Consider the following 72,089-nt stretch of genomic DNA (forward strand, 5'->3'; position numbering starts at 1 on the left):
AGTAACATTGAAAGAGTGGTAAGTAAAAGTTAAAAGTTAAGGGAGCAAACAAATTTGAAACATTACAGCATGCCGACACTAGGAAACCTGCACTTTCTTTGTTACTATATTCTGCACTGCTTCTATTTTCTTTTTGCACTACCTGTTGTACTCACGTATGGTTTGAATTTTAATAACATATGACATGATTTACCTTGATAACATGCACAATGAAGATATCTTGATACACATGACAATACCGATGCTAATTGTATTAGTTTCTTATTATTTTTGAAGCTCTGCTACATCTGAAGACCTTACTGGTCAGCTTGCCTGTATAATGTTAATTCCACAGTGTGCTTAATCTAACAGTGAATATGTTCCCCAGCATTTACTCTTTTTACAGCCGCCTGAGTTATTATCCTAACAGCAGCACTCCGTTATTGCGGATGTTCATTTACATATGATTAGCTGTTCAAATCAATCAGGAATGCTAAGGCACAAGGTAAGGTCATGGCCATTAGCACAGACACATTCCCAGAGATCCGAGACTCTGCATCCTATCTACAGCACTGATGAACAGTATATTTGTTTTCCAAAGCTGCAATCACAGAGATTGTAATATTTAGTTTAGTTTAATTTAGATATACAGCGTAGAAACAAGCGCTTAAGCCCACCAAGTCTGCACTGACCAATGATCACCCATACAATAGCTCTATCCTACACACCAAGGACAATTTTACTTCTGAGTCACGTGAGTGACTACGTGAAGAACCCCGCCAGGACGCATGCGTGTCATATCGCTACACGCATTGCAACGAGTCACAGCAGGGGGAACCACGTTCCCCTTAGCGGCAGAATTTGAAAGCTGGGAACAGCAGGTAAGGAGACTCTTTACTGGTGCAGAGGACAGGGATTCAAGTTTCTGGATCATTGGGACTTCTTTTGGGGAAGGTGGGACCTGTACAGAAAGGATGGGTTGCACTTGAACCCGAGGAGGACCAATATCCTGGCGGGGAAATTTGCAAAGGCCACTGGGGAGACTTTAAACTAGAATGGTTGGGGCGAGGGACTCAAATAGAGAAAGCTAGTAGACAGAATGGGAGGCAGGAAGCAGAAAAGGGAAGCACTCGTCTGGATAGACACCTGGAAATATGATGTTGTGACGATCAGTGAAACATGGTTGCAGGAGGGCTGTGATTGGAAACTAAATATTCCAGGATTTCGTTGCTTCAGGTGTGATAGAATTGGAGGGGCAAGAGGTGGAGGTGTTGCATTGCTAGTCAGGGAAGATATTACAGCAGTGCTTTGGCAGGATAGATTGGAGGGCTCATCTAGGGAGGCTATTTGGGTGGAACTGAGAAGTGGGAAAGGTGTAGCAACACTTATAGGGGTGTATTATAGACCGCCAAATGGGGAACGAGAATTGGAAGAGCAAATATGTAAGAAGATAGCAGATATTAGTAGTAAGCACAAGGTAGTGATTGTGGGAGATTTTCAACTTTCCACACATAGACTGGGAAACACATTCTGTAAATGGGCTGGATGGTTTGGAGTTTGTAAAATGTGTGCAGGATAGTTTTTTGCAGCAATACATAGAGGTACCTACTAGAGGAGGGGCAGTGCTGGACCTCCTGTTGGGAAATGAGACGGGACAGGTGGCGGAGGTATGCATTGGGGAGCACTTCGGGTCCAGTGATCACAATACCCAGTACTAGTTTCAATATAATTATGGAGAAGGTCAGAACTGCACCTAGGGTTGAGATTTTTGATTGGAGAAAGGCTAACTTTGATGAGATGCGAGATGATTTAAAAGGAGTGAACTGGGACATTTTGTTTTATGGGAAAGATGTAGAAGAGAAATGGAGGACATTTAAAGGGGAAATTTTAAGAGTACAGAATCTTTATGTTCCTGTTCGGTTGAAAGGAAACAGTAAAAATTGGAAAGAGCCCTGGTTTTCAAGGGAAATTGGACATCTTGTTCGGAAAAAGAGGGAGATCTACAATAATTATAGGCAGCATGAAGTAAATGAGGTGCTTGAGGAGTATAAGGAATCTAAAAAGAATTTTAAGAAATAAATTAGAAAAGCTAAAAGAAGATATGAGGTTGCTTTGGCAAGTAAGGTGAAAGTAAATCCAAAGGGTTTCTACAGCTATATTAATAGCAAAAGGATAACGAGGGATAAAATTGGTCCATTGGAGAGACAGAGTGGACAGTTATCTGCAGAGCCAAAAGAGATGGGGGAGATATTGAACAATTTCTTTTCTTCGGTATTCACCAAGGAGAAGGATATTGAATTATGTGAGGTAAGGGAAACTAGTAGAGTAGCTATGGATACTATGAGTTTCAAAGTAAAAGAAGTACTGACACTTTTGAAAAATATAAAAGTAGATAAGTCTCCAGGTCCTGACAGGATATTCCCTAGGACATTGAGGGAAGTTAGTGTAGAAATAGCCGGGGCTATGACAGAAATATTTCAAATGTCATTAGAAACGGGAATAGTCCCCGAGGATTGGTGTACTGCGCATGTTGTTCCATTGTTTAAAAAGGGTTCTAAGAGTAAACCTAACAATTATAGACCTGTTAGTTTGACTTCAGTGGTGGGCAAATTAATGGAAAAGATACTTAGAGATAATATATATAAGCATCTGGATAAACAGAGTCTGATTAGGAACAGTCAACATGGATTTGTGCCTGGAAGGTCATGTTTGACTAATCTTCTTGAATTTTTTGAAGAGGTTACTAGGGAAATTGACGAGGGTAAAGCAGTGGATGTTGTCTATATGGACTTTAGTAAGGCCTTTGACAAGGTTCCTCATGGAAGGTTGGTTAAGAAGGTTCAACTGTTGGGTATAAATGCAGGAATAGCAAGATGGATTCAACAGTGGCTGAATGGGAGAAGTCAGAGGGTAATGGTGGATGGCTGTTTGTCGGGTTGGAGGCAGGTGACTAGTGGGGTGCCTTAGGGATCTGTGTTGGGTCCTTTGTTGTTTGTCATGTACATCAATGATCTGGATGAAGGGGTGGTAAATTGGATTAGTAAGTATGCAGATGATACCAAGATAGGGGGTGTTGTGGATAATGAAGAGGATTTCCAAAGTCTACAGAGTGATTTAGGCCATTTGGAAAAATGGGCTGAAAGATGGCAGATGGAATTTAATGCTGATAAATGTGAAGTGCTACACCTTGGCAGGACAAATCAAAATAGGACGTACATGGTAAATGGTAGGGAATTGAAGAATACAGTTGAACAGAGGGATCTGGGAATAACTGTGCATAGTTCCTTGAAGGTGGAATCTCATATAGATAGGGTGGTAAAGAAAGCTTTTGGTATGCTAGCCTTTATAAATCAGAGCATTGACTATAGAAGCTGGGATGTAATGTTAAAATTGTACAAGGCATTGGTGAGACCAAATCTGGAGTATGGTGTACAATTTTGGTCGCCCAATTATAGGAAGGATGTCAACAAAATAGAGAGAGTACAGAGGAGATTTACTAGAATGTTTCCTGGGTTTCAACAACTAAGTTACAGAGATAGGTTGAATAAGTTAGGTCTTTATTCTCTGGAGCGCAGAAGGTTAAGGGGGGACTTGATAGAGGTATTTAAAATGATGAGAGGGATAGTCAGAGTTGATGTGGACAAGCTTTTCCCTTTGAGAATAGGGAGGATTCAAACAAGAGGACATGACTTCAGAATTAAGGGACAGAAGTTTAGGGGTAACATGAGGGGGAACTTCTTTACTCAGAGAGTGGTAGCGGTGTGGAATGAGCTTCCAGTGGAAGTGGTGGCGGCAGGTTCGTTGGTATCATTTAAAAATAAATTGGATAGGCATATGGATGAGAAGGGAATGGAGGGTTATGGTATGAGTGCAGGCAGGTGGGACTAAGGGAAAAAAGTTGTTCGGCACGGACTTGTAGGGCCGAGATGGCCTGTTTCCATGCTGTAATTGTTATATGGACTCTGCGTTCCTTCCACTTACTTTACAGGTAGAGACATGGACCAGATCCACGAAGGCTGCGAAAAAGCTGGCGGGGGAGAACCGCGGAGTTGCGGGCAGCCAGCAGCAGCAGCCAACGGCACGCCAATTTCCCGTAATGGGAACAGCTGTGCCCGACTTCGCTCCCGCACCGGCCACGGCCGGGCGGTAGAGCGAAGCAAAAATCTAACAGAGTCGTTGACTCCGATGAGTCCGACTCTGAATAGCCGCGAGCGGCCAGTGCCTGTGAGCATTGGGGCCGGTTGGAGCGGCTTCAGGAGCAGCCGCGAACGGCCAGTGCCCGAGAGTATTGGAGCCGGTTGGAGCGGCTTGAGGACAGGAGCAGCCGCGAGTGGTCAGTGCCCGAGAGCATTGGAGCCAGTTGGAGCGGCTGTTGGAGCAAATACTCCAAAGTGACAGGCTTCGGGAGATGGAGACTAGTCACAGTGGGCAGCTAGTAAGTCCTACAGCAGTACCTCTTGTAGGGCTGCACAGTGTTTCTCCCCCATCAGAGGGGAGTACAGGGGGTCAATTCTGGGCTGACCCTGAAGAGGGGTGTGCAGAACATACCCCTGGTGCGCATGGGGTGCAAGAAAACCTATTGGATATGGTGTCCCAGTTTATTCAACCCGACCAAACTGGCCAAAACCTGGAACCTGAAATAGCTGCAAGTATCGACTACTTGTCATTCAACCAGCTATAAGGACAGGCATTATTGGACACCACAGCAAGACACTTACAACCAGGGAACTGCAAATCACTGAATGTTCCCAGTGTCAACCAGTGTATTTGAAAACATGTCGGAGCCACAATCAGAGCCAGGGACTTGAAACTACAGAAAGTTCTGAAAGTCCTAACAGCGGGAATTACGGTTTTCACCCGCACAATAAACGAAAAAGACATGACACAAGATCACCAGGATGCACTGGCTTTATTTTGCAACTACCAATACGAGTAAACAGCATTGGTAAGAGTGCCATCCAACCGGCTTTAGACCCTAATTTGCAGACCTATGCAAACCTGGAACCTCCAAACCACCAATATTACTATTTGGAGGCAACTTATTAAAACAGGTAAAAGAACTTGACGAAGAGGGTAAAACCCTGGGGCTCATTAAAGCAACGTCTAAAAACTACTTCGGCCAGAAACAGCACCCCTACGCACCACCAGTCAGCCAAGACAAACTGGTGAAAGCTCAAAGGCCAGGAACACTCAACATCGGTCTTTTTTAGGCCATGGCCCAGACCGGCCTTCCTGGGGAATGCGCTAACCCTCAACACCAACCCAACTACAGATCCAGACACCGGCACCTCAATGTCCACGGAGGATGCCGAAAAAGTAACAAACCTACCAATAGTAACCATGGAGGTAGGTGGGTCTGGTTCCTTACGAGGTTGGTGGGAGATTACAATTCTATCTGGATGCATGGAATAAATTAACTACCGACACTTATATTTTCAGAAGTATAGGGTTATACCATAGAATTTATACAAAAACATAACCCTCCAGTTCAGCATGTGCCGAACCGAATGTTCGTGCTTACAGGCAAAGAAAAATCAAAAGCGCATGCTGAACTACAGTGGCCTTATAAAAAAAGGAGTAATGGAGGAAACCCAACACGAATCACAGGAATTCGTGTCCAAAATCTTTATCATAAACAAGATGGTGGTTGCCGCATCATCATAGATTTAACTCATTTGAATACTTTCGTACTATATATTCATTACTAGATGGAAACCTTTGTTACTGCTATGCAATTGATTTCCTAAAGTTACTACATGGCAAGCATCGATTTAAAAGATGCTTACTATACAGTACCCATTAGAGGTGACCACAGATGTTATTTAACACAATGGATCATCTGGGGTACACCCTTAACTCAGTTCACATGTCAGTGACTTTGCTGAAAGAAAGGTTACAGCCTTAATGGAGGCTTGCAGCAAAATCATTGACATCACAAAACCATCCATCAGACTGGTAGCAAGAATAATTGGCATAATAGTGGCTGCGTTTCCAGCCACACAAATCGGACCTTTACATTATCAAAAATGACAGAGGGCTAAAATACGAGCACTCAAAAATGATGGTGATCATTTTGACAGACCAATGAAGCTACCAACAGAGGCCATAATGGAACTAAAATGGTGGAAAGATAAAATTAGGCATTGTTCCAATCCAAACATTATCAGCAACCCGTCTATGGTACTACAAACTGATGCCAGTGCACTTGGTTGGGGTGCTACCAATTCCATCTCCAGCTGTGGGGGAGATGGAATGCACAGGAGGCATCATTATTACAAACACTGGGCATAAACTACCTGGGAATGTTAAGTGCATTCCATGGCCTTAAGTCATATTGTTCTGGGTTATATCACCAGCATGTTAGACTACAAATTGACAACACCACCGTGGTAGCATATATCAACCATATGGGTGGAAACAAATCGACATCATGTGACAATCTGGCCAACACAATTTGGCAATAGTGTATCTAGAGAGATGTTTGGATATCAGCTACCTACTTACCAGGTAAACTAAATTTAGTGGCAGACAACAGGTCACGCAAATTCAATGAACACACTGAATGGATGTTGGATAAAAATGTATTTGCTGAAATTACAGCACGGTATGGAACACCAGATATCGACCTATTCGCATCCAGGCTCACACCAGTTATCGAATTATGTTCATGGGAACCAGAACCTGGGGCAGCGGCAACAGATGCATTTTCGCTGCATTGGGGGATATTGTTTATTTATGCATTCCCTCCTTTCTGCCTCATCAGTCGGGTATTAAGGAAAATACAGCAAGACTCCGCGTCTGGTATTTTGATAGTACCCGATTGGCCTACTCAACCATGGGTCCCGGTGATACTCGACATGGTATTAGAACCATGCATCACCATCCATCATAGACTTAATTTACTGGTTCATCCCGCAACAAGGGGAAGTTACCCATGTCATAATTATATAAACCTATTAATTTGTAGAGTTTGAAAGCACCTCTACTACACCAGGGACTGACGGACCGAACAGTGGATATTATTTCAGCGGCCCACAGACAGTCCACCAAAAAACAGTACTTGGTGTCATCAAGAAATGGGAAAAGTACTGTCACAACAATAACATCACCCACAGATCTATGAACATCCCGTCTGTTCTGGAATTCCTGGCAAGCCTCCATTACGATGAGAGGCTCAGTCATAGTGCCATCAACTGTGCCAGAAGTGCTCTGTCAACATACCTGTGGCAAGGAACAGAGCAGCATTCTGTTGGGACACACCCTGGTAACCAAACTCATGAGGGGCATTTTTAATGTTAATCCCCCAAGAACCAGGTACTCCCAAATATGGGATGTGAGCATTGTACTGACCATGTTAAGAAACTGGTCTCCAGCTACAGCTCTGTCCCTACAGAAACTGACTATGAAAACAGTCATGCTGATGGCCTTGGTCACGGCACAAAGGGTCCAGTCGCTACAGAAACTAAGGCTGGACAACATGACTATTTCATCTGGAAATTTAACTTTTCACATCAATGAATTAGTCAAACAGAACAGACAGGGGTCAGCAGGCCTAAAAACAGAATTCAGGGCCTACCCGACAGATGATCGTCTCTGTATTGTAACACACTTACTATTATATATGGAGTATACTAAGATCATCAGAGGCAAAGAAATTTCACTTTTAATCAGCTACAAACAGCCACTCAAAAAAGTGACAGTCCAGACCATCTCTAGATGGCTAAAACAGGTCCTAATAAAGGCTGGAGTAGACACTAGCATTTTTAAATCTCACTCCACCAGGGCTGCAGCTACATCGGCAGCTATGAAGTTGGATGTTCCTATGGACCAAATCCTCAAGACAGCAGGATGGTCAACGGAGAAAACTTTCCAACGATTTTATAACAAACCAGTCATTGAACCTGGAACATTTGCAGAAACAATTTTAAGTTCTGTAATATAATTTTACCCCATAAATAGGGGCTATAATTTGGTGTTAATATATTTATCATTGGGTTTTCAATATCGTATTGATGTCTAATGATGTTAACACTATTCTCCCCATAATCAAGGCAGATGTGATGCATGGACTCGTTTCCACGGCATGAAATCACAGAGCTTTAAAATCTTTACGTAGTCACTCACGTGACTCCATAGTAAAATAGTAAGATTAAACGAGAACTTACCAGTTTGAAGTTTGATCGTTATTTTATGAGGAGTAACGTTGAGGGATTACGTGCCCTCCGCTCCCACCCTTGATCATATACTCACCTGGTATCTCTTCTCTAATCTTACTATGTTTAGTCATTACAGTTATCTGTGATTTCACACCGCTGCTTTGAAGAATGACACGCATGCGTCCTGGTGGGGTTCTTCACGTAATCCCTCAACATTACTCCTCATAAAATAACGATCAAACTTCAAACTGGTAAGTTCTCGTTTAATCTTACTATTTTTTTTTACAGAAGCCAATTAACCTACAAACCTGCACATGTTTGCAACGTGGGAAGAAACCAGAGCACCTGGAGAAAACACACAAACACACGGGGAGAACATACAAACTCTGTACAGACAGCACCCGTAGTCAGGATCGAAACCAAGTCTCTGGTGGTGTAATTTGCTGCTTACTGCTGCATCAGAGAGCTCTGTCAACACCATATATACCAAGTTTCTGGAAAGCCCATGACTTGTTCTACCTGAGAATGTAGCCAGGCTATTGGGAATTCATTGACATGATTTACTGCCCATAAATATATATGCCAATATGAATCATTGAAATCCCTTACGGGTACTGTATGTTACAGATTTGCCATGAGTTACAAAAGTAATGTGAGCATGGTATATGATAAAAGGTATTCCTTGTAAAACCATGTGGAGAAATGTTCCAAATATATCCATTTCCTCCCAGATGGAGCCTTGGGCATAGAAATTAATTTCTACAAACCACTCATTCGCCAATTGTCATTCCAGCTAGTTCCTGCTGTTTATGCTCCAAAACTCCACTTTGCTCCCAAAATAACTATTGCACATCTATTGCCGTCTATTTACCTACTCTGGGTATTTCTGCCAGACATTGATTATGCACGGGTTGAGGTCTTTCCCAAAGTAGCATCAAATACAATTTAAGATAGGCACAAAGTGTTGGAGTAACTCAGCGGGTCAGATGGCATCGCTGGAGAAAAGGGATGGGGGATGTTTCGGGTCGGAACCATTCCTCAGGCTCGAATATAACTTACTTGGTCAGATATATGGACATTCATAGGATATATCAACATCATATTTTCTTAATACTTTGTACTATCTTATGAAATTTGAGCTATAGAATTCAGCAAGCAATGTAAAGTTAATGTAGCAATGTTAAAGAAGGAACTGCAGATGCTGGAAAATCAAAGGTAGACAAAAATGCTGCAGAAACTCAGCGGGTGAGGCAGCATCTATGGAGTGAAGGGAATAGGTGACGTTTCGGGTCGAGACCCTTCTTCAGACTGATGTGAGGGTGGGGGGGGGGGGCGGGAAGAAGAAAGGAAGAGGCGGAGACAGTGGACTGTGGGCGAGCTGGGAAGGGGTGGGGTAAGAAGGAGAAAACAGGGACTACCTGAAATTGGAGAAGTCAATGTTCATACCACTGGGGTGTAAACTACCTAAACAAAATATGAGGTGCTGCTCCTCCAATTTATGGTGGGCCTCACTCTGGCCATGGAGGAGGCCCAGGACAGAAAGGTCGGATTTGGAATGGGAGGGCATTGAAGTGCTGAGCCACCAGGAGATCAGGTTGGTTATTGCGAACCGAGCGGAGGCGTTGGGCGAAGCGATCGCCAAGCCTACACTTGGTCTCACCGATGTAGAGCAGCTGACACCTAAAGTAGCGGATGCAATAGATGAGGTTGGAGGAGGTGCAGGTGTTAAAAAAGGTAGCAATGTTAAATGTCACTTTTGTCAGTGAGTTTTCCATTGCTAGTTACTGATTGAGTGTGATAATGGAAATCACTGCTGGCATTTCTTAATTACTTCACATCTAGAAATCATTTGTGTTTCTAAAATTCTAAATATATACCCGATTAGATTTATTCCTGTGTTTCAATTGCTTTGTTTTGATTTATCTATTCCCTTTCAAACTGTAGATACTGGCACATTTCAGTTTGATTCCTATTCTGGCTTGTGACACTTTTCATAGTTAAACGAAGTGCTAAGATCTTAAGATAACCTCCTTACTGCTATTGTTCATTTACTGGTAGCTCTTGAAGAGGAATGAGGAAGAATTAAATTGCATTTGCACAAAATCTTATTATGTCTTTAGTATATCTCAATATATTTGACAATGAAAGAATTACTTTCTGAGGTGGTGTCTGGAGATTTGTACAATGCATTTTGCATTTGTACAATACATATCCTGGCCATTTGCCATATTGCTGGACATTGATCTTTACATGAATGACCCAAATGTTCTCATTAGCGAAAGCAAAATAATTGTATGGGGTGGGCTTGTCTTATAATCCTTGGAAAGTGAAAACACACCATCATTCTTGCTGAGGGGTTTACCACATAATCCCTGTCCATTTATGAGACCTTTCACAACTACTTTCTTTAGTAACTCTCTGAGGATCTAAAATTGAAAATAACTTTTGCAATATTAAACTTGCTGAGATATTCATTCCTGTACAGCTCAATGACAGTTGGCAGTGAAATTAGGGTTTCATTGACAGTAATATCTGGTGTTACTTTTTCACCAATAACCTGCTTAACAATGCTATTTTGGTTTAGTCAGGGCCGCTCATCTCCTGACCTCATCACAATGTTGGCCCAAACGAGGAACAAAGTGCAAAAATCCAGACATGAGGCGTCAGTACTGTAGTTGACATAGAGTCAGTAATTGATTAGGACATCAAGGCACCCTGGTAAAATTGAAGTCAATGTGCATCAAAAGCGAGAACACTTCATGGTTGAAGTCATAGGTGGCAGAAAAAAAGGTGGTTCCTTTGAAGATCAAATTATCCCAGGCTCAAGACATAAGCAGAGGAGTTTTTCATGGCAGTGTCCCAGAACCAATGATTTTCAACAGATTCATCAATGACCTTTTCTGCCATAATAAGGTCAAAAGTGAGGATGTTTGCTGATAATTGGACAATGTTTATTTCCACTTACAACTTCCACCATCAAGAAAAAAACCAGGGTCAGTATGTGCATGGAATATCTCCGTTCCACATAATTCTGATTTGGAGGTATTCATCTAGTCTTTAATCACCATTGAATCTTATCCCCAGAAGTGTCTGCGCAATCGCATTGTGAGGTTTATTGGACTAATGCAGTGGTTCATAGTGTTGGCTCACCACCATCTCCAGAAGGGCAGTTACAGTAATGTTACAAAGGAGGTGACAATAGTTAGCTCAGGAAACCATTGCACACGTCTGTCTGCATTTAGCATGTACAATTACAGTTCTGACAGAGTCAGAGATGGAGTCAGAGGTAGCTACTATTTATGATCTTTGGAATTTGGACTTGGAAATATTTTACCAACAATGGGAGAACTATATAGAGACATGGGATCACAAGCTATTCAAGGCTTTCCATAAACACCAAAGCTTATGAGGATGCAGATTCACAACATGAAGACTGACTATTATCCAGGCAAATTCATACATGTGACCAACATGTATGACATGTGACCAACAATCTGAGAACACCACCAATCAAGGTGATGAATCCACTGCTTGATATGGACAAGATAGAAAGATGATATCTGAAGCTGAGCATAATATGGTTGAGCCTATTCTCAGACTGTACTTTCCTGTGAGAAAAGAGCAGCGGATTAACGGTGCCTAATCTACAGAGGTAAATGAATAATTACTCCCAAGCTATGTATTGACATGATCTGTCGTGCTCACTCTTCGTAGTTGAAACTCAATTATTACATCTGCAGACAGTCATCCAGACACAGATACAGACAAATTTATAAGATGGTGAGTGTATCTACTGACCATGGATGGATAAGAAGTTCAAGTAATGTGAGTTTGGCAGATCTTCAGAATGGAACCAACCAAAGGCACTGTTTCATTCTCATCAAATCCCTGACAGATCATCGGTTGGACGGGTCAGTCTTGTTTCATTTAGAAGGGAAAATATATCTGGTTTCAAATTTCTGTGAGACTGGGAGTTCTTAGAAAACACGCGTTTGCTGGAAATTGTTTGTGAGCTCAAGGCATCGTTTCCATATTTTGCATTCCTGCTTCAGGGTTATAGGTCACCGTTCACAGCAGACAAGCTTGTGAGGTTCACTCGTGACTGACACTTTCCACAGAGTGAGGAAAAGACAAAGAATGCTGTAACAATGGCCAAGGAACTGATGATAGGACAAAGCCAGAATCTTGTTCGAACATCCTACCCACTGCAATATTACAGCCCATAGGATAACATGCTGTCCAGTGGAGAAACATGTAAATAGACAGACTGGAATTCAGCTCCCATTATCATTGGGGATATGAGTGCTATAACACCATAGCAGTTAGTGTTTCGGTTAGTTAGTCCCAGATTTGGTCCTGACTTCAGTTGCTGTCTGTCTGCTGTTTGCAAGTTCTCCCTGTGACTGTGTTGGATTTTAATGGGTTCTCAGTTTTAAACCACATCACAAAATGTGCTGTTTGGTTAATCGCCCACTGAAAATCAGCACCAGCATACATAAGTGCCAAAATAATCAAAAATGGAAATTAATGGGGACAAGATGAACTACTCGCTACAGGGAAATGAGGCTTGCACGGGACTAAAGACAGCTGAATCAGCATAGACTAGATGGGCTGAAGGGTGTGTACATTAATGTAGGACAGCATTATCCTTGTTGTGTCTCTAATGGTGAGAATCATCGTGAAGAAAAACCCCCCATCAGACCCATACATATAAACACTCCTGATCATACAATGTCAACCATACTCTGGAGGAATAGGGCCATTGTAAAATAGTCGTTGAGGAAGATTGCTTATCCAAAGCAAATGTGTAAATACTGAAGGATACATTACAAGCACTGTAGATTGAGAACACTATAGCTTCACACTTGACAATTGCAATCAGTTTAGGCTAGATCAGAAAGTAAGGTCTGTCAACAGTTATTGTTCAAAGTGTTTGGCGCAAAGTACAGCACAGAGACTGGGTAGTTGTTCAGATATTTTATATTTCTGTTTTATATATTTTCTGATGAAAGGAGGCAGGTCATTTGAGTGCCACGCATAACATTGGCTCCTGAGCACCTCATTAGTTACTCACTTTGTGAAGTGAAGTTTCTCATTAGCCACCTCGGAACATACAACACTAGAGTTGAAGTAAGACTGCAACAACCAGGTTCAGGAACAGTTACTTCCCCTCAGCCATCAGGCTATTAAACCTGGCTCGGACAAAACTCTGATTATTACCAACCACTTTCTGTTATTTGCACTATCAGTTTATTTATTCATGTGTGTATATATTTATATCATGGTATATGGACACATTTATCTGTTTTGTAGTAAATGCCTACTATTTTCTGTGTGCTTAAGCAAAGCAAGAATTTCATTGTCCTATACAGGGACACATGACAATAAACTCACTTGATTGCTCACTTGACTTGAAGTTATCCTCAATTCTAAAGATCTGCCTGAGAAGACAGTGCTTTGGAATGTAATCGCATCTTTATTGCTCTCACACCTGTAAGAATTATTTCATGTGACTAACAACTTACAATGTTTAAACATAATATAGTAATTTCCCAAAAGAGGTTGCTAGAGTGAAAATACCTGTAAGGATGGCTGCTGGAACAGTTTCATGAGTTAAGTAAGAAAGTTCATTGACCTGAAGCATGAACTCTGTTTCCTTCTCCATAGATACTGCATGACCTGCTGATGTCACTAAAACTTTTAAGAATCAGAAGGCATTGTACATTCTCTCATTGAACAGCTGCTAAAATATAACTTCTCTGAAAAGCTAAGATGATGCTATTTCATTTTTATTTGAAACACTTCTCTAGTTCTTTATTAAATATAGAATTTGAAATGGAGATTTAATATTTACCATGGTAGATGCCTTGGCTCAATGTTTAATGTAATATTTTGTTCCAAGGAGTCTATATTATTCTTTTTTGGTTTATAAAAAATAAAATCTAAAACACACTCTAGGTTACATGCAGCAATACAATTTATTTTGTTAAGAGGTAATATTAAGCTTTAGAATTGAATTTGGAATTCATGTCGAACTCAACAAAGCAATGAGATGTTATCCCCATATCACTGGGATCTCAGATGTTTCTTCCAAAACTAGCTTAGAGCTCTTTAATAAATCAATCATTATTCATCTAAAAACATCTAAAATTGCATTTCAAATGGTTCTTTCAGATTTTTTTCCTTGGTGAATAGCTTATTTTTGAGATGCACTTCCATAGTTTTGCAATTGGGTCCTATACTTTTACTCAAAGGCAACAATGGTAACCAAAGTTTTATTCTGAGTCTCCACAACTGCTTTTATTGAAGACTTTCTTGAGGGGCCTGTGCAAGAGCAGCCTGGAGTGGCTTAAAATGGAACTTCGGCTCTTAACTCTTTACTTCCATAAATACATATGTGATCAGGACATCAGCATGGGAAGAATCAATGATAATAGTGACATCGTACCATTCCACTACTCAGGATGTGGGTGCTCTATCTAATAACCTGTAGTTATATTACTATGTATTAAACTATACATCAATTTCAATCTCAGCCATAGTAATGTAAGAAAAGTATCGGCCTTGCACCATTTGAGCAAAAAACAAACTATTGTAGGAACTCAGTGGTTTTTCAGACAAATGATGTTGGGTGATTGATGGAAGCAGATTAGGAGATAGTCGTGTGCAGATGTGGCCAGATGGTGGAAGGGGAGTGGTGAAGGTAGAGACAAAGGCTGGAAAGTAATATATGGACCCAGATAAGGTTGGAATGATGGGCATATGGAACCAGGCAGGGGAGGGTGGGGGTGTGAGTTACCTGAAATTAGCAAAGTTAGTATTCATATCATTGGGTTATATGAGGTGTAATTCCCCTAGTTTACTTTTAACTTCATTGAGGGTGAGGAAAAGGCTGAGGATGGACAGGTTATTAGAATCATAGAGTCATAGAGTGATACAGCATGGAAACAGATCCTTCAGCCAAACTTACCCACACAGGAAAATATGTCCCAGCTATGCTAGTTGCACCTGCCCACATATAGTCCATACCACTCCAAACCTGTCCTATCCATCTTTAACTGTTCCTTAAATGTTGGGATAGTCCCTGCCTCAACTACCTCCTCTGGTAGCTTGTTCCAGACACCCTCCACCCTCTGTGTGAAACGGTTACCCCTCAGATTCTTATTAAATCTTTTCCTGTTCACCTTAAACCTATGTACTCTGGTCCTCGATTCACATACTCTGGGCAAGAGATTGTGCATCTGCCCAATATATTCCTCTCATGATTTTATACGCCTCGATAAGATCACCCCTCATCTTTCTGCGTTCCAAGGAATAGGCTCCCAGCCTACTCAACCTCTCCATATAGTTTGCACTCTCTAGTCCTGGCAACATCCTCGTAAATCTTCTCTGTATCCTTTCCAGCTTGACAATGTCTTTCCTATAACATGGTGCCATGAACTGAACACAATACTCCAAATGTGGCCTCACCAATGTCTTATACAACTGCAATATGACCTCCCAACTTCTATACTCAATACTTTGACTGATAAAGGCCAATGTGCCAAAAGCCTTTTTGACCACCCTATCTACCTGCAACTCCACCTACAAGGAATGATGCACTGCACTCCTAGATCCCTCTGCTCTACAACACTCCACAGATCCATATCATTCACTGTGTAGTCCCTGCCCATATTAGACTTCCCAAAATGCAAAACCTCACATTTTTCTGTACATTTTTCATTGTGGGAATGGGAAGAACTGAAATAGCATTCAGCTGGAAGCTCGGTATGGTCAGTGCAGACAGAGCCTGGGTGCTCTGCAAAATGGTTGTTTGGTCTATGCTTGGTCTCACTGATGTTGGCGAAACCACAAGTCACCAAATGCAATAGTTTAGGTTGGAGGACGTTCAAGAGAATCTCTGCCTCACCTGGAAGAGCTATTTAGGTTCCTGGATGGTGGTGAGAGAGGTGTTAAGGATGTAATGCACTTTTAACGGTTGTAGGAGAAAGTGCTTGGGACAGGGTGAGAAGGAATGAGCAGGCTAGGGAGTCATGGAGAGTCACTGATCTTAATCCCTTGAGCTTTCTTTTGCTTTTATAAGATTATGAATGATCTGATAGCGGTCTCAACTCCACTTTACTGCCTGATCCCTGTTATCTTTGATTTTCCTGATGTCCAAAACTCTATCTTAGCTTAAATATAATCAAAGACTCAACATCTTCAGCTTCGTGGGTAGCAAATTCTGAAGATTAATATACCTGTGGGGGAATAAATCTGTAATGCACACGTGAAGTAAGACATGCAATTTCAATCTTTGTTTAAGAAATGCTGTCATAGCAAAAGGATTTGAGTATAGGAGCAGGGAGGTTCTACTGCAGTTGTACAGGGTCTTGGTGAGACCACACCTGGAGTATTGCGTACAGTTTTGGTCTCCAAATCTGAGGAAGGACATTATTGACATAGAGGGAGTGCAGAGAAGGTTCACCAGACTGATTCCTGGGATGTCAGGACTGTCTTATGAAGAAAGACTGGATAGACTTGGTTTATACTCTCTAGAATTTAGGAGATTGAGAGGGGATCTTATAGAAACGTACAAAATTCTTAAGGGGTTGGACAGGCTAGATGCAGGAAGATTGCTCCCGATGTTGGGGAAGTCCAGGACAAGGGGTCACAGCTTAAGGATAAGGGGGAAATCCTTTAAAACCGAGATGAGAAGAACTTTTTTCACACAGAGAGTGGTGAATCTCTGGAACTCCCTGCCACAGAGGGTAGTCGAGGCCAGTTCATTGGCTATATTTAAGAGGGAGTTAGATGTGGCCCTTGTGGCTAAGGGGATCAGAGGGTATGGAGAGAAGGCAGGTACGGGATACTGAGTTGGATGATCAGCCATGATCATATTGAATGGCGGTGCAGGCTCGAAGGGCCGAATGGCCTACTCCTGCACCTAATTTCTATGTTTCTATGTTTCTATCAACTAAGTCTTACCTAAGCATCCCATTATCCTGAGACCATGTCTCCAAGTTCTAGGTGACCCGACCAGACGATACTTCCTCATCACATCTACTCTATCAAGTGCTCTCAGGATTTGCTATGGTTCAATGAGACCAAGTTTCATACCACTACATCTTTAGAAAATGTCAATCCTTTCTCCTCAATCCTTTTCTGTCTCATGTCAAACCCCATTCATATAATGAACCTTCTCTGTATTATCTCCGAGGCAAATATACTCTTCTTAAACAAAGATTGAAATTGCATGTCTTACTTCACGTGTGGTTTTACCAAAGTCCTATACAGTTGCAACAAGACTTTCCTACTGTTTTGGTCACAATTCTTGTAATTGGTCTCTCTGGATACCCTGTCTACCGTTCTCCCATCTATTATTAAAATGTCCTTGTCTCTATTGAAATAACGCAACTCCACTTTAACTGGTCCTGGCTGCCTTCTAGTTGCATAAGTATATATATATATTTTAAAATATATATTTTTATTAGAAGCAGTGTACAAAAGTATAAACCGCAACATATGACATAATACATGTCATATGTATTGCATAAGTAAAGGGACAATGGTGTGTTTTCCGTTCTTGTCTTACCAGTATGACATCCCAGTGTCTACATGGAAAGAGTCGCAGCATCTAAGACATGTCTGTTTTTCAGGTGCAATCAGCTTCCCAGACCAGCTCTCAAAAGCAGCTGGGCTTAGTGGCTACTCCAGAGCTTGCATTGAGCAGGAATCTTGGAACTTCAATGCGTTGATGGGAAGCCAGAGAATAAATGAATTGGAGTGGAGTTGGAAAGAAAGAATAGTGCAGTTGAATAATTACTGGAATTAATTGAGGTCTGGAATAATGCATTAGAGGGTAAATTTAAACATTAGTTACTGATTCTAGACATACATTGTAGCATTGGTTGTCCATGATTGAGATTGGACCAAGCATGGGAGAGGAAATTGAATAAACATTTACTGCCTACTGACCAAAATGGATTTCTTAGAATTTTGATTTCAAACTGTAATGTTAAACAAGTTGATGTTCTGCCCGAAGCTCTGTGCATCATAACTTTGAATCAGAGCAAACCCAGCTTTTGGAGAAACAAGTTGTGCCCAGTGTGCAATTTTAAAATGATGTGATTCAAATTGGTCCTGTGGGAAAGTATTTATTCACGGGAAGAACTTTACAGGTTGAGTACGCTCCCTATATATAATTAAATTTCCATCACAGGCACTGATTTTTTCAATATATCAACATATAAAAATGTTTTCTCCTATAATGTGCTCCACATGCAGTCAGTATTTTTATTAAATTTATGTTTCAGGTTAGCAACAAGGATTATTATTGTAAGGTTCCGGAAATGGTGATGTTTTAATTGACCAAATATTTACACCAATTGGGACAATCACCCAGTAATACGTTACTTACCGTTTTTTGGAACTTGAATGATGTGAAAATGAACAAGTAAGTTGAAGGTTTTTTGTTTGGCTGTCAAATGATAATAATAACATATGACACCTCACCATAACAGGACTCTAGGGCATTACTAGATCACATACTCAGCTGCTGCAAAGTATTCCACTTGATTTCCTTCAAATAGAATTTTGGTTAGCAGATAAAGATGTTTCTTTGGACTGTATTCTATCAGTCAAAATCTTTTACGCCATCTGCATTTAAGATTTTTCTTCTCCAAATAATAAAAATCTATTATTTGTTGTAAATTAACAGGGGACAGTTTGTTCCTTGTAACCATGTTGATCAGGAAAAAGACCGCTATGGTTTTCTTCAATTGCCAATATAATGGATGTGAGAAGCAGGAGGTTATTTGGCATATTAAACCTACCCAATGTGGGCATCAACACTGTTTAATGATTGGTTTTGTAATAGGGTGTAGACCAAGAGAGGCTGAAAGTAATAAATTGTGACATTGCTGGCCGAGAGTGGTGGTGAAGGTTTTATAATTCTAGATGATGTCTGGAAGACATGCAAACAAAAGGTCAACCTCTCTCAGTCCACTGCAAATCAAACATGTTTCATTTAAAACGTTTCCTGGTTCTAATTGAAGGTCACTGATCCGAAATATTAGTTCTTCAATAGCATTAATATTGGCTGCTGTAATTTGCCTGCCTAAATCCATTTGCCTGGAAATTGAAGAGACCACTCAATGTACAACAGTCAGATGGTTTATTGGTGGACTTACTGCTTGTAAATTCAGCAGTGTAAAAGGGCCCAGGCATTGTGCATGGCCGAACAGATCCGGCACAAAATCAAAACTTTTCCACAGGATTGAAGCAAAATAAATCAAGCATTGTTCAGTGCAAGGATTACTGCAGAGCCACGTGATAACTGGTGTAGGACAAAATATTATCAGAGAATTGAATGCGAATGCGATGCATTTGCTATGTCGCTCTTCCAGGGAGATGCAAAATGCATTTCGTTTTCTCTGTACTGTACACTGACAATGACAATTAAAATTGAATCTGAATCTGAATCTGAGACAAATTCCTAATCTGAGGAAGGACATTCTTGCCATAGAGGGAGTACGGAGACGGTTCACCAGACTGATTCCTGGGATGTCAGGACTTTCATATGAAGAAAGACTGGATAGACTCGGCTTGTACTCACTAGAATTTAGAAGATTGAGGGGGGATCTTATAGAAACTTTCAAAATTCTTAACGGGTTGGACAGGCTAGATGCAGGAAGATTGTTCCCGATGTTGGGGAAGTCCAGAACAAGGGGTCACAGTTTAAGGATAAAGGGGAAATCTTTTAGGACCGAGATAAGAAAAACATTTTTCACACAGAGAGTGGTGAATCTCTGGAAATCTCTGCCACAGAATGTAGTTGAGGCCAGTTAATTGGCTATATTTAAGAGGGAGTTAGATGTGGCCCTTGTGGCTAAAGGGATCAGGGGGTATGGAGAGGAAGCATGTACAGGATACTGAGTTGGATGATCAGCCATGATCATATTGAATGGAGGTGCAGGCTCGAAGGGCCGAATGGCCTACTCCTGCATCTATTTTCTATGTTTCTATGTTTCTATGTGTGGCAGATGAGGGTTCCAATTCCAGGGGCACAGTCATCATTATCTGACATTGGCACTGTGATCTGAAAGCCCCAGGCTGGTGTAGATTTAGATCTCAATATTTGAGAGTTCATGATATCCAGGAGGAACAGGACTGAGGAAAAATGTTTGTCCTGCTGCAATAAGTTTAGGAAACCAGGATGTTGAAATGCTATGGGTGGAATTAAGAAATTGGAAGAGGTATACAACCCCCTGAACAATAACAACATGAATGGCCAGAGTTTGCATGAAATAAGGGGATTTCTACAGAGAGTTAGAGGAAGAATCCTGGCATTTTTAATCTATGCATAGAATGGAAAAATTTAGAAATGAAATGGTTATACGTGACCTGTTACATGCTCCTCAACTTACAATGGGGTTATGTTCCGATAACCCCATCGTAAATCGAAAATATCGTACGTCGAAAATGCATTTAATACATATAAACGTACCAAACATTTTCTCTCTTTTGATGAGCCTCGAGAATAGTGGGAGTAGGCACTGGGGCATCGACACTGTATTTGCCTGTCAGTTTTTGCGAATCTCTCGTAATTGATGTCCATTTTGTAATTGACGCAATACGTAATTGATGTCCAATGATGTAATTGATGCGAACACGAGTGTAAACAGTTGTTTACACTCGTGATTGCGTGGCTGACTGGGAGCTGCGGTTGGCTGCCGTTGCCCAGCATCACGATAGAGTATCATACCGCATATCGCTAGTCCGGGAAAAGATCAAAATTCAAATTCTAAATACGGTTTCTACTGAATGTGTATCGCTTTTGCACCATCGTAAAGTCGAAGCATCGTAAGTCGAGGAGCATCTGTATTGTACAATGGAATATAATTCATTATTGACCATAAGATATAGGAGCAGAATAAGGTCATAAGGTCATGTGATAGGAGTAGAATTAGGCCATTCGGCCCATCAAGTCTACTCCGCCATTCATTCATGGCTGATCTATCTCTCCCTCCTAACCCCATTCTCATGCCTTTTCCCCATAACCTCTGACACCTGTACTAATCAAGAATCTATCTATCTCTGCCTTAAAAATATCTACTGACTTGGCCTCCACACCCTGCTATGGCAAAGATTTGCACAGATTCACCACCCTCTGGCTAAGAAAATTTATCTTCATCTCCTTCCTAAAAGAACGTCCTTTAATTCGGCGGCTATGACCTCTAGTGCTCGACTCTCCCATTAGTAGAAACATCCTCTCCACATCCAGTCTATCTAAGCCTTTCACTATTCTGCATGTTTGAATTCTTTTAAACTCCAGCGAGTTCCGGCCCAGTGCTGACAAACCTACTCATTACGAGGATCATTTTTGTAAACCTCCTCTGGACCCTCTCCAGAGCCAGCACATCCTTTCTCAGATAAGGTGCCAAAAATTGCTCACAATATTCCAAATGCGGCCTTACCAGCACCTTATAGAGCCTCAACATTACATTCCTGTTTTTGTGTACAAGCCCTCTTGAAATAAATGCTAGCACTCAGCCCATCGAATCTGCTGTGCCATTCAGTCACAGCTGATCTGTTTTTCCCATCTCAACCCCATTCTCCTGCCTTCTCGCTGCAACCTTTAACACCCTTACTAATCAAGAACCTATCTATCTCTGTTTTGAAAATACCCAATGTCTTGGTCTCCACAGCCAACTGTGGCAATGAATTCTACAGATTCACAAGCCTCTGGCTAAATAAATTCTTCATCATGTACACCACTTTAGATGGTAATAAAATATGACTGAATTTTTTATTCAGTTTGAATAAAGAAGAGTGGCTACAAAACTTGTATTTTGAACTGAAAAGTAATTATGAGGGTGTGAAAGCACAGCTAGCTAACATGGACAAACAATATAGATTATGAGATTGTCAATTAGATGCAGTGGCAATGTATCAAGGTTTCAAGATTTCAGGGTCAGTTTATTGTCACATGTACCAATTAAGGTACAGTGAAATTTGAGTTACCATACAGCCATACGAAGTGAAAAGCAACAAGGCACACACCCACATAAAAGTTAACATAAACATCCACCACAGTGGATTCCACATTCCTCACTGTGATGGAAGACAATAAAGTTCAATATTCTTCCTCTTCGTTCTCCCGTGGTCGGAATGCAGAATATACTGAATAGTTACAGTCCAACAAGAAATAAAATAATTCAAGTGGAGGTCTCACTATCCTTTGCTTACCAAAAATGTTAAAGGTAGTAACAAATTTTAAAATGAACATGTAATTTTGTAAAGCCAGGTAGTGAGCAGAATTGTCAAAACAGTAATGACTGCTGATAGATTAAAAGGCAGAAAGGTTAGAGTACGTTAAAGTTACTGCAAAAAATGGATTGTGGTATTGTCTACAGATAATTTTTTTAAAGTCAACAAAAGACAGTTGGTTTTATGGAAAGTGAATGAAGTGAGTGACCAATTTGAGTGAAGTAAGTGAATCATGTTTGACCAATTTATTGGAGTTCTTTGAAGTACTGTTCATGAACGGGAGGAAAAAATCAGTGTGAGATATACAGAGATGAGATATACTACACTCAGATGTCCAGAAGGTACATGATACGGTGTAGCATCAAAGATCATCACAGGAAAATAAAAAAATCATGGTGTAGGAGACAAAATATTGGTAAACTCAGGAGATGAGCAAGAAACAAAGAGAAAACATGGATGTGCCTTTTTTTCTGATTGGCAAGTTGTAATGAGTGTTGTACCTCATGGATGTTGCTTGGTCCTTAGTTTGTCACAGGATGGAAGAACTGCAAGTATTGTTGCTAAATCTCCTTATAAGACAAAGATAGGACGTAATGCAAGCTGCAAAGGAACATAACAGAATATATAGATTAATTTAATGAGTGGAAAAAATATCGAGCCGGATGGAATGTAACACAGAAAATGAGAAATTCCCTATTTTTGGCAGGGAAAATAAAAATGAAATATTTTATCTGAAGAACAAGAGGTGGCCTCATACATATTTTGCCAAGGGATAGTATACATGTGCAGTTAATGATTACAAAAGCTATTAGAATGGGGTTGGAACATTACTGCAGGTAGTCGAGAATTTGTAGGCTGTGATCAGATCGGTCATGATCCATTTAAATGTCAGAGCAGAAGTGAGGGATTGAATGGCCTATACTGTCCCTAGCCTTTATGTTCATATATAAATCAATAATGAATAAGTGGAAGGGTGAGGTTGAGAGTATGCTGCTTAACATAGTATAGCAAACAACAATAAAAAAAGGATAGGTTTTGGTGGTTGGGTTTTCCAGGGATGGTAGTTGAGTGGTAGGAGTGGTATTCAAAATGTGAGCTCAGAGAGAGGTAGTTTGGTATTGGAAATGAATGGGCTTGATACTTGGGCCAAGTAACTGGGCATAATACTATTGTTCGGTGTTGAGAGAACAGTTGGGAATAGCAGAGAAGAGGGGTTTGATGGGTGAGTGTAATGTATGACTAGGTATTGATAATTGCTGGGACGGAAAGGGTGCAGGGCACAGATTAGGTGAGAGTCACATAGAAACATAGAAATTAGGTGCAGGAGTAGGCCATTCGGCCCTTCGAGCCTGCACCGCCATTCAATATGATCATGGCTGATCATCCAACTCAGTATCCCGTACCTGCCTTCTCTCCATACCCTCTGATCCCCTTAGCCACAAGGGCCACATCTAACTCCCTCTTAAATATAGCCAATGAACTGGCCTCGACTACCCTCTGTGGCAGGGAGTTCCAGAGATTCACCACTCTCTGTGTGAAAAAAGTTCTTCTCATCTCGGTTTTAAAGGATTTCCCCCTTATCCTTAAGCTGTGACCCCTTGTCCTGGACTTCCCCAACATCGGGAACAATCTTCCTGCATCTAGCCTGTCCAACCCCTTAAGAATTTTGTAAGTTTCTATAAGATCCCCTCTCAATCTCCTAAATTCTAGAGAGTATAAACCAAGTCTATCCAGTCTTTCTTCATAAGACAGTCCTGACATCCCAGGAATCAGTCTGGTGAACATTCTCTGCACTCCCTCTATGGCAATAATGTCCTTCCTCAGATTTGGAGACCAAAACTGTACGCAATACTCCAGGTGTGGTCTCACCAAGACCCTGTACAACTGCAGTAGAACCTCCCTGCTCCTATACTCAAATCCTTTTGCTATGAAAGCTAACATACCATTCGCTTTCTTCACTGCCTGCTGCACCTGCATGCCCACTTTCAATGACTGGTGTACCATGACACCCAGGTCTCGCTGCATCTCCCCTTTTCCTAGTCGGCCACCATTTAGATAATAGTCTGCTTTCCTGTTTTTGCCACCAAAATGGATAACCTCACATTTATCCACATTATACTGCATCTGCCAAACATTTGCCCGCTCACCCAGCCTATCCAAGTCACCTTGCAGTCTCCTAGCATCCTCCTCACAGCTAACACTGCCCCCCAGCTTAGTGTCATCCGCAAACTTGGAGATATTGCCTTCAATTCCCTCATCCAGATCATTAATATATATTGTAAATAGCTGGGGTCCCAGCACTGAGCCCTGCGGTACCCCACTAATCACTGCCTGCCATTGTGAAAAGGACCCGTTTACTCCTACTCTTTGCTTCCTGTTTGCCAGCCAGTTCTCTATCCACATCAATACTGAACCCCCAATGCCGTGTGCTTTAAGTTTGTAAACTAATCTCTTATGTGGGATCTTGTCGAAAGCCTTCTGGAAGTCCAGATACACCACATCCACTGGTTCTCCCCTATCCACGCTACTAGTTACATCCTCGAAAAATTCTATAAGATTCGTCAGACATGATTTACCTTTTGTAAATCCATGCTGACTTTGTCCAATGATTTCACCACTTTCCAAATGTGCTGCTATCCCATCTTTAATAACTGACTCTAGCAGTTTCCCCACTACCGATGTTAGACTAACTGGTCTGTAATTCCCCGTTTTTTCTCTCCCTCCCTTCTTAAAAAGTGGGGTTACGTTTGCTACCCGCCAATCCTCAGGAACTACTCCTGAATCTAAAGCGTTTTGAAAGATTATTACTAATGCATCCACTATTTCTGGGATGCAGCCTATCTGGCCCTTGGGATTTATCGGCCTTTAATCCATTTAATTTACCCAACACTACTTCCCGGCTAACCTGGATTTCACTCAATTCCTCCAACTCCTTTGACCCGTGGTCCCCTGCTATTTCCGGCAGATTATTTATGTCTTCCTTAGTGAAGACGGAACCAAAGTAGTTATTCAATTGGTCCGCCATATCCTTGTTCCCCATGATCAACTCACCTGTTTCTGACTGCAAGGGACCTACATTTGTTTTAACTAATCTCTTTCATTTCACATATCTATAAAAACTTTTGCAGTCAGTTTTTATGTTCCCTGCCAGTTTTCTTTCATAATCTATTTTTCCTTTCCTAATTAAGCCCTTTGTCCTCCTCTGCTGGTCTCTGAATTTCTCCCAGTCCTCCGGTATGCTGCTTTTTCTGGCTAATTTGTACACATCATCCTTCGCTTTGATACTGTCCCTGATTTCCCTTGTTATCCACGGATGCACTACCTTCCCTGATTTATTCTTTTGCCAAACTGGGATGAACAATTTTTGTAGTTCATCCATGCAGTCTTTAAATGTCTTCCATTGCATATCCACCGTCAACCCTTTTAGAATTAATTGCCAGTCAATCTTGGCCAATTCACGTCTCATACCCTCAAAGTTACCTTTCTTTAAGTTCAGAACCATTGTTTCTGAATTAACAATGTCACTCTCCATCCTAATGGTCACATGCTCATGGAGGAGAGATTGGGTTATTCCGAGATGTGTGAGGCCTGAAGAATAATTGAATAAAACCTACCTTAAAAAGTTGACCCAAACTAATTCAATTTTGTAATACTGCTGGGGGTCTTCATGCTGGCCTCTTTAAGTCAAGCGGGAGGATCGTTCACGGCCTCAGTCAAAATGTGCCTCTGTTCGAACACAAACTATTCAGGAAAGCTTCAGAAATGGTGTCCAGGGTTGCATTCAGGCTCTTTTATGCAATAGCACATCTGATGTGTAGATTTTAGCGGTCTGAAAAACGACTACTGGAGTTTTCAACAAAACTTTATTCGAAAGCTCAAGTTGCAGCATACAGGTTCATCAGATACGTCTGCCCACATCGGTGGTCAGCGCTGAACTAACGCACACAAAGGAAAATCCGCGCAAAAACAACAACCCCTCCCGAGTCACGTGACCGCGGCTTCCGAACGCCGGGTTCGATATCTGCATGCGCTAGCAGGCGCCGCTACAAGATCTTGAATTAAAAAATCTAACATAAAGCTTTTGTGCAACTTAATTGAAAATTGGAGATGTCATCTGTGTTTCATTTCTCTTTGAAATCATGATACAAAAACATGACTCAGTGCAGTCCATTTTTTTTGTTCTACAATTCTGGCCTTTGTAATTCCTTCAAGCATCTGGATTCTACTGCCCGATATTCTCTGTGTACATTTCCAGGCATTTCCTCATAAGATTTTGATTATCAATTTAAATATTTTCAGTCCTTCAAACTTGGCTATTGTGTTTATTTCCCCATTGTAAAACTGAAATACTCCTACATATTTACAGTAGTTTCAATGCTTGACCTTGTTGACGTTGCTCGCTTCCGGATTTTTGTAGACCTTTGCGAAAGAAGTACTCTTGCAGAGTTTATTACCAAGCTGGAGATTTGCTTGACTCACCCATTATTTTTCCACCAGAGGAATGATCAGCTATATGTGGTTACTTATCAGTTGTAGACAAAAATGTTAATTATTCCATGGCCACTGGAACATTACGCAGCACCAATTAGTGAATTTATATAGTTATTTTTTTCTTTTGCTAATGAATTCTGGAAAATCATCTTTTAACTGTTAAAAAAAATGCAGCAGGAATTATCAGATATTCTGAGCACTTTGCAAAATACATGTAATTTTAATCAATTTTATTCAGTTAGAGAGGTATGTTCATTACCATGAATGACAAATTACAGTGTGGTTGCAAAGCTTCTTATCTACAAAATATCGAACCATATAAAGCAAAATTCTCATAATGAAAATGATTAATGAGAATGAACATAACATATGATATAATTGTAAACCATTATGAGGGCAAATTTCTATTGTGCACCAGGCAGAGAAAAATCCTCCACGAGACCATTTAGCACTCTTCAAATGCAAATTACTTGGTAATGATGGGGTGATGTCATATTAAAATGACCATTATTACCTCCCACAACAATGTGTGATTTATGACTGAAACAATAATGTTGGCACCGTCGAAATGACATATTTACAGCACAGGTAGACAAAAGTGCTGGAGAAACTCAGCGGGTGCAGCAGCATCTATATAGAGCGAAGGAAATAGGCAACGTTTCGGGCTCTAGATGTCAGCTGATCGGTGAGACCAAGCGTAGGCTTGGCGATCGTTTTGTCGAACACCTCCGCTCAGTCTGCATTAACCAACCTGTCCTCCCGGTGGCTCAGCACTTCAACCCCCCCTCCCATTCCGAATCCGTCCTCTCTGTTCTGGGCCTCCTCCATGGCCAGAGTGAGCACCACCAGAAATTGGAAGAACAGCACCTCATATTCCGCTTGGGCAGTCTGCACCCTAGTGGCATAAACATTGAATTTTCCCATTTCCGGTAGCCCTTGCAGTCTCCTCCCCATCTCAGCTCTCCCTCAGCCCTCATGTTCCTCCTCTTCCTTTTTCCTTTCTTCTCCCCGACCCCCCCCCCCCCTCCACCCCCACCCTCCATCAGTCTGAAGAAGGGCTTCGGCCCAAAACGTTGCCTATTTCCTTCGCTCCACAGCACTTTTGTCTACCTTCGATTTTCCAGCATCTGCAGTTCCTTCTTAAATATTTATAGCACAGGATTGCTATTGCCCCAGAGTAATCCAAAATGTTTGGAGGTATCAATTTGTACATGATCTTATATGCATTACCACTATTTTTTTTAATGAATAAATCTTAATATATTGCGTATTTACCTTACATTAATGATGAAAAATGTAATTCTGGTAACCACTCAAATCTTTTCAGTTTTCTTTGAAAGACACAATGCATTTACCTCAACAGCCCATCTCTGTCAGAATGCTCCATGCTCTTCCAATAATCCACATGCAAAAAAATGCTTAACATGTTTTCCCCTTCCCTTCAAAGCAATGGAAGTAGCCTTTCTTTATTTATCCTTAGATTCTTGATTATTAGATTCTTGATTCGTAAGGGTGTCAAGGGTCATGGGGAGATTGCAAGAAAATGGGGTTGAGAGGGAAAGATAGATCAGCCAAGATTGAATGGCAGAGTGGACTTGATGGGCCAAATGGCCCAATTCTGCTCCTAGATCTTATGAACTTATGAAAACATCATGCAAGAAATGAATGTATGTTGAGTCATCAATATGGTAAAAAGATCCAAACCCATTTCATAAAAGTAGAATGAAATTAGTAAGGCATTAAAAATTTGGACAAAGAAACAGGAGTTAGGGAAGAATCTGAAGGTAAAGCACAGCAAGTCTCATCGGGGAAACTCCAGAGAGAACAAACCCAGGATGGCTAAACATAGTGTCATTATGGTGATGCTATATAAAGAGGGATTGCTTTAGTAACTAGTGTTGAAAGAGTGTAGAGCCACAATAACAATTATTGGTTGGAAGAGTTTATAGAAATATGTTAATTGTGGTTTATGAGATGATAATCGGCCAAGTTAAATTTTATTCACGCCCTCTGAAATAATGCTATGTTCTCTGTGAATTTTTAGCAATATCCACCAAGTTATATAATAAAGGTACAGTTTAAAGGTCAAGAGGGAGCAGCTGTTGTGAGTCAGATACCTGCTGATTTCTCCCAGCAGTTTCTATTGTATTGTACTTGTATCTGATCCAGGGTAAGGCGGGAGAATGACAGCCAGAGCAGTGTACTGTTCTGGATGTCAGATGTGGGAGGTCATGGAGTCGGATGGCTCTCCAGACGTCCACATCTGCACCAGGTGCATCGAGATGGGGCTCCTAAGGGACCGTATTAGGATCCTGGAGCAGCAGCTCGATGACCTCTGTCTGGTCAGGGAGAGTGAGGAGGTCATAGAGAGGAGTTATAGGGAGGTGGTCACTCCAAAACCACGGGAGAGAGACATGTGGGTCACAGTTAGGAAGGGCAAGGGGCAGAGGCAGGGACGAGTGAGTACTCCAATGTCGGTACACCTTGCAAATAAGTATTTCTGTTTGAGTACGGATGGGGGTGACAGCCTACCCGGGGGTAGCAACAGCGGACGGGCCTCCAGCACAGAGACCGGCCCTGTTGCTCCGAAAGGTAGGGACAAAAAGAAGAGGGCAATAGTAATTGGGGACTCTATTGTTAGGGGGTCGGATAGGCGATTCTGTGAACGCAGTCGGGAGACGAGGATGGTGGTCTGCCTCCCTGGTGCCAAGGTCTCGGACGTGTCTCAATGCGTCCAAGATATCCTGAAATCAGAGGGAGAGGAGCCTGAGGTCGTGGTACATATAGGTACCAATGACATAGGTAAAAAAAGGGAAGAGGTCCTGAAGGGAGGATTTAGGGAGTTGGGAGGAGAGTTAAGGAAAAGGACCAAAAAGGTAACAATCTTAGGATTACTGCCTGTGCCACGCGACAGTGAGAGTAGGAATGGAGCAAGGTGGAGGATAAATGCGTGGCTGAAAGACTGGTGCAGAGGGCAGGGATTCAAGTTTCTGGATCATTGGGACTTCTTTTGGGGAAGGTGGGACCTGTACAGAAAGGATGGGTTGCACTTGAACCCGAGGGGGACCAATATCCTGGCGGGGAAATTTGCAAAGGCTACTGGGGAGACTTTAAACTAGAATGGTTGGGGCGAGGGACTCAAATAGAGAAAGCTAATAGACAGAATGGGAGGCAGGAAGCAGAAAAGGGAAGGACTCGGACACAAGAGGAGAAAGAAGAAAAAGGAAATAAACAGAGAATAAGAGGCGGGGGGTTTCTTAAATGTGCATATTTTAATGCTAGGAGCATTGTAAGAAAGGTGGATGAGCTTAGAGTCTGGATAGACACCTGGAAGTATGATGTTGTGGCGATCAGTGAAACATGGTTGCAGGAGGGCTATGATTGGAAACTAAATATTCCAGGATTTCGTTGCTTCAGGTGTGATAGAATTGGAGGGGCAAGAGGTGGAGGTGTTGCATTGCTTGTCAGGGAAGATATTACAGCAGTGCTTTGGCAGGATAGATTGGAGGGCTCATCTAGGGAGGCTATTTGGGTGGAACTGAGAAGTGGGAAAGGTGTAGCAACACTTATAGGGGTGTATTATAGGGGATGGGGATCGAGAATTGGAAGAGCAAATATGTAAGGAGATAGCAGATATTAGTAGTAAGCACAAGGTAGTGATTGTGGGAGATTTCAACTTTCCACACATAGGCTGGGAAACACATTCTGTAAATGGGCTGGATGGTTTGGAGTTTGTAAAATGTGTGCAGGATAGTTTTTTGCAGCAATACATAGAGGTACCTACTAGAGGAGGGGCAGTGCTGGACCTCCTGTTAGGAAATGAGACGGGACAGATGGCGGAGGTATGCGTTGGGGAGCACTTCAGGTCCAGTGATCAAAATACCATTAGTTTCAATATAATTATGGAGAGGGTCAGAACTGGACCTAGGGTTGAGATTTTTGATTGGAGAAAGGGCAACTTTGATGACATGCGAAATGATTTAAAAGGAGTGAACTGGGACATTTTGTTTTATGGGAAGGATGTAGAAGAGAAATGGAGGACATTTAAAGGGGAAATTTTAAGAGTACAGAATCTTTATGTTCCTGTTCGGTTGAAAGGAAACAGTAAAAATTGGAAAGAGCCCTGGTTTTCAAGGGAAATTGGACATCTTGTTCGGAAAAAGAGGGAGATCTACAATAATTATAGGCAGCATGAAGTAAATGAGGTGCTTGAGGAGTATAAGGAATGTAAAAAGAATCTTAAGAAATAAATTAGAAAAGCTAAAAGAAGATATGACGTTGCTTTGGTAAGGTGAAAGTAAATCAAGTTCAAGTTCAAGTTCAAGTTAGTTTATTGTCATGTGTCCCTGTGTAGGACAATGAAATTCTTGCTTTGCTTAAGCACACAGAAAATAGTAGGCATTTACTACAAAACAGATAAATGTGTCCATATACCATGATATAAATATATACACACATGAATAAATAAACTGATAGTGCAAATAACAGAAAGTGGTTGGTAATAATCAGAGTTTTGTCCGAGCCAGGTTTAATAGTCTGATGGCTGAGGGGAAGTAACTATTCCTGAACCTGGTTGTTGCAGTCTTCAGGCTCCTGTACCTTCTACCTGAAGGTAGCAGGGAGATGAGTGTGTGGCCAGGATGGTGTGGGTCTTTGATGATACTGCCAGCCTTTTTGAGGCAGCGACTGCGATAAATCCCCTCGATGGAAGGAAGGTCAGAGCCGATGATGGACTGGGCAGTGTTTACAACTTTTTGTAGTCTTTTCCTTTCCAGGGCGCTCAAATTGCCGAACCAAGCCACGATGCAACCGGTCAGCATGCTCTCGACTGTGCACCTGTAGAAGTTAGAGAGAGTCTTCCTTGACAATCCGACTCTCCGTAATCTTCTCAGGAAGTAGAGGCGCTGATGTGCTTTTTTGATGATTGCATTAGTGTTCTCGGACCAGGAAAGATCTTCAGAGATGTGCACGCCCAGGAATTTGAAGCTCTTGACCCTTTCAACCATCGACCCGTTGATATAAATGGGGCTGTGGGTCCCCCTCCTACTCCTTCCAAAGTCCACAATCAGTTCCTTGGTTTTGCTGGTGTTGAGGGCCAGGTTATTGCGCTGGCACCATATGGACAGTTGCTCGATCTCTCTTCTGTACTCTGACTCATCCCCATCAGTGATACGCCCCACAATAGTGGTGTCGTCGGCGAACTTGATGATGGAGTTCGCACTGTGGTTCGCTACGCAGTCATGGGTATAGAGTGAGTACAGCAGGGGGCTGAGCACGCAGCCTTGAGGTGCTCCCGTGCTGATTGTTATTGAGGCTGACACATTTCCACCAATACGAACAGACTGTGGTCTGTGGACGAGGAAGTCAAGGATCCAGTTGCAGAGGGATGCGCAGAGACCCAGTTCTGCGAGTTTGGTAACCAGTTTGGAGGGGATGATTGTGTTAAATGCCGAGCTGTAATCAATGAATAACAGCCTGACATATGAGTTTTTGTTGTCCAAGTGGTCCAGTGCGGAGTGGAGGGCCAGCGAGATCGCATCCACCGTTGATCTGTTGTGGCGGTACGCGAACTGCAGTGGGTCCAGGTTTTTGTCGATGTAGGAGTTGATTTGCTCCATGATCAACCTCTCAAAGCACTTCATCACCACCAGCGTTAGTGCTACTGGTCGATAGTCATTGAGGCACGTCACCTTACTCTTCTTGGGCACCGGTATAATTGATGCCCTTTTAAAGCAGGTGGGGACCTCAGACCTCAGAAGTGAGAGGTTGAAAATGTCCGTAAAAACTCCCGCCAGTTGGTCCGCACAGGTTTTTAGAACACGGCCGGGTATACCATCAGGTCCAGGTGCTTTTCGGGGGTTCACCCCTCTGAAGGATTTCCTGACATCGGCCTCTGTAACTGAGACTGAAATGCCATCACAGCGAATGGGGGATCGGGAAGGCACATCGGTATTCTCCCTGTCAAAGCGTGCGTAAAACGCATTGAGCTCGTCAGGGAGTGATGTTACACCGGCATTCGAGCTGCCTCCTGGTTTTGCCTTGTAGGAGGTGATTGCATTCAGACCCTGCCACAGCTGCCGAACATCTGTCTCGTCCTCCAGTTTGGAGCAGAAGTCCCTTTTGGCCTTTTTGATGGCCTTACCAAGGTCGTATCTGGTCTTCATGTAGGCCACTGTATCGTTGGAAGTGAATGCCCTGTGCCTGGACTTCAGGAGAGTGCGGATCTCAAAGTTCATCCAAGGTTTCTGATTGGGAAACACTCGGAAGGTTTTTGTAGGGATGCAGTCCTCCACACATTTCTTTATGAAGTCTGTAACGACTGTGGCGTATTCGTTCAAGTCCGTTGCCGAGTCCTTGAACATTGCCCAGTCTACAGACTCCAAACAGTCCTGGAGTTGTTCTTCTGCCCCCCCCGACCAGCTCTGTGCTGTCCTCACTTCTGGGGGTGCGCTCTTTAATTTAATTTTAATTTAAATCCAAAGGGTTTCTACAGCTATATTAATAGCAAAAGGATAACGAGGGATATAATTGGTCCATTGGAGAGACAGAGTGGACAGCTATCTGCAGAGCCAAAAGAGATGGGGGAGATATTGAACAATTTCTTTTCTTCGGTATTCACCAAGGAGAAGGATATTGAATTATGTGAGGTAAGGGAAACTAGTAGAGTAGCTATGGATACTATGAGTTTCAAAGTAAAAGAAGTACTGACACTTTTGAAAAATATAAAAGTGGATAAGTCTCCAGGTCCTGACAGGATATTCCCTAGGACATTGAGGGAAGTTAGTGTAGAAATAGCCGGGGCTATGACAGAAATATTTCAAATGTCATTAGAAACGGGAATAGTCCCCGAGGATTGGCGTACTGTGCATGTTGTTCCATTGTTTAAAAAGGGTTCTAAGAGTAAACCTAGCAATTATAGACCTGTTAGTTTGACTTCAGTGGTGGGCAAATTAATGGAAAAGATACTTGGAGATAATATATATAAGCATCTGGATAAACAGGGTCTGATTAGGAACAGTCAACATGGATTTGTGCCTGGAAGGTCATGTTTGACTAATCTTCTTGAATTTTTTGAAGAGGTTACTAGGGAAATTGACGAGGGTAAAGCAGTGGATGTTGTCTATATGGACTTTAGTAAGGCCTTTGACAAGGTTCCTCATGGAAGGTTGGTTAAGAAGGTTCAACTGTTGGGTATAAATGCAGGAGTAGCAAGATGGATTCAACAGTGCCTGAATGGGAGACGCCAGAGGGTAATGGTGGATGGCTGTTTGTCGGGTTGGAGGCAGGTGACTAGCGGGGTGCCTCAGGGATCTGTGTTGGGTCCTTTGTTGTTTTTCATGTACATCAATGATCTGGATGAAGGTGTGGTAAATTGGATTAGTAAGTATGCAGATGATACCAAGATAGGGGGTGTTGTGGATAATGAAGAGGATTTCCAAAGTCTACAGAGTGATTTAGGCCATTTGGAAGAATGGGCTGAAAGATGGCAGATGGAGTTTAATGCTGATAAATGTGAGGTGCTACACCTTGGCAGGACAAATCAAAATAGGACGTACATGGTAAATGGTAGGGAATTGAAGAATACAGTTGAACAGAGGGATCTGGGAATAACCGTGCATAGTTCCTTGAAGGTGGAATCTCATATAGATAGGGTGGTAAAGAAAGCTTTTGGTATGCTAGCCTTTATAAATCAGAGCATTGAGTATAGAAGCTGGGATGTAATGTTAAAATTGTACAAGGCATTGGTGAGACCAAATCTGGAGTATGGTGTACAATTTTGGTCGCCCAATTATAGGAAGGATGTCAACAAAATAGAGAGAGTACAGAGGAGATTTACTAGAATGTTGCCTGGGTTTCAACAACTAAGTTACAGAGAAAGGTTGAATAAGTTAGGTCTTTATTCTCTTGAGTGCAGAAGGTTAAGGGGGGACTTGATAGAGGTCTTTAAAATGATGAGAGGGATAGACAGAGTTGATGTGGACAAGCTTTTCCCTTTGAGAATAGGGAAGATTCAAACAAGAGGACATGACTTCAGAATTAAGGGACAGAAGTTTAGGGGTAACATGAGGAGGAACTTCTTTACTCAGAGAGTGGTAGCGGTGTGGAATGAGCTTCCAGTGGAAGTGGTGGAGGCAGGTTCGATGGTATCATTTAAAAATAAATTGGATAGGCATATGGATGAGAAGGGAATGGAGGGTTATGGTATGAGTGCAGGAAGGTGGGACTAAGGGAAAATAATTGTTCGGCACGGACTTGTAGGGCCGAGATGGCCTGTTTCCGTGCTGTAATTGTTATATGGTTATATGGTTATAAGTAGCCAAATATGTAAGACCAAAGGAGCACAAAATAAGGCTTTATTCAAGAACTCTTCTCAGATTATCTCTGAGACTTTCTATAAATGTTCTGCAGTTGGAGAACAGTTAGAAAATGAAAGTAGTAACAACCGTAAAACAAAAAATCCCAAAAATCCCAACCATTATTCCATATGCTGAAAAGCTATGCAAGATGTTTTATTTATTATCAGGCTTTCAAGCTCTATGATTATTCTCAATTAATCTCTGAGCAGGTCCATGTTCTCATTTCATTTCACTTTTTTAAAATAAATGTAGCATGTCCTTATGTACATTTCTTGCAAGGTTTTATCTTGCACTTTTAAAGTTTGTTACGTTTTCTTCAGTTCTCTTGAATTTATCCAATGTATGTGGTCCTAACTTTAACACATTCAGTTTAGATTGGACTTTGTTTTAATCTGTTTACCTATTGAGCTAGGAACTGCAGATGCTGGTTTACACCGAAGATAGACTCAAAATGCTGGAGTAATTAATGGAGGGATGCCCATTCCTTCTCTCTGGAGCTCCTGGGTGTCCTGCTGAGTTACTCCAGCATTTTGCGTCTATCTACCTATTGAGCTACTTGTTCAATGTGTTGTCACATATTTGCTTAGCACTTTCACATTCAACCCATTTAAAAATTATTCCCCACTACTGATTTGTTTGCCAACTTTCCACCCCTGTTGTTAAATTGTCCTTGTTTGCAGTACATGAACTTTATCTTAAATGCTTCAGAATCCCAATCCACGCATAATGTACTCACATTGAGCTTACTTTATCTCTCTTGTTTTTTTCTGCAGCTATTTTTTATCTCTTCGCAAAGTTAAGAATAGTTTTCTTTCCATATCAAACCCTTTGTATAAATACTCTAATGATAGTATAGTGGTATTAGCTAGCATTTTATTTTTAATGGATTTGTGTCTTTAGTTAACAAATAAAAGTCGGAATTTAATATAGACATAAAGGACCATCCATTAATATTGCCAACCTTAATTTATAGACATGTCTCTTTGGCTCCAATGTTGGAAAAACAGACTGCAATTCACAGAAATGTTTCCAATTCCTGCACTAATGGTTATCCCTTTCTTTGATTAATATTTGCAGTTTGGTGATTATATTGAGGACATTGAATGATAGCTTGTTACCATCATTAAATCACTTGAAAGCTAGACTGCTGAAATGTATTTCAGTTTGAACCCAGAAAGTAGGAAAAGATAATAAGGTCATAGATAATAAAGTCAGAGTCATAGACTACAGAAACAGACTCCTTTCCGTTCCAACCATCACACACATATCTCTACTTATCCCATTTATCAGCACTTGGCCCATAGCCTTCTATGTCTTGTGATTCAAATAGACCACTAGTTATTGAAACGTTATGGGGTCAAGAAAAGAGCGTTCACGTTGCAGCCCTGTTTCCACCAATCTTTCCATCACCACGCACAAGAGGCACAAGACAGATATGAGGACATTGAGGACATTGTATGCAGATGCCAAGAAGTGTGTTCAGCTCTGGCTGAACAACTTCTAATCTTGAGTGTGGACTCGATAATAAGAACAATTGAAATGTTATGAGAATATCCAGTTCCACCATTCACTCAGGCAATGCGTTCCAGATTTTGACTAGCTGTGGGTAAAAAAATAATAATCCTCAGATCATCTCTGAACCACCAGAGCCAAATTTCAAATTTCAAATGCTCTCTCTTTTCAGATGCCTTAACTAGGAGAAAATTCTCTTATAGTCTATGTCTCTCATAATTTTGTGTACATCAATCAGGTACCTCCCCACCCTCAACTTCCTACACGTTAAAAAAACAATCAATTTTCTCCTCATTACTGGACCATCCCATGCAATATTCTGATGTATCTCCTCTACAACCTCTTCTGTGCAAATGTTGGATTCAAATCTTAGTTAAACCTATGTTTTCAGGAATGATCTTATGACAAATTTAATAATCCTTACACAAACAGCATTGAATATTTTCTAATTTGCTCAAATATTTGCAAAATAAATGTTATTTGCACATTTTACATAAAATAAATTAAGATGATCATGTCAGATTAAAAGATCCTTGTCCTTTTGTTAGACATTGGGGACTGAATTGGAGAGTCACCAAAAAAAGTACAGGGATTTCAATCCAGAATTAATACATGTGTGTTCGGTTATTTGCACTGCTTAGTTACTTGCTCCTCAGAGCGATGGTGAGCTGTTGTTGAAGCAGCCTCTGCCAGCAAGGAATACCGTGAAGAATTGCACAACATGGGAGGATGCAAGTTTTCAGTGTTGCTCTGAAGGCTTTGGTGGAGACTGTGAAAAGATTTCCCATATCTGCAAGAAGCAGGGTCCTCTACGCACAAGTATGTGTCTGAAAACTGCTGTGAAGCTATCTCCTGAGAAGCTAAATGCAATGTTTCAACGCCTTCGCTGCCTGTCACACGAAAGCGCACACACACACATGCACACATACACACATACTCTTCTCTCTTGTAGGATAAAGAAGCACCTAACCTGCTGCAGCAGGCGATAAAGGTAGAACAGGCTTCCTTGCATGTCCTATCATCTAAGAGGAGATAGTGTTGTCCATTGTTGAAATAGCAGTGCTGAGTCCCCAACCTCACTTTCTCATTTCACATTCCTGAGAACTACAATATGGACAGACAGAGGGAAATAGATAAGATGAAGACAAGCAGTCACTGAATTTCATTGCCTCAAACTCAGATACTGACTTTACATGTAATTTATAGGATAGCTTAAAGGTGGGATCAGCTCAGTGTTGAGTGTCTGGAGTTCATGCAGAACCTTCAGTAATTTATTTTGCTCGCAGGAACAGGAGCTTTGATAGTTGTTTTGCTTGGCCTCCAGCACAGTATAAAGTGGAGGAGGAAAGGGCACAAGGAGAAGTTTATGCTTCCAAGAGCAAACAAAGAAGAGGAAGATCTCATGTCTCAAGGCCTCAGCAGGTTAGAGAACAGGAATTGTGTCTGCCTTTCTGAGGAGCAATGCATTTACAGATTCAGATTCTGCAGGGAACAAATGACTGAGACCCACTGCTTGATGCATGCAGAGTAATATCAGCAGAAACATGCTGAATATGCAGGGCAGCATGGTGGTGCAGCAGTAGAGTTGCTGCACTTGCAGCACCTGAGACTCGGGTTCGATCCCGACTACTGATGCTGTCTGTGCGGAGATTGTACGTTCTCCCCGTGACCTGCGTGGGTTTTCGCCGAAATCTTCGGTTTCCTCCCACACTCCAAAGACATACAGTTTGTAGGTGAATTGGCTTGGTATAAGTGTAAATTGTCCTTAGTGTGTGTAGGATAGTGTTAATGTGCAGGGATCGCTGGTTGGTGTGGGCTCGTTGGGCCGCACTGTATCTCTAAACTAAACTAAACTAAATTAAACGAAAATAATCTAAACTAAACTAAACCATTCTCCCTAGACCAACTGTGGAATTACTTTAGATCCAAAAGACAAACAATTCTGGGTATTTTGAAGCGTGACAATTTCTGGCTTCAAACATTTCCATCATCTTTAAGGTACACGTAGGGATGTGATGAAATGTGTTCCCATTTCCCAGATGAGCATATGCATATTAATACTGAAGAAACTGGACACCATCTAGTACAGCTTAAAAGTGGGATCAGACTGGGGTGAGACACCAAGCAAGAGTGATCAGCAGGCATAAGGATAGCACACACTTTGTTTAATGGAGTAGGTTACTGATGACAGCTGAAGGAAAAATAATGTATAATGCTTTGAATGTATTGTAAAAACCTTGACTTCAGAATCAACGAACAAAGGACAGTCTGGCATTAGGTTGGCTTTTCAATTTGCTCAGAACTTGCAACCCAATTTATCCAGCATGGAAATATTGGACAACACCATCAGCACACTTGTGACCAACTTTATAATTTCCATCAGAGCAAAAACAGCTTCCACTCAACGTCCCTGTCCTGCTGGCAATCTCTTACCCCTGCTAGGCAAAATCAGCATGTTGCCATGCAAGCCCAGATGGCTGTCAGTATGCCTGTTTAAACTGGTATTCAAACGAGCTTGCAGTGTTTCACAGCTGTCTAAAAGACCAGCATCCAACAGATTTTTGAGGCATCACTCTGGGGAACCAACAGCGACTTTGTAGCGCAGAAAACTGCCAAGCTTTTTGCACTTTAATTATGTCACTTCTACCACTGCACATGTATTCCTTGTTGCCTAACAGCTTACCAACACAAGCTACTATCACCCACGCCAAGATGAAACTAAGCAGAGTGTTGAAACATGAAGACATCACGGTTACTGCTAAAATACCAACTATTGAAATGTAAGATTCACAAGGGTCATATTTTGTCCCGGTGTTGAGAAGACATAATCCCTTTCAGTTGAAGTTGAAGATAACATACATACTGTATAGTCAATGGAACCCTTTATCAAGCTAATTTCTTGCAGGGCAGATTGACTGTCAGGACCTTTTGCCCAGGGTGGAAATGTCCAACACTAGAGGGCATAGCTATAAGGTGAGAGGGGAGAAGTTCAATGGAGATGTACGGGGCAAACTGTTCACTCATAGAATGATGGGTGCCTGGAACGCACTGCCAGGGGTAGCGGTGGAGGCAGATAGGCACGTGGAAGTGTAAGGAATAGAGAGATATAGATCATGAACAGGCTGATGAGATCAGTTTAACTTGGCATCATGAATTGAGATGTAAAATCTCAATGGAGATGTCTTTTGAAAATCTCCAACGTCACTTTTTGTTTCTTTCTATGGGACAGGTAAGGAAATATTCCCTGAACATGTTGAACAGATATGGTTTTCCTCTGAAGATCCCTATTACCCTAGTTTATTACTAATTTCAATACTTTATTCTACTCTTTCAGTTATGCTGTACTTATACTCATACTTACTTTATACTTATAGTCATACTTACTTTATTAGCCAAGTATGTTTTGCAACCTACAAGGAATTTGATTTGCCATAGTCATACTAATAAAATGCATCAAAACACACAAAATACATTTTAACAGAAACATCCACCACAGTGACTCCTCCACGTTCCTCACTGTGATGGAAGGCGAAAAAAAGTTCAATCTCTTCCCTTCTTTGTCCTCCAGCAGTCGGGGGCCTTTAACCTTCCGTTGACAGGACGATCTTACTCCCGTAGCCGGCAGCGGGCCTCCTCATCGGGGCGATCAAGTTCCGGCATCGGGGGGAGAATCTCAGCTCCCCCGTACCAGGCCAGTCAACGTCGTGCAGCTTCCAGAGTTTCCCGACTCGGTCTCTCCTGAGACTGCGAGCCCTAGATGTTAAAGTCCGCAGGCCGCTCAAAATCAGTTCTGAGCAAGGCCTCCAGCTCCACGAAGTTAGGCCGCAGAGCGACCGGAGATACGACCCGGAAAACAATCGCATCTCCGGCAAGGTAAGAGATTGAAAAAAAATGTCCCCGACACCCCTAGTGTGTGTAGCATAGTGTTATTGTAAGTAGATCGCTGGTCTGAGCAGACCCGGTGTGCCAAAGGGCCTGTTTCTGTGCTGTATCTCTAACCTAAACTAAACTAAGGAAAGCTATTTGGTATCTCCCGCAGCACTCCCTGCAAATCTTTGCAATTTGAAAGAAATCTGGAGAGCATAAATGAATTATAGGCTTGTAGCAACAGTCCAAAGAAATAATCAATCAGTAATTAACCGAAAGTAATTGATGATCTTTTTTCAAAATCACTGGTGTTATGTTCTTTCGGCAGCCAAAAATATATTTGCATGTATGAGGCTAAGAAAAAGAATTAGTTGGACCATTGAGCTTAAAAAGTTTTGGCATCAGATCATCATTTCACACTCTATGCTCTGATACTTCGAGTCTATGTTTACTCCATGCACACAAATATCCTCATCAGTGCTGCATCTGGCACAATTTGCTCGGCGGATATTTTTTTCAAGTCCCAAAGGTACCTCTGGTATCCAAAAACAATTGTTAAAGATCTCAGTTTTTCTCGTGTGGGATTTTCTCATTTAGTGTTTCACAATTCCTTTGTAATTTCTGAAAATTTTGAATAGTTATTCAGCAATAGCTAATAGATATATTTAACTTTAATTTGTACATTCAGCAGCAAAGAAAATTTAGAAAGAAATAAAGAATAGGATGGCTGCTTCTAAATTTGTGGGTTAATTTCGCAACCGATTAGCATGTTTAGGAGAAGAATATATTAGAACAAGTTTCTTCCCCTCCCAACACCGCATTGTGAATTTTATTTTGTCAATGTTTTTGTTATTTGATTAGAAGAAATGTGCAAAGACTTCATAATAAACAATATTTTCAACAATGCAGCAATTCTTTGCATCTTATTTAAATACTTAGTGGATAGGGCATTTAAATTTAAAATCAGTATATTTGCTATGCATGGGACATGTCAACTTTAGTTTATGCTGTCAGTACGGTATTGTTTTGTCCCAATATAGTTTTCTATCTGTTCCATCTGCTGTCATTCCATTGTCCTACTTCCAGCTGATCGCTTTAAATCTGTATCATTTTCACCCAACCCCAGCTCACAGGATTTGTAAAATTCTAAAGCTAAACCAATTTAAGACCCAGAGCACGTTAATAACATGTCGTAGATTCAATGGGCTGAGGACTAACCTGTTGGTAACTGGTTAGAATTCAAGGTGGAGCACAAAGAGCCATTTGGCAGAGGATGATTTATTTTACCACTACTCAGTGTTGAGTGTCTGGAGTTCATACGCCTTCAGTTGTTTATTTTGCTTGCAGGAATAGGGGCTTAGGTAGTCATTTTGGCTGGCCACAGTACAGTATGATCAGAGGAGGGAAGGATACAATGAGAAGTCTACACTTCCAGGTGAAGAAGATGAAGAATTCTAACCTCAAGGCCACAGTCAATTCGAATGTTTAGGGAACAAGTTGTATATTTGGCTCCCTGAGGAGCAATGCATTCAGAGATTCAGATTCTGCAAGGAATGAGTTACTGAGATCAACTGCTTGATACATGCTGAGTTTCATCAGCAGATACATGCTTAACCATTCTCACTAGACCAACTATCTAATTATTCTAGGTCTAAAAGAAAAATATTTCTGTGAACTTTGAAGCACGTGACTCGATTCCTAACTTCAAATATTTCCATCATTTTTAAGACACGTAGGAATGTTATGAAATATTTCCCCATTTCCCAGATGAGTGCGAGGGTATAAATACTGAAGGACCTTGACATCGTCTGGGACAAAGTGTTCCCTTGACTGTCTCCCTGTTTGGCACTATAAATATCACCCCCATTGTTTTTCTAACATCCACTGTGGCAGTTTGCCATTGGTGTTCAACTGCACCTGGCAATGCCGAGACCTCTAGCTTCTCAAAGAAGAAGAGCAACAGTTGAAAAGGAAAACCAGCACCTGCAAAGACACAAAGTTCTGGAAAAGCTTTGGATCCAGTCTTTCAGACTTTAGACTTTAGACTTTAGAGACACTGGCCCTGGGCCCACCGAGTCCAAGCCAATCATCGATCACCCTGTACAATAACACTACAAACCTGTACATCTTTTGAGTGTGTGAGGAAACGTATAAACTCCATGAGGTAGCAACTCTATCGCTGTGCTTCTGTGCCGCCCAGACTCTATAAAATGATAGCTCTTAGTGGATTGACTCCATTGAGAACTTGAAGTAGAGTTTTGGTCTCAAAGTATTTCATGCATCCATATCTCCTGTGTAACATCAATCTTTGTTGAGTTAACACCCAAATTTTCTTTGGTCTCTGGTATGGTTGAAACTTACAGAATGTAATTGACATGTCCATGCTTTGCTCCATTGAAAATGAGCTATCGGTATGTGAGCTGGTGGATATAAGTGTCAAGCAAGCACTGGGGAATGTTCATTTTTGCTGTCATATTACTCAGTCACCAGAATCTCGGTAGGTGGATGACACTGGTCATCTGAGAGATGATTGGTTGAGCGTAAAGCTTGGTGAGGAAAGGATGGAAATATAAGAGATCACGTCACTATGTCAACTTATAAAAGATCTCAGGATCAGGGAAAATAGCATACAAGAGGATGGATACAAACACTTTGGTGTGTGTTGCAGTGGTCACTTGCTGATGGTAGTTACTTTTTCTTTGTAGTGAGTGATGTGTGCCAGTGAATATCTTGAAATGTGCCTGGATGATGTGCCTGACAATTTGAGTGGCTGGAATGAATAGCTGTGAAATGTGGACATGAGACTTGGAATGCTTTGCTGAAGGGAGAAAGGAATGTTGTACAGGGTTAGGTAGTGATGGGGACACAGGGGTCAATGAACATTGTCTTTAGTACTACAGTTTTGAGAGTTGTGTCAATTACTTCATTGAGATTGTTGACGTCACAAACATTTCCTGGCACTTCATCTATGATTGTCTGCACCAGCCTTGATTATGACCTCCCCTTGATTATCTCTCTCAATGGCTTTCCAGGTTCCTGTGAATAATTCCTCTCAACATTATTTTCCAAATGCTATGACAGAATATCAGGCTGCTTATTCTCCATTGTGCTTTGTTATAGCTTCAAGTACCCGTCCCAAACATGTGACGTTGACTAGTTGCTGCAATCATGATAATGAGGTAGAAACATAAATGTTATGTGGCTCTGCACTGGATTGAAAAGGGAAAATGCTCGAAGAACTCAACAGTGCAGGTAGCATCTGTGGAGGGAATGGATAGACAACATTTTATGCCAGTGTGAAGAAGGATAGTGAACCAAAGTGTCATCTGTCCATTCCCTTCACAGATGCTGCTGACCAGCTGTGTTCCACCAATGCCAACAAAATAGAGAGAGTACAGAGGAGATTTACTAGAATGTTGCCAGGGTTTCAGCAACTAAGTTACAGAGAAAGGTTGAACAAGTTAGGGCTTTATTCTTTGGAGCGCAGAAGGTTAAGGGGGGACTTGATAGAGGTTTTTAAAATGATGAGAGGGATAGACAGAGTTGACGTGGAAAAGCTTTTCCCACTGAGAGTAGGGAAGATTCAAACAAGGGGACATGACTTGAGAATTAAGGGACTGAAGTTTAGGGGTAACATGAGGGGGAACTTCTTTACTCAGAGAGTGGTAGCTGTGTGGAATGAGCTTCCAGTGAAGGTGGTGGAGGCAGGTTCGTTTTTATCATTTAAAAATAAATTGGATAGTTATATGGATGGGAAAGGAATGGAGGGTTATGGTCTGAGCGCAGGTATATGGGACTAGGGGAGATTATGTGTTCGGCACGGACTAGAGGGGTCGAGATGGCCTGTTTCCGTGCTGTAATTGTTATATGTTATATGGTTAATGCATTGTGTTTTACAGAGGTTATTAATGTTATATCAAAAATAGGTGCAGCAGATGTTGCTCTGGACACCATCAATGTTAAACAAGGAATTTTCCATCGACCCTGAAAAGATGTTCAGCGTAGTAGACACACCTCAGCTTTAAAGCCTCATACGGTTTTGGTGCCTCGGTATTTAGCATGAGCTTGGTGAAGCCTGGTGAAGTGCTCCAACTAATATATTTAATTAATTCTGTATTGGACTGACAGTCTCCTCTTTTATTGATTTGATAGTTTGACATTTGTCAAAATGATAGCACATGATAATCTGTGACTCTCTTTGTGGGGAAAACTGAAGCCTGTGTATTTCATTTAAATTGGAATAGCAGGATTTGTCAGCGGTGGAATAGTTTAAACTTGAAACTGTATTTGCATGCATGACTTAAAATCAATATAAATTACGTCAGTTTTGTATTATGCTCAAAGTTGTCACCACAGAGGAAGTGTGATTGAAAACATTTTTTTTTCACCACAAGCTCTATAGCAAATTCAATGTTATCTGTTTATCATATTTTTACATTTCATAAGTATAATTTGGCTTCTCATATCCAAATTGCATAGCTTTTTAGAACATGCATAAATAGATTGCTAAGTTATGAGTCAAGTGATAGGTGGACTGTGTCAAAGAATTCTTAAATCTTTAATTATTCGAGGGATGGACATGGACAGTTTCCTTAATTGCAATCGATGTATCATTTTTATAAATAGTGTGTCTACCTGTTTACTCGATGGTGTATCTTGATGATCCTGGAGAGAATGCTGAGAAAGAAGATAAATATAAATTTGGATAGACATGGGGCTGAATAAGGATAGTCAGCACAGTTTTGTTCTGTGGAGATTGTGCCTGATGAATTTGATTGAGTTTTTTTGAAGTAGCCATAAAGGTTGACAAGGTCAGAGCTGTGGATGTAATCTCTATGGACTTCAGCAAGGCCTTTGATAAGATTCTGCATGGCAGGCTGCTTTGTTAGGCTAGATTGCCTAGATCCTTGTTCATCAGTCAGTCAATGAAAGTAAGCATGCAGGTACAGCAGGCAGTGAAGAAAGCAAATGGAATTGTGGCCTTTATAACAAGAGGAGATGAGTATAGGAGCAAAGCAGTCCTTCTGCAGTTGTATAGGGCCCTAGTGAGACCACACCTGGATTATTGTGTGCAGTTTTGTTTCCCTAACTTGAGGAAGGAATTTCTTGCTATTGAGGGAGTGCATCGTAGGTTCACCAGGTTAATTCCCGGGATCGCGGGACTGTCATATGCAGAGAGAATGGAGAGGCTGGGCTTGTATACTCTGGAGTTTAAAAGGATGAGAGGGGATCTTATTGAAACATATAAGATTATTAAGGGTTTGACACTCTAGAGGCAGGAAACATGTTCCCGATGTTGGGGGAGTCCAGAACCGGGGGCCACAGTTTAAGAATAAAGAGTAAGCCATTTAGAACAGAGACGAGGAAACACTTTTTCTCACAGAGAGTGGTGAGTCTGTGGAATTCTCTGCCTCAGAGGGCGGTGGAGGCCGGTTCTCTGGATACTTTCAAGAGAGAGCTAGATAGGGCTCATAAGGATAGCGGAGTCAGGGGATATGGGGAGAAGGCAGGAACGGGGTACTGATTGGGGATGATCAGCCATGATCACATTGAATGGCAGTGCTAGTTTGAAGGGCAGAGTGGCCTACTCCTGCACCTATGGTCTATTGTCTATTGTCATAGGATTCAGTGAAAGCTACCTAACTGGATGCCGAATAGGCTTAATGGTAGGAAGCAGACGGTGCTGTTGGAAAGTTATTTCTTGGACTGGAGACCTGTGACTAGTGGTGTGTCTCGGAGATCAGTGTTGGGTCCATTGCACTTTGTCATCTATATCAATGATTTGAATGATTAGTAAGTTTGCAGATTAAATTATAATAGACTATTTCATAGGCAGTGAAGATGGTTATCAAGAATTACAGCGGAATCTTGATCACCTGTGCAAGTGGGTCAAGGAATGGCTAATGGGGTTTAATTCAGATAAGTGTGAGGTGCTGCACTTTGGGCAATCAAATCAGGTCAGAACCATAGCAGTGAACAGTAGGCCCTGGGGTGTAGAGCAGAGGTATTTACGAGTATAAGTACAAGGTTTCCTGAAAGTCATGTCACAGGTAGATAGAGTGATGAAGAAGTATGTTAGCACACTGACTATATTCAGTCAGGGATTTGAGTATGGAAGTTGGGACTATGTTACAGTTGAACAAGAAATTGAGAATGCCGCACCTGGAGTATTGTGTTCAAATTTGGATACCCCGCAATAAGAAAGATGCCGTTAAACTAGAAAGGATGCAGAGAATATTTACAAGAATGGTGCCAGACTTGAGGGCCTGAGCTATAGGGAGAGATTGGGTAGGCTGGGAGATTATTCCTTGGTGCACAAGCCGATGAGAGGTGATGTTGTAAAGGTGTATAAGATCATGAGGGGAATAGAAAAGGTGATTTCTCAGAATCTTTTAGGGTAATCAAGAACTAGAGTTTATAGGTTTAAGGTAAAATGGGAAAGATTTAGTAGTAACTAGACTAAGTAGGACCCATTGGGCTCCTGTCACACAGGAGGCTTAGTCCCCCAACGTAATATGCCACCACTCACCCATAGCCCCCAACTGCACAGGCGCAGCTCATTTCCCCTCATCCCTAGCACTCTCTCCCCCTCCTCTTCACCCTCCCTTTTCTTTCCCCTCTCCTCCTCCCCTCCCCAATCCCTCTATCACCTCTTGCTCCCTCTCCTTTCCCCTACCCTCAGTCACTCCCTCCCTCCCTCCCTCCCTCTCTCCATAACTCCTCTCCCCTCCCTTCCCCCTCCTATCCCTCTATCCCCCATCTTCCCGACTCCTCACCTCCGCCTATCACCAACCACTATCCCTCCTCACCTCCCCCACTGCCCTCTTCTCCCTCTATTCCCCACTCCCCACCTTCCCAACCCCCCTCCTCTACTCCCCACTCCTCTCCCTCTATTCCGCCTCCTCTCCCCTCTTCCTCCTCACCAAGCTGGTGGGCGGCAGCTTCGACCACCCCGGGCCGCGGTGTTTGAGCCGCGGGACTGATTTATAACATCGCCCGGGGGGTATCGCCTCAGCGCAGAGGGAGAAGAGGAGGGAAGAGACTGCAGACCTAAGACTTTTGCCTCCATCACAGTGAGAAGATGCTGGGTGGACTCACTGTGATGGATGTTAATATGTGTTTATTGTTGTTTTTTTATTGTATTATATGCATGACTGCTGCAATTTCGTTCAGACTTCGGTCTGAATGACAATAAAGGCTGGCTATCTATCTATCTATCTATCTATCTATCTATCTATCTATCTATCTATCTATCTATCTATCTATCTATCTATCTATCTATCTATCTATCTATCTATCTATCTATCTATCTATCTATCTATCTATCTATCTATCTATCTATCTATCTATCTATCTATCTATCTATCTATCTATCTATCTATCTATCTATCTATCTATGTCCTCTGGTTCTTGATTCCCTACTCAGGACCGGCCTTAGGGGCCCAATTGGGAAAATTTTGGTGAGCCCCAGGTTCCCAGCCAAGGTCTGTAGAATCATAGAAATACAAATAAAATCTATTATAGACTTTATATCTCTATGGTAGAATGGAAAGTAATCAAAATATGCGCTTAAAATGTACCTGCGAGTTAACGGACCAAACAGATCTAAGCTCCATTTTAATATAAAATTGCATACATGTAAGCCTACAAGTAACAAACAAAATGTGTAGATCACCTCTAAAAAGTACATAGTTAAATACCACGTTTTAGTGACTGTGAAATGAAAAACAAGTAATTTAATTAACTAGATCCTGGAAAACCAATGAATTTTGGCGAAAAAAACAGTCCAGGCATTAAATTTTGGGGTTCAGCCCCATCCTGCCCTTTGGGCTTCTACCCCATCCTAACTTAGTTGTGTGTGTGTGTATGTTAGTTGTCTGTGCGTGATGCGTGTGTGTTAGTTGTCTGTGCGTTATGAGTGCGTGTGTGTGTGTGGGAGGGAGGGAGGGAGGGAGAGGAGGGAGGAAGGAGAGACGGGAGAGGGAAGTAGAGAAAGGAGGGAGGTAAGAGAAGAAGGGAGGGAGGAGGAGAGAGAGACAGAGAGGAGAGAGAGAAGGGAAGGGAGTTGAAGAGAGCACTTTTTCCTTCCTCTTTTTCTTTCTCTTTCTCTTCTTTCTTCCTTCCTTCTCTCCTCCTTTCTGGAGGTCTTTCTTCTTTCCTTCTCTTTTCTTCGGGAAGGGATGGGAGATGGGAGGGCCGGGAGAGGATACCGGGTCCGGCGGACGGGTGTGAGCTAAGGCCGAGGTTTGTAAATGTTGCTCCAACTCCCGGCCCGGCCCTCCCGGTATTGTCTATAGGATCTTTGTTGTTCACCGCGTCCCCCCGGGAGAGAGGGGGTGGAGCCGGGGCTGTGTGTGTGAACCACGGCGACTGGAGGGGCGGGAGCGCTGCCTCAGGGCTGTGAGGGAACGACCCACCTCTCCCTCTCCCCCTTCTCCATTGCCCCTCACACCCCCCTCCCCGTCTACCCCTTTCTTCCCCCTCCTCTACTCTCTCTCCACCCCCACATTATTTACAAAGTGCATGTCTGGTTTGCATTCATCCAATCCATTCTATGCATTTTACACTTAATTGCCAGGGTCTGCAGATGTTCCCATTCTCTTCCTGCAGCTCTAATCTAGGCTCTAGACAAACTGGCACCATTTTGTAGCTTGTCCCATTCCTACAGAAAGCACTTTTAAATTGACCAAATGGACTAGCAGCCCTAGAAGCCTTTACCTCAATTTTAGGGTCCTGGCCTCCCCAATTTGACCAGGATTAACACCACCATTCAATATGGTCATGGCTGATCATCTAAAATCAGTACCTCGCTCCTGCTTTTTTCCCATATCCCATCAATGATCTATTCCTCCCATGATTTTGTACACCTCTTTAAGATCACCCCTCATCCTCCTGTGCAAGGAATAAAGTCCTACCCTGCTCAACCTTTCCATATGGCTCCAGCAACATCCTTGTAAATCTATCTGCTTTCCAGCTTGACAACATATTTTCTATAATATGGAGTCAAAAGCTGAACGTAACACTGGAAATGTGGCCTCACTGATGTCTTATATAACTGTAACATAAATCTGAGGGGCAACATTTCACTCAGATGATAGTGGATACATGGAATAAACTGCCAGAAGAAGTAGTTGAAGCAGGTACAATAACAACATTTACAAGACTTTTGGACAGGCACATAGATAGGAAAGGTTTAGATGTGTATTGGTCAAACACGGGTAAAAGGGACTGACTTAGATGTAGGTCTACAGTTGGATCTTGGTCAGCATGGATGAGTTGGGGCGAAGGGCCTTCTTCTGTGCTGTACGACTGCATGAATAAGCAATTGTAACTAAAAGCAAATGCACAGAATATCCCCCATATTTTTGTGCATTATAGATTAAGACAGCAAAATCAGAGGCAATAAAGTGAATTTGCTAATTTTTTTTTGCATTAGCCATGTAGAATCAAAGGCGATTTTTGTTTATGCCTTGGAGTCAACATGGCTAACACAGGGATGTTGTCGTGCAACCTATGGTGTGATTTAATGAAGTACTCACCTTTTTGGAATTTTGGATCAACATTTTGTCATAAAATAGATTTGAAAAATAATTTAAACAAAATTTATAATTGGTATTGGTTTGGGAAAATAGTCGAGTCTGCAAATGAGTTACAGAGCAGTCTTAAAAATGTTAATGATCTACGGATTCAAAACAATCATCACATTAACCAAAATATTTAGCAGATGATTATACCATTTCAGATAGCCAATAAACACTTATAATAAACACAATAATACACCCTCCTGCAATAGGACGAATCACTCTAATTGAGAAAGACATGAAAAATATCCTGAAAATATAGTTTCAGGAAAAAGACTAGGTTGCCAAGTCTACTGGGGATTTCTATACATGATATTTATCAGAAACCTAAAATGGAGAGAGAAAAATCCCCCCTCACATTTGGGTTAGAATCAAATTGGTCCTGCAAATAACAAAGGAATATACTTTGTTCTGGAGGTAGTAACGGAAAGGCAGGAGATCAATATTGTGGTTACAAGTTAGTTCGAACGAAAGCTAATGCAGCAACAGATAAGTGGACCCAGAACTCCAGGGACCCAGACTCAATACTGACCTTGAATGCCCTCTGTGCGCAGTTTGCTTGTTTTCCTCGTGACTGTGTGCATTTCACTGGTGCTCTGGTTTCCTCCCATATTCCAAAGATGTCCTTGCAGGTTAAATGACTGCTGTAACTCACTTCTTAGTACAGCTAAGGAGCAAAATAATAAAACGTGAGTTGCTGAGCAAAAGAAAATACACTTCTGGGAAAGGTGATCCGAGAGAAGGATTGAAACATATGGGAACAGTATTTTGATGTTTACTGAAGGCCATGGCTTTCGTCTTTCCAATATTTAACTGGGAAGAAATATCTCTGTAAATCAATAGAGGATGTCAGACAAACAAACGAGCAATTTAGAGGCAGTGATGTGATCATGCTTTGTTTTCAAACAATGTCACTCCAGATGAATACTGAGAGGGGCCAATTATTAAGCTTTCTGGAAAAGAAATAGTACCAAACGGTGCACAGGCAGAAAAAGAAACCATGATACCTAACATTGAAAGTTAGTTTTCTAGTTGCTACTCGTGAGAATGAAAACAGATTAATGCAGTCCTACCCAAATATCAAGATGAATTGGGCAAGGAGAACATGGTTAATGATGTCTAAAGCTGTAGGCAGGTCAAGGATGAGAGGTGGGTAAATTACCTCTTTCGTTCAAGTCATTTATCACCTCAGTAATGACTTTGATAAGAAACATATCAGTTCTATGGCAGGTCCAAAAACTTGTCAGGGAGGTGTTCAAATAAGGAGTTTGAGCAAAGGTGATCATTTGGAAAGCTAACCACATAGTCAATGCCCTTTTTTTTTGGAAAACAACAATGATTGATTACTTGTAGTTGTATAGGGAATTGGTAACCTTTAGCTAGCTTTCATGAGGAGTCATCAAACTTAAATGTGAGCTGCTTCTTTCTGTGCAGCTGCTGCCTAATTTGCTGATAAACTATAATAATTGCCAGATAGCAGAGGAATATAATTATCATTGATGTAAATATCCAGGATTCTTTTTAAATAATAGCTTATTTCACAGTCTCACCACTATACTCCCCCAATAATTCCCAACCCCAGACTTCACCTGAGACATTTAATGCAACAGCTATGACTGCCAACGTATTCTAGACAAAGGTACATAGAACAGGACAACACAAGGACGGGCCCTTCAGCCCACCACGCCTGTGCCAGCTACAATGTCTAAATAAACTAATCCCACCTGACTGCACATGGCATATATTTCTCTATTCTCTTCCCGTTCATGTATCTATCTAAATTTAAACATATCTTCATATCTGCTCCACCACCTCCCCCATCAGTGCTTTCCAGGTGCTGACTATCTTTAGAAAAAGTTGCCCCGCACATCTCCATAAAACATGGAACCATGGAATAAATAATAGAGAACAGTACAGCACGGGAACTGGCCTTTCGGCCCACAATGTTTGGGCTGAGCATGATGCCTGGCTGAAGTGATCTTATCTGCCTGCACATGATCCATATCCTTCCATTCCCTGCACTTCCATGTGCCTATCTAACAGCCTCTTAAACTCCACTGTCATATCTACCTCCAGCACCACCCCTAGCAATGCATCCCAGGCCCCCACCACCCTCTGTGTAAAAAAACTTGTCCCGCACATCTCCATTAAACTTTCCGCCTCTTACCTTATAGCTATGCCCTCCTACGTTGGACATTTCCACCCTGGGAAAAAAGGTTCTGACTATCAACCATATATATGCTGCTCAGAATTTTATACGTACACTTCTATCAAGATTCCTCTCAATCTCTGACATTCCAAAGAAAACAATCCTAATCTATCCGACCTCTCCCTATAGCTCAAACCCCCTAATCTTGGCAGCATTCTGGTTAACCTCCTCTGGACTCTCTCCAAAGCTTCTATATCTTTTCTGTAGGTGGGTAACCAGAACTGAACGCAATACTCCAAGTGTGCCTAACCAAAGTCTAAAATCTCCCCTAAACTTTCTATCTCCAATCTTAAATCTTTGCACTCTAGTATTTGATATTTCCATCCTGGGAAAAAAAGATTCTAATTATTTATTTTATCTTTCATAATGACTCTCATAATTGAATCTCATAATCCCTGCACTCATCATCCTTGCCGCCCTTAGTTTTAGTTTAGAGATACTGCGCAGAAATGATCCTTCGGTCCACCGAGTCTGCACCGACCAGCGATCCCCACACATTAGCACTATCCTACGCACATTAGGGACAATTTACACAGACACCAAGCCAATCAATCTACATACCTGTAGTTTTTGGAGTGTGGGAGGAAACCGAAGATCTCGGAGAAAACCAATGCGGTCATGGGAAGAATGTACAAACTCCGTACAGACAGCACCCGTAGTCGGAATCAAAGCCGGGTCTCCGGCGCTGCAAGCGCTGTAAGGCAGCAACTCTCCCGCTGTGCTACGCTGCTGCCTTATTCTGGAATAGATCCCATCAGACCCTTAGACCCTTTATCTACAATATTTTTCAATAGACACAACTCTCACTTTAATATCAACATGCCCTGGAATATCCACATGCCCACCCTCATCCATGGTGAATACTGATGCAAAATACTAATTATGGGCCTCACTCACTTGCCCTGGCTCCATGCTTCTTTTCTAATTTGTCCACATACATTTACCATTTTCTGAGTTGATTTCTTGTTCCTAATACTGTATATGTCTAAAATGCCTTGAGGTTCCTCTAATCTGGAGAAAAGAACAATAATCAATTTCTAAAAGGAAATGGATAAAATGTTCTTCAGAAAGAATTTGAACTCTTGCTCCCTTTGTTCAGAATTTCCAGGAAGAGTACATTTCCAAAGTTCACTTCTGAAAAATAATTATCTGTCCTGTTTAATTTTGTTATAGAAGTCTGGCCAGCCTTGCCAAATTTTGTGTTCTAGCTGTGAAAATGATACAGCCTCTGGAGCTTTAAAGTTATCAGGAAAATGTCAGCTACAATGGGCTGTGGTTTCATGAAGGTTCTGGACGGTGGCATTTACTCCGACAGACCACAATCGAATATGCATTCTATAATTTTTCAGAGTATGAATAGAAAGAGCAAACAGTCAGCTTTTCATCTTGTGGCAGTATGAAAGCACCATACACCTGTGTAATGAGCTGTTGAGCTTAGATTATTTTAGGACATTGAACAGTATAGCACAGGAACAGGCCTTTTGGCCCACACCATCTGTGCCACGCATGATGCCACCTTCTTTGGTATTTGCAGATAATTTAGCATGGTTTACAATAAACCTCCAGCTACGTATATTCCAAACCAACTGGTGAAATAAGCGACTAAGAAAGCTTATAAATAACTTTTCAAATCAATGAATTGTTTAAACAGTTTATATATTACAGGTGCACAACCTTTTATCCGAAAGCCTTGGGACCAGACACTTCTCGGATTTCGGAATTTTTCGGATTTCCGAATGGAAGATTTTTAGCGTAGATTAGGTAGGTAGCGCGGGCGGCTTGAAATGTCCGGAGCGGCTGCCTCCTCCCCGGAGACCGGGGAATCATTGCTTAAATGTTAGTCAGTTAGTTTGGAGGGATTTTATGTGGTGGGGGGGGGGGTGAAGGGGGAAACTTTAATTCTTAGTCCCCTACCTGGTCGGAGAGGCGGGGAGCGGGCAATGCCTTCCGGGGTCGCCGTGCAGTAATCTCCGGAGCGCTGTGGCCGCCGACTCCCAACATCGCGGAGCTGGGGCTGCGGGCGTCCGGCCATGGGCGGCGCCGGTTGGAGCATCGACCCCGGCAACTCTACCCCTGGCTGCGCGGCGCTCCAAATCCAGGGCCGCCCGCGGCCGGACGCCCGCAGCCCCAGCTCCGCGATGTTGGGAGCAGGCGGCGTCGCAGCGCTGGGATACCAGCGGAGAGCGGGCAATGCCTTACCGGGTCGCCGTGTGGTAAGCTCCGGAGCGCTGTGGCCGCCGACACACAACATCGCGGAGCTGGGGCTGCGGGCGTCCGGCCGCGGGCCGCGCTGGATTTGGAGCGCCGCGCAGCCAGGGGTAGAGTTGCCGGGGTCGGAGCTCCAACCGGCGCCGCCCGCGGCCGGACGCCCGCAGCCCCAGCTCCGCGATGTTGGCAGTCGGCGGCCACAGCGCTCCGGAGCTTACTGCACGGCGACCCGGTAAGGCATTGCCCGCTCCCCGCCTCTCCGACCAGGTAGGGGACTAAGAATTAAAGTTTCCCCCTTCACCCCCCCCCCCCTCCCTTCACATAAAAGCCCTCCAAACTAACTGACTGACATTTAAGCAATGATTTACAGATGTTTAAGTGTCTCCCCGGTCTCCGGGGAGGAGGCAGCCGCTACAGTAGTACAGACCTGGGTTGACCGTGGGTTGTTTCGGGTCAAGTTTGGCGCCAAACGTGAGCTTTGGTGTGCAGACGACATCCTGGAAAAAATGTCCGGTTTTCGGAGCTTTTCGGTTTCCGGAACTCCGGATAAAAGGTTGTGCACCTGTACTATTCTTCCTTGCCCAAGGATTCGTAAACAGATTTCAAAACATTTTGTTTCTCTGCAGGATAAAATTGCAAAGACTAACAGTGTAACAATGATTCTGGAGTTTTTTCTATGTACTCCAAAGTCATGGCTTATTCCTAATTATTTGTAATAGTACTGGGCAAATTCAAATTGAATCCTGCAAACCTGCATGTTTCAAATCATTTGTGTACAACTATCAGAAAGCAGCCAATCGAGTCACTAATGCCTCTAAGTGAAAGGAATTTGGCACCTTTGCCTGGTCTCTGTGATTCGTCCCATTTCATGCTGTTTACTTTAATGACCACAAGACATCAATATATGGGCAATGGATGCTGCCTTGACAGGAAAATTCTGAAAACAAACCAAGATATATTGAGAGTTTGAAGTTTCTTAAACCATTCAATGTTCATTATTTACATTTCTGGGATTTGATAGATTTATTTGTTTCAAATTTTCTTATGAATTTCTGGCTGCCTTTCTTAATATCTACTTTGATGATCTAAATAGAAACATAGAAACATAGAAATTAGATGCAGGAGTAGGCCATTCGGCCCTTCGAGCCTGCACCACCATTCAATATGATCATGGCTGATCATCCAACTCAGTATCCCGTACCTGCCTTCTCTCCGTACCCCCTGATCCCCTTAGCCACAAGGGCCACATCTAACTCCCTCTTAAATATAGCCAATGAACTGGCCTCAACTACCCTCTGTAGCAGAGAGTTCCAGAGATTCACCACTCTCTGTGTGAAAAACGTTCTTCTCATCTCGGTTTTAAAGGATTTCCCCCTTATCCTTAAGCTGTGACCCCTTGTCCTGGACTTCCCTAACATCGGGTACAATCTTCCTGCATCTAGCCTGTCCAACCCCTTAAGAATTTTGTAAGTTTCTATAAGATCCCCTCTCAATCTCCTAAATTCTAGAGAGTATAAACCAAGTCTATCCAGTCTTTCTTCATAAGACAGTCCTGACATCCCAGGAATCAGTCTGGTGAACCGTCTCTGCACTCCCTCTATGGCAATAATGTCCTTCCTCAGATTTGGAGACCAAAACTGTACACAATACTCCAGGTGTGGTCTCACCAAGACCCTGTACAACTGCAGTAGAACCTCCCTGCTCCTATACTCAAATCCTTTTGCAATGAAAGCTAACATACCATTCGCTTTCTTTACTGCCTGGTTTATACCCAACGCACCTTATTTGTCCAGATCACACTAAAATAAAAAACTGCCCTTCCCTGTAATGAAATACATGCTCTGACCTGCCTACAATGGATCATCTATTCTCATTGATTTTGAAAGTGCAAACAATGGTATCTTTTTGTTTTGCTTCTGTTTCTTTCACACACTGTATTCATTATCCTGCCATCGATTTTCCACTATAATTTCACCCACCTTGCATCAGTAGTAAGTAAGGCAAATATATTTATTTCGAGTGCACTTGCGAGTAAAAATTAGGCATGTAATGCTGATAATTTAAAAGGCACTGATCAGCCCACATTTGGAGTATTGTGAGCAGTTTTGAACCACATTTTTGAGGAAGGATGTGCGGGTGTTAGAGAGGGTCCAGAGGAGGTTTACAAGAATGATCCCAAGGATGATTGGGTTAATGTATGATGAGCGTTTGACAGCACTGGACTTAAATCGCTAGAGATTAGATGAATGAGAGCAGACCTCATTGAAACTTAGAGAATAATGTATGGCCTGAATAGAGTGGAAGCAAAGAGGATGTTTCCACCAGTGGGAGAGTCTCGGACTAGAGGGAATATCCTCAGAATAAAAGGAACCACCTTTAGAAAGAAGATTAGGAGGAATTTCTATAGTCAGAGGGTGGTGAATCTGTGGAATTCATTGCCACGGACAGCTGTGGTGGCCAAGTCACTGGGCATTTTTAAGGTGGAGAGTGACAGATTCTTGATTAGTAAGGGTGTCAAGGGTAATGGGGAAAAGGCAACAGAACGGGGTTGAGAGGGAAAGATAGATCAGCCATGACTGAATCGCGGAGAAGTAGCTGATTGGCCTACTTCTGCTCCTATGACATGAACGTAACTCCAAATCAATTCATTATCCAAGGCTCCTTTTTCCATCCTCGTGTCTTTTTTGTTTGATCGGTAATTCAGTGTAAACATGCCCCTTTCTTTAGTTTCCCGGTTTTGCTCACCTCCATTATTAATCCAGTGATCACATACCTCACAGATATCAGAATCACCTGTGCCATGCTAGCCACACATTTTCAGATATATTTGCTTTGTTCTGTCCATCTTGTCCCCCTCCACTGTGCTATTGGTTTTCTCGCTCTCATATTTCTAATGAAAAGTCTTCAACTTTATTTCTCTTTCCACAATGCTGACCCAACGCTGAGTGTTTTCTCTTCAGAATAAAAGGCATGCTCAATTGGGTTCAGATCAGGTGGTTGACTTGGCCACTCAAGAATTGACCATTTTTTTAGCTTTGAAAAACTCCTTTGTTGCTTTAGAAGTATGTTTGGGATCATTGTCTTGCTGTAGAATGAACCGCCGGCCAATGAGTATTGATGCATTTGTTTGAATTGAGCAGATAGGATGGGTCTATACACCAGAATTCATTATGCTACTGCCATCAGCAATTGTATCATCAATGAAGATAAGTGAGCCAGTACCTTCAGCAGCCATACATGCCCAGGCCATAACACCCCCACCACCGTGTTTCACAGATGAGGTGATATGCTATGGATCTTGGGCTTCTCTCCTCCATACTTTGCTCTTGCCATCACTCTGATATGTTAATCTTTGTCTCATCTGTCCACAAGACCTTTTTTCCAGAATTGTGGTTGCTCTTTTAAGTACTCTTGGCAAACTGTAACATGGCCATCCTAATTTTGCTGCTAACCAGTGGTTTGCATCTTGCAGTGCAGCCTCTGTTTTTCTGTTCATGAAGTCTTCTGTGGACAGTGGTCATTGACAAATCCGCACCTGACTCGTGAAGAGTGTTTCTGATCTGTCGGACAGGTGTTTGGGGATTTATCTTTATAATAGAGAGAATTCTTCTGTCATCAGCTGTGGAGATCTTCCTTTGCCTGCCAGTCCCTTTGCGATTAGTAAGCTCACCAGTGCTCTCTTTCTTCTTAATGATATTCCAAACAGTTGATTTTGGTAAGCCTAAGGATTTGGCTGATGTCTCTAACAATTTTATTCTTGTTTCTCTGTCTCATAATGGCTTCTTTGGCTTTCATTGACACAACTTCGATCCTCATGTTGATAAACAGCAATAAAAGTTTCCAAATGTGATGGAAAGACTGGAGGACAATAGACAATAGGTGCAGGAGTAGGCCATTCGGCCCTTCGAGCCAGCACCGCTATTCAATGTGATCATGGCTGATCATCCCCAATCAGTACCCCGTTCCTGCCTTCTCCCCATATCCCCTGACTCCGCTATTTTTAAGAGCCCTATCTAGCTCTCTCTTGAAAGTATCCAGAGAACCGGCCTCCACCGCCCTCTGAGGCAGAGAATTCCACACTCACAACTCTCTGGGAGAAAAAGTGTTTCCTCGTCTCCATTCTAAATGGTTTTATCCCTTATTCTTAAACTGCGGCCCCTGGTTCTGGACTCCCCCAACATCAGGAACATGTTTCCTGCCTCTAGCGTGTCCAAACCCTTAACAATCTTATATGTTTCAATAAGATACCCTCTCATCCTTCTAAACTCCAGAGTGTACAAGTCCAGCCGCTTCATTCTCTCAGCATATGACAGAATGGAAAGACTAGGTGCTGAGAGCTCTCTTATACCTGCATTAAGGAGGCATTTAAACACACCTGAGCAATTACATACACCTGTGATGCCATGTGTCTCAAACATTATGGTGTCCCAAAATGGGGGGACTATGTATAAATACAGCTGTAATTTCTACATGGTGAAACCAAAATGTATAAATATGGCCTTTAATAAAATCTGACAATGTGCACTTTAACCATATGTGATTTTTTCTATTACAAATCTCAAATTGTGGAATACAGAGGCAAATAAATAAATGATGGGTCTTTGTCCCAAACAGTATGGAAGCTGCTCCTGAATCTGAACATTAAAAATACCATGAAAAAAATTTATCTTGCTAATTAAAGGAACTGCATTCTAGTTTCACTATTCAAGCATTGTTTAATCAGTATGAAAATATTTTTCAGAGAGAGTGACTTCAGGCATTTTAAAATTTAGCATGGCAACAGGCACAGCAGTATGCTTTAATTGAAATACAATTTTGGCATTCTAACCTTCGCTGTGATCCTTTCGTGCCATGCTGTAAAAACACTCCATTGATTTTGGGTTAATTAGTCGCAAGTAGAATCAAAATGCAAAATGAATGATGCGACGAATGATACATTCAGTGAACAGATTGCAACCACAACTCACTAAGCAGATGCCTTTAAAATTTCGTTTTTGTGATTCTTATCCCTGATAACCTGCTGCTGCACTTCAGTTTCACAAAATGAAAAATTATCCTCATCATTTAGTACGGCTGGCTAGGGTATTTCTTGCATGCTCCACCACCGAGACAATCATTATTAGGATCAGTTTTGGTTGATGGACTTACCAACTATATATATGAAGTGTGTGGTTTCATTTCATCTGTTTAACAACATAATACTTCCTATGAGTTTTTTTACGGCAAAAGGCAAAACAAATGAAGCATGCAGTGCTGATTCATTTGTGAGATTTCAGTCTGAATACGAAGAGAAATGTTTTTGAATCTAGACTGGTTTTGTAACAAAGAAAAATGAGACAACACAAAATGGAAGTATACAGCTAGAAACAAAATAATCTGTGGTCATATCCATGAATAAATAAAACCTTTTGACCCACTATACGAGATCACCTGTTTGTAACTGGAGAGTGACATGCATGTCACTGCAAATTATACCCTTACAGTAATGTTCACCCAATCTAGTGGTTATTATTCACATCAATTTAAACGCAGCAAAGTCTGAATATATATATGATGAAGAAGGGTTTCGACCCGAAACTTTGCCTATTTCCTTCGCTCCATAGATGCTGCCTCACCCGCTGAGTTTCGCCAGTATTTTTGTCTACCTTATATACATGATGCATTTAGTTTGGTTATTAAAGGGTGACAGTGTTTGAGACTGCTATTTTATTGAATGCAGAGTCACTGCGATGGACTGCTCTTTTGGTTGCAGCAATTGTCTACAGACACTTGGCAAACCGGTCTGGAAGGACCTTTGAAATAAACAGTCAAGCTGTGCTGAGATCTTGAGTCTGCTCAGTTCCTCTCCCACAAGGTTACAAGAGAAAATCGCAGACTGAAATATATCTCTTCTTCTTGCATATGGCATGCACAGCCTAAAGTTGTAGGACAACTTGACTGAAATATATGATAACACTAATGTGCGGTGACACCATGCAGCAGGTTTAGTAGGATTATGCGGAGAGGGAAGTTAATGCTAATTTAACTCATCTGATGCCAAGATGATTTCATGCCTATCCAATAGTGTTTTCAAGAGTGCGGTGCACTTAAATAACACTGCTGCACTAGAGTATGGCAGGTATATCATCAGGAATTTACAAACTTCCCAGCCAAAAATCAATAGTGCAGATATCACAAACAAATAACATTAAAGTGGTGTTAAAGTCAATTACACTCAGAAATGCATTGAAAGGGTCAAACTTTGATCCCATGATTTCACACATCTTAAATGGTGCAGAATTCCTATTGCAAAGAGGCTGTCCCACTGCGACGACCTAATCTGCGAGTTCAGAAGAGTTTGCCCTTGACTCAAACTTGCAGCATAGTCAACACGTGGTCCGAGGAGGTCCTATGAGGTCACTGGAATTCATAAAATGTCAGTCTTTTTAACTCGTAGTGCAGTGGACTGGGGTCGTTATTTAGTTACAGGCAGTTGAGGGCAGCCGTAGGCAATCTCCTTCGCTGACCGGGCATGTAGAGGAACCAACGAGAGAGCAGGCTATTCTAGACTGGGTATTGAGTAATGAGGAAGGGTTAGTTAGCAGTCTTGTTGTGCGTGCCCCCTTGGGCAAGAGTGACCATAATATGGTTGAGTTCTTCATTAGGATGGAGAGTGACATTGTTAATTCAGAAACAACGGTTCTGAACTTAAAGAAAGGTAACTTTGAGGGTATGAGACGTGAATTGGCCAAGATTGACTGGCAATTAGTTCTAAAAGGGTTGACGGTGGATATGCAATGGAAGGTATTTAAAGACTGCATGGATGAACTACAAAAATTGTTAAAAAAAAGAATAAATCAGGGAAGGTAGTGCATCCGTGGATAACAAGGGAAATCAGGGATGGTATCAAAGCAAAAGATGATGCGTACAAATTAGCCAGAAAAAGCAGCATACCAGAGGACTGGGAGAAATTCAGAGACCAGCAGAGGAGGACAAAGGGCTTAATTAGGAAAGGGAAAATAGATTATGAAAGAAAACTGGCAGGGAACATAAAAACTGACTGCAAAAGTTTTTATAGATATGTGAAGAGAAAGAGATTAGTTAAAACAAATGTAGGTCCCTTGCAGTCAGAAACAGGTGAGTTGATCATGGGGAACAAGGATATTGCGGACCAATTGAATAACTACTTTGGTTCCGTCTTCACTAAGGAAGACATAAATAATCTGCCGGAAATAGCAGGGGACCGCGGGTCAAAGGAGATAGAGGAACTGAGTGAAATCCAGGTTAGTCGGGAAGTGGTGTTGGGTAAATTGAATGGATTAAAGGCCGATAAATCACCAGGGCTAGATAGGCTGCATCCCAGAGTACTTAAGGAAGTAGCTCCAGAAATAGTGGATGCATTAGTGATAATTTTTCAAAACTCTTTAGATTCTGGAGTAGTTCCTGAGGATTGGAGGGTAGCAAACGTAACCCCACTTTTTAAGAAGGGAGGGAGAGAGAAAACGGCGAATTACAGACCAGTTAGTCTAACATCAGTAGTGGGGAAACTGCTAGAGTCAGTTATTAAAGATGGGATAGCAGCACATTTGGAAAGTGGTGAAATCATTGGACAAAGTCAGCATGGATTTACAAAAGGTAAATCATGTCTGACGAATCTTATAGAATTTTTCGAGGATGTAACTAGTAGAGTGGATAGGGGAGAACCAGTGGATGTGTTGTATCTGGACTTTCAGAAGGCTTTCGACAAGGTCCCACATAAGAAATTAGTATACAAACTTAAAGCACAAGGTATTGGGGGTTCAGTATTGATGTGGATAGAGAACTGGCTGGCAAACAGGAAGCAAAGAGTAGGAGTAAACGGGTCCTTTTCACAATGGCAGGCAGTGACTAGTGGGGTACCGCAATGCTCAGTGCTGGGACCCCAGCTATTTACAATTTATATTAATGATCTGGATGAGGGAATTGAAGGCAACATCTCCAAGTTTGCGGATGACACTAAGCTGGGGGACAGTGTTAGCTTTGAGGAGGATGCTAGGAGACTGCAAGGTGACTTGGATAGGCTGGGTGAGTGGGCAAATGTTTGGCTGATGCAGTATAATGTGGATAAATGTGAGGTTATCCACTTTGGTGGCAAAAACAGGAAAGCAGACTATTATCTAAATGGTGGCCGATTAGGAAAAGGGGAGATGCAGCGAACTGGGTGTCATGGTACACCAGTCATTGAAAGTGGGCATGCAGGTGCAGCAGGCAGTGAAGAAAGCGAATGGTATGTTAGCTTTCATAGCAAAAGGATTTGAGTATAGGGAGGTTCTACTGCAGTTGTACAGGGTCTTGGTGAGACCACACCTGGAGTATTGCGTACAGTTTTGGTCTCCAAATCTGAGGAAGGACATTATAGCCATAGAGGGAGTGCAGAGAAGGTTCACCAGACTGATTCCTGGGATGTCAGGACTTTCATGTGAAGAAAGACTGGATAGACTTGGCTTATACTCGCTAGAATTTAGGAGATTGAGAGGGGATCTTATAGAAACGTACAAAATTCTTATGGGGTTGGACAGGCTAGATGCAGGAAGATTGTTCCCGATGTTGGGGAAGTCCAGGACAAGGGGTCACAGCTTAAGGATAAGGGGGAAATCCTTTAGGACCGAGATGAGAAGAAACTTTTTCACACAGAGAGTGGTGAATCTCTGGAACTCTCTGCCACAGAGGGTAGTTGAGGCCAGTTCATTGGCTATATTTAAGAGGGAGTTAGATGTGGCCCTTGTAGCTAAAGGGATCAGGGGGTATGGAGAGAAGGCAGGTACAGGATACTGAGTTGGATGATCAGCCATGATCATATTGAATGGCGGTGCAGGCTCGAAGGGCCGAATGGCCTACTCCTGCACCTATTTTCTATGTATCTAATTGGCTCATTGGAGTTTTCAGGATCAAGGAAAACCGACCGGTAGGTAAAATGCCTGCTAAACTTAATTAAACGTTGTCTGACTTCTTAAAAGTGTCTCCACTCCTTCTCCCCCCCCCCCCTTCTCCCCCCCCCACCCCCTTCTCCTCCCCCCCCCTTCTCCCCCCCTTCTCCCCCCCCCTTCTCCCCCCCCCTTCTCCCCCCCTTCTCCCCCCCCCTTCTCCCCCCCTTCTCCCCCCCTTTCTACCCCCCCTTCTCCCCCCCCCTTCTCCCCCCCCATTCTCCCCCCACCCTTCTCCCCCCCTTCTCCCCCCCTTCTCCCCCCCTTCTCCCCCCCCTTCTCCACCCCCTTCTCCCCCCCCCTTCTCCCCCCCTTCTCCCCCCCCCCTTCTCCCCCCACCTTCTCCCTCCCCCTTCTCCCCCCCCTTCTCCCCCCCCCTTCTCCCCCCCTTCTCCCCCCCCTTCTCCCCCCCCCTTCTCCCTCCCCCTTCTCCCCCCCTTCTCCTTCTCCCCCCCTTCTCCCCCCCCTTCTCCCCCCCTTCTCCCCCCTTCTCCCCCCCCTTCTCCCCCCCCTTCTCCCCCCCCTTCTCCCCCCCCTTCTCCCCCCCCTTCTCCCCCTCTCCCCCCCTTCTCCCCCCCCTTCTCCCCCCTTCTCTCCCCCCCTTCTCCCCCCCTTCTCCCCCCCCCTTCTCCCCCCCCTTCTCCCCCCCCTTCTCCCCCCCCTTCTCCCCCCCCTTCTCCCCCCCCTTCCCCCTACCCCCCTTCCCCCCCTTCTCCCCCCCCTTCTCCCCCCCTTTCTACCCCCCCTTCTCCCCCCGCCTTCTCCCCCCCCCATTCTCCCCCCCCCTTCTCCCCCCTTCTCCCCCCCTTCTCCCCCCCTTCGCCCCCCCCTTCCCACCCCCTTCTCCCCCCCTTCTCCCCCCCCATTGTCTCCCCCCCCTTCTCCCCCCCCCTTCTCCCCCCTTCTCCCCCCCTTTCTCCCCCCCCTTCTCCCCCCGCTTCTCCCCCCTTCTCACCCCCCTTCTCCCCCTTCTGCCCCCCCCATTCTCCCCCCCCCTTCTCCCACCCTTCTCCCCCCCTTCTCCCCCCCCTTCTCCCCCACCTTCTCCTCCCCTTCTCCCCCCCCCCTTCTCCCCCCCCTTCTCCCCCCCTTCTCTCGCCCCCCCCCTTCTCCCCCCCCCTTCTCCTCCCCCTTCTCCCCCCCCTTCTCCCCCCTTCTCCCCCCCCTGTCTCCCCCGCCCTTCTCCCCCCCCGTTCATCCCCCCCCTTCTCCCCCCCCTTCTCCCCCCCCTTCTCCCCCCCCTTCTCCCCCCCTTCTCCCCCTTCTCTCCCCCCCTCTCCCCCCCCTTCTCCCCCCCCCTTCTCCCCCCCCCCTTCTCCCCCCCTTCTCCCCCCCCCTGCTCCCCCCCCTTACCCCCCTTCTCCCCCCCCCTTACCCCCCCTTCTCCCCCCCCCCCTTCCTCCCCCCCCCCATTCTCCCCCCCCCCTTCTCCCCCCCCTTCTCCCCCCTTCTCCCCCCCTTCTCGCCCCCCACTTCTCCACCCCCTTCTTCCCCCCCCCCTTCTCCCCGCCCCTTCTCCCCCCCTTCTCCCCCCCCCTTCCCCCCCCTTACTCCCCCCCCGTCCCCCCCCTTCTGCCCCCCCCTTTCGCACCCCCCCCCCTTCTCCCCCCCCTTCCTCCCCCCTTCATCCCCCCCCCTTCTCCCCCCCTTGCTCCCCCCCCCCTTCTCCCCCCCTTCTCCCCCCCCCTTCATCGCCCCCCCCTTCTCCCCCCCCTTCTCCCCCCCTTCTCCCCCCCTTCGTCCCCCCCCTTCTCCCCCCCTTCTCCCCCCCCCTTCTCCCCCCCTTCTCCCCCCCCTTCTCCCCCCCTTCTCCCCCCCCCCTTCTTCCCCCCCCTTCTCCCCCCCCTTCTCCCCCCCCTTCTCCCCCCCCTTCTCCCCCCCCCCTCTCTCCCCCTTCTCCCCCCCCCTTCTCCCCCCCTTCTCCCCACTTCTCTCTCCCCCCCCTTCTCCCCCCCCCTTCTCCCCCCCTCTTCTCCCCTTCTCTCCTCCTCCCCCCCCCCGCACTCTCTAAAGGACTTACTGTACACTGTGCAGCCGTCTTTTACCTTCCTGTTGATTGATGGGTGGGAATTTAAGACAGCGCTCCCCCGCTTTCCTTGGCCCCTGCCTTTGCGATGTGTGTGTGTGTGTGTGTGTGTGTGTGTGTGTGTGTGTGTGTGTGTGTGTGTGTGTGTGTGTGTGTGTGTGTGTGTGTGTGTGTGTGTGTGTGTGTGTGTGTGTGTGTGTGTGGTCGGTCGATCCAGCTCGCGGTTTCATCGCTGAGGGTCGATCCATCTTGAGGTTTTCCAGGCAAGTGCCCTCGAGCTTGAAGGTCAAAGACACTCTTCTGAACTCGCGGATTAGGTCGCCGCAGTGGGACAGCCCCTTAATACTCAGTCATAAATAGTAGGATTTTTCATCCACGTTACAACTGCAGTTTTATTTATACAGTGCAGGTTAGAACTTATTCCCTTCACATCAAGCACCCTGAAAAATAAACTTGTGCCCTACTTCATGTTGACATATAGTTGATACAGAGGTCTTCTAAGCATCTGGCTTTCTGGATAGAAACATGGAAAGTATTTTGACCTAGTCAATCTTTTTCAGAAACCACTAATATTATTGGTCTTGAGATGACATTTTTTAAACTATTTAAAATTAGAACTTCAAGCATTTGAAAATAGTCCATGTCACTTTTGTATATGGTGCTATGGGTACTGATATGCTTCTTATTTGGAACCATCAGTCTTACATGATGTGTTATGTCGGCATCAGAACAAGAATCCTGATGCGGCTATGGTGGTGGCTGGGGATTTTAACAAGGCAAGTCTCAAAACTTCTGCCAACACATCACGTGTGTCACCATGGGGGAAAGAACTTTGGACCACTGCTACACGCCGTTCAGGAAAGGAAACAAAGCCATTTCACTACCTCCTTTTGGAAAATCTGACCACGCTGCCATTTTCGTATAAACAACTGATAGTATGGTAAGCAGCAGTGACGAGGGGCGTAAAGCGGTGATCTGACCATTCAGAGGTCATGCTACAGGATGCACTGAGTGATGTCGACTGGAATATGTTCCAATCAAGTTCCAGAGATGTCAGTGAGTTAGCGGAAGCGGTCACGGACTTCATTGCAACAATAGCCGACAACATCGTCCCCACGGTAAAGTTTAGCATCTTTCCTAACCAAAAACCTTGGGTGAACAGGTCCATTCGCGTTGCTTTGAATGCTCGCACTGCTGCTTACAACTCCAGCCTGGCATCCGGCAATATGGATGACTACAAGGCAGAGTCCTATAGACTGCGAAGAGTGGTGAAGGATGCAAGAAGGAGGTACATGGACAGGATGGAGTCGCAGATGGAGCAGCGGGACACCAGACACCTTTGGCAGGGGCTATGGACTATAACTAACTACCGGAGCAGTCCCTTTCAACCAGGAGTGCCGGCACCTCCTTAGCTGATGACCTGAACTATTTTTACGCACGATTTGAAGCGGGCAACATCACCCCTAGCTCGCCGGCTAACAACAACATCGTCAGTGCGCTGGCCAGCGAGGCTGTATGGAGGCCCACCGCTGGGGATGTGCACACGTTCTCGGTGTCCGAGCACGACGTGAGGATGGCTCTGACGCGTGTGAACACGAGGAAAGCTGTAGGCCCAGATGGTATATCTGGGGGAGTACTAAAGTCTTGTGCTAATCAGCTAGCTCCAGGGTTCACCACAATATTCAACCTCTCCCTGGCCAAGTCCGCGATCACTCCTGCTTCAAGATATCCACCATTGTACCAGTGCCTAAGAATGCCTCTCCAGCTTGCTTAAATGACTACCGACCGGTGGCCCTCACCTTGCTAGTCATGAAATGCTTCGAGATGCTGTTCAAGAACTACATCCACGCCTTCCTCCCTCACACCATGGACCCGCTGCAGTTCGCATACAGTCCAAACAGATCCACGGACGATGCAGTCTCCCAGGTTATCACGCCACTCTCTCTCACATTGACAGCCAGTAGGGGGGCTATGTGAGGATGCTGTTCATTGATTTCAGTTCAGCTTTCAACACCATAGTCCCCATCAGACTTGCTGAGAAGCTGCTGGAATTGGGACTGAACACTCCCCTGTGTGCCTGGGTCCTGGACTCTCTCACCACCAGGCCCCAGGTGGTCAAGATGGGGAGACATACCTCTAACCCCTCACCCTGAACACAGGATCCCCCCAGGGTTGCGCCCTCAACCCCCTACTGTACTCCCTGTACACACATGACTGTATGGCCCGGTTCAGCTCCAACTCAATAATCAAGTTTGCTGATGACACTGTGGTGGTGGGCCTGATCTCCGATAACGATGAGAAGGCCTACCTGGAGGTGGCTGATCTGGCACTCTGGTGTCAGAACAACAGCCTCCTCTTGAATGTCATGAAAACTAAGGAGCTGATTGTGGACTTTAGAATGGCACAACGACCGAGGACGTACGCGCCACTGGGGATAAATGGAACTACTGTGGATAAGGTGAGCAGCTTTAAATACGTGGGAGTCCACATCACAGAGGATCTGACAACACACACTGGCGCATTGGTGAGAAAGGCAAGGCAGCGCCTTTATCACCTCAGGCAGCTGAGGAAATTCAGAGTCTCCCTGAGGATCCTTCAACCCTTCTACTCTGGTGCTGTAGAAAGCATCCTGTCGGGAAACATCTCATTCTGGTTTGGAAACAGTTCTGCCCAGGACAGGAAGGGTTTGCAGAGAGTAGTGCGTTTGGCCGAACACACCATGGGAACTACACTCACCCTCCTGCAGGACCTATACACCAGGAGGAGCAGATCCAGAATCAGCAAGATAATGAAGGACCCCTACCACCCCAGCAACGGACTCCAGTTGTACAGAGCCCTAGTGAGACCACACCTGGAATATTGTGTGCAGTTTTGGTCCCCTAATTTGAGGAAGGACGTTCTTGCTATTGAGGGAGTGCAGCGTAGATTTACAAGGTTAATTCCCGGGATGGCGGGACTGTCATATGCTGAGAGAATGGAGCAGCTAGGCTTGTACTCTCTGGAGTTTAGAAGGATGAGAGGGTATCTCATTGAAACATATAAGATTGCTATGGGCTTGGACACGCTAGAGGCAGGAAACATGTTCCCGATGGTGGGAAATCCAGAACCAGGGGCCACAGTTTAAGAATAAGGAGTAAAGGGCCTGTCCCACTTACGTGTCCTTTGCACGCAAATTACGCGACCTCGTGGTCGCGTTGAGGCGCACGGGCATCGTATGGCCACGTGGGGCCGGTCCCACTTAGAAGCGCGGAGGAGTATGTAGTTGTGCGCGGCATCGCGCGGGCCTCCGAAAGTTTTGTAGTGAACGAAATCTTCGCGCGCCAACGGCCTGTCGTGGAACTGATGGCCAAAGTGGGACAGGCCCAAGACCCTGGCGCAACGCTACGTCTCACCTCCAACAGCAGTAGAAGCAGGCAAATGATCGCCGAGCTCGGCCTGGGGCTCACGGCCGTTGCGGTCCGGATCCGCCCCCACTTCTACTCCCAGAGCGGGGCCAAGAAAATTGAAGATAGACACAAAATGCAGGAGTAACTCAGCGGGACCGGCAGCGTCTCTGGAGAGAAGCAATGGGTGACGTTTCGGGTCAAGAACCTTCAAGACCCTCTCAACTCAATTAATAGCACTGCTTCCCCAAACCCAGCATTGACAATCTGACCCATTATCTCTCCGGATCTACCTCGTCTTTCTTGGTCCCTTCCCTCACATTAGGCTCATAATCTGACACCGATTGTGCATAACGCAATGAGTAATTTATCATGAGCCCCAAATCAGATACCACATTTCTAGATTCATTAGAATCTTCTTCGGATCCTTGAAACCACTCCTGCTCTGTGATCATTTGATCATAACACATAGGTGCAGAATTAAGCCATTCGGCCCATCAAGTCTACTCCACCATTTAATCATGGCTGTTCTATTTTTTTCTCTCATCCCCATTCTCCTGCCTTCTCAACTTCACCTAAAATACCCTTAATAATCAAGAACATATCAATCTCCGCTTTAAAAATACCCAATGACTTAGCCTCCACCACTGTCTGTGGCAATTAATTATACAGATACACTATCCTCTGGCTAACAAAATTCTTTCTTGTCTTCATTCTAAAGGTCCTTCCTTTTATTCCGAGCAGTACGGTCTGGTCCTAGACTCTCCCACAACTGGAAACATCCTCTCCACATCCACTCAATCTGGGTCTTTCATTATATGGTAGGTTTCACTGAGATCCCCTCTAATCGCTCTGACCTCCAGTGAGTACAGGCCCAGAGCCATCAAACATGCATCATACATGTTAATAGACAATAGATAACAGGTGCAGGAGTAGGCCATTTGGCCCTTCGACTATGATCATAGCTGATCATCCACAATCAATACCCCGTTCCTGCCTTCTCGCCATATCCCTTCACTCCTCGATCTTTAAGAGATCTATTTAACTCTCTCTTGAAAGCCTGCACTGAATTTGCCTCCACTGCCTTCTGAGGCAGAGAATTCCACAGATTCATAACTCTCTGCATGAAAATGTTTTCCCTCATCTCCGTTCTAAATAGCTTACCACTTATTCTTAAACTGTGCCCCCTGGTTCTGGACTCTCCAAACATCGGGAACATGTTTCCTGCCTCTAGTGTGTCCAAAACCTTAATAATCTTATATGTTTCAATAAGATCACCTCTCATCCTTCTGAATTCCAGCGAATACAAGCCCAGCCGCTCCATTCTATCAACATATGACAGTCCCGCCATCCAGGGAATTAACCTCGTGAAACTACGCTGCACTCCCTCAACAGCAAGAATGTCCTTCCTCAAATTTGGAGACCACAACTGCACACAATACTCCAGGTGTGGTCTCACTAGGGCCCTGTACAACTGCAGAAGAACCTATTTGCTCCTATACTCAACTCCTCTTGTTATGAAGGCCAACATGCCATTCGCGTTCTTCACTGCCTGCTGTACCTGCATGCTTACTTTGAGTGACTGATGAACAAGGAACCCCAGATCTCGCTGTACTCCCCCTTTTCCCAACTTGACACCATTCAGATAATAATCTGCCTTCCTGTTTTTGCCACCAAAGTGGATAACCTCACATTTATCCACATTAAACTGCATCTGCCATGTATCTGCCCGCTCATCCAACCTGTCCAAGTCACCCTGCATCCTCATAGCATCTTCCTCACAGTTCACCCTGCCACCATGTGTCATCTGCAAATTTGCTAATGTTACTTTTAATCCCCATCTAAATTATTGATATTTATTGTAAATAGCCGTGGTCCCTGCACCGAGCCTTGCGGTATCCCACTAGTCACTGCCTCTGTCGGCTCTGGACTGGCATAATCCATGAAAGAAAGGTCTTATTCTGATATAAGGATGTTTCAGTTTCAGAAAGTGCCTTGAGCCTCAAACAATTCTGAATTAAGTGAACTGAGACCCAAGAAACTACAGTGTTGGAATCTTGAGCAAACACTAAGTGCCGAAGTAACTCAATGAGTCAGGCAACATCTGAATGGAGAGACAATATTGGAAACACTCTAATCTTCGCCACTGATTAGAATGTTTCCAGGATCTTCTGTTTTTATTTTGGACTTTCAGCATTCATGGTGCGGGAGGGGAAGGGGGGGGGGGGTGGTCGCCTATCTTGTTTTGTGGTGGTTTTCTAATTGGAATGAACAAAAAACAGTCACATGGCTTTATCACTATCGTTAGCTGTTTACTCATCATTCTGCCTCAGAAATCTGTTCTCCATTTTTGCAGCAATAAAATCCTGCACCTGTACGATTGATATGTTCTTGATTAGTAAGAGTGTTAAATGTGAGGTTGAGAAGGCAGGAGAATGGGTATGAGAGGAAACAATAGATCAGCCATGATTGAATAGTGGAGCAGACTTGATGGGTCGAATGGCCTAATTCTGCACCTATGTCTTATGATCTAATGATCACAGAGCAGGATAGGTTTCAAAGATTCGAAGAAGATTCTAATGAATCTAGAAATGTAGAACTTGATTTGGGGCTCATGATAAATGACTCATGGTGTTATGTACAATCGGTGTGTCAAATTATGAGACTGATAAAAGCTGGGAAGAAACTGTTCCTGAATCAAACTCCCGTACCTCATATCTGATGGGAGAGGCAGCGTGAAGTGCAGATGCAGTCAATGAAAGGGAGGCAAGTTCATGAGATGGTCTGGGCTATGTCCACAACTCTCTGCCATAGACAAAGAGCTCAGCTGATAACATTTCTTGAGATTTCAATTTAATATATCATCAGACTCAAATGCAACCTGATGCAGGTGTTTGGCCATCATCAATACAACATACATATTTCACTATAAAAATCTTGATTGAAAAGCCAGATGAAAATATTGTTTGGGAATTATTTTGACTCTGAGCTATAAAGTGCAAGTGCAGGACATGAAAAGAATAAAGAAGCTGCAGGATGACAGAAGGAATGCTATTATTCCAAGCAGCCACACTCAGGTTTAGTTTAATTTAGTTTAGAAATACAGCGTGGAAACAGGCCCTTCGGCC

This window comes from Amblyraja radiata, chromosome 11, assembly GCF_010909765.2.
Source record: "Amblyraja radiata isolate CabotCenter1 chromosome 11, sAmbRad1.1.pri, whole genome shotgun sequence".
Taxonomy (NCBI): Eukaryota; Metazoa; Chordata; class Chondrichthyes; order Rajiformes; family Rajidae; genus Amblyraja; species Amblyraja radiata.